Source organism: Glycine soja, chromosome 1, assembly GCF_004193775.1.
Source record: "Glycine soja cultivar W05 chromosome 1, ASM419377v2, whole genome shotgun sequence".
Lineage (NCBI taxonomy): Eukaryota > Viridiplantae > Streptophyta > Magnoliopsida > Fabales > Fabaceae > Glycine > Glycine soja.
In genome coordinates, this window is record NC_041002.1 from 44,409,906 (window position 1) to 44,481,994 (window position 72,089).

General features: G+C 32.9%; 2 protein-coding genes and 1 pseudogene across 2 annotated transcripts; 1 reads left to right on the forward strand and 2 right to left on the reverse strand.

Moving 5' to 3' along the window:
* Positions 1–11,965: 11,965 nt before the first annotated feature.
* LOC114416609 (patellin-6-like) lies at positions 11,966–14,970 on the forward strand. Its single transcript, XM_028381542.1, has 4 exons — positions 11,966–13,124; positions 13,293–13,417; positions 13,734–13,875; positions 14,297–14,970. Exons 1-4 carry the CDS (start codon positions 12,387–12,389, stop codon positions 14,555–14,557), a joined length of 1,266 nt encoding a protein of 421 aa, XP_028237343.1. The 5' UTR covers positions 11,966–12,386; the 3' UTR covers positions 14,558–14,970.
* A 3,637-nt stretch (positions 14,971–18,607) lies between these two features.
* On the reverse strand, positions 18,608–21,321 carry LOC114416615 (probable protein phosphatase 2C 74). The gene is made up of 4 exons (XM_028381555.1): positions 20,801–21,321; positions 20,553–20,670; positions 19,815–20,038; positions 18,608–19,261 (listed from the first exon to the last, which is right to left on the reverse strand). Exons 1-4 carry the CDS (start codon positions 21,161–21,163, stop codon positions 19,094–19,096), a joined length of 873 nt encoding a protein of 290 aa, XP_028237356.1. The 5' UTR covers positions 21,164–21,321; the 3' UTR covers positions 18,608–19,093.
* A 6,933-nt stretch (positions 21,322–28,254) lies between these two features.
* LOC114416624 lies at positions 28,255–36,662 on the reverse strand (annotated as a pseudogene).
* Between the last annotated feature and the right edge of the window lie 35,427 nt (positions 36,663–72,089).

Here is a 72,089-nt window from a genome sequence, read left to right on the forward strand (position 1 = left end):
AAATGTAGAAAAATATAAAAAAAATTATAATTATTGAAATGACATTTTACTAATTTGATACTTGTGTCATTTGATCATGTCTGATAATAATATATTAACTTTCGTATCTTATTACATCATTTAATTTCAATTATGTATGTAGTATAACGTAAAATATTCTTAAATAACATAAAAATAATAAACCCGCTTATGAAAAGTAAACACATGAATGACATGATATTTATTTAGTAAAGTATTTATTTAAAAAACATTGAATTACATTATCAACATTTTACTTAAAAAAGAAGAATTATTAGCATTTTTAAATACAAAATCTCACAAAAAGAATTTACATTTTTTTGGTGAAAAAAATATAACAACAACCAGAAAAACTTCCGTACTATAATGCTGGAAAAAGAAAATAACCAATCATTGATCATGATACAGCAATTTGCTGCTACATTTGTACTCACATATTAAACATGCTCAAGGCTTCTTTTTATTATTTTTAAATTCATCCTTTTTTGTTTTTGCTTTTATGTCATTGGTCTTTTAACATTATCCTTTGGAATAGTTGTGTTCCAAGACGAATCGTGACCTCCAGTAATTCAAAATAAATTACAAAATTTGTTTTGGTCTTGTAAATATAAATTGAAAATTATCTTATTCTTTAAAATTGATTTTTAACTGTCAGCATGGGACTCAATTTAACTAATTTTTTTTTAAAATAAAAGACTTAGTTTCAAACTTATTTCTTTTAATTTTTATAGTTAATGAGTAAATTTTTTATTTCACGACGTTTCCATTTAGTTCTCAAAAGGGCACTATTCTTAAAAAAATTTACCTAACAGAGTTAAAAAAATTTAACGAACGAAAACTTTCTAAAAATTAAAATGTAAATTTTAAGAGTTAAAAAAATTCACTCATTAAACTTCAAGACTAAAAAATCTACATGAATTATAAGGAATAAATTTAAAAAATAAATAGGTAATTAAACCAAAATAAAATCTTGACTTAAAACTAGTAAAATAATTCACTGCCTTCCTCGTTCGATACGAACACTTCTCTTTACGAGTGCAAGTGATCGGATTTCTTTCAACACACATGTCACACATACTTAAAATGTAATTTTATAAAAAAATATTAATCAAAATTATAAAATATATACATCAATATACAATAATAGTTTTCATATTTTAAATATATATCATTATACCTCTAGATATCAAATTATGTTAAATAACATATAATTTAACTATGCTCAATATTGAAATTTATGTAATTTTAGTAAATGTAAGATTGGCTTGGTTTTAATTAATATGGATGCTAGTTTAACACTTTACCTTGATTTCAAACTAGGCTAAACTCATCCTATATGTCCCGTGAATACTCTTGGGTTTGGACATTAATTATTCACTTTGTGGGCATAATTATTTATTCTTGCCATGTGTGCTGTAATCACTTAAGTAAGGCAAGTTCTTTCAAAAGTGAAGGTTTATTTAAAAACAACAAAAATATATTTTTCGTCTAAATATGAAAATATTTAAAAATTTTCTCGGTAAAATTTTAAGTATTTTTTTTCCTTCTCACAAAATTAAAATATATTATCTTTTAATCCTAACATAAATTTAGATAAATTTGAATATATGGAGATAATTTTTTACATTATTTATCCAATATAAATGTGATACTTTTATATCGGTTATACATATAATTAATATAAAATATGATATTTTTTGAATTAATTATGCATATAATTAATGTAAAAAAATTATCATATAGATTTGGATGTTGGAATATTCTCAGCCAAAAAATAAGATATTTTAATTTTATGAAAATAAAAAAAAATACTAAAAATCTTGCAAGGAGGGATTTGATATATTTTCATATTTATGAAGATTAAAAGTAAAAACTATACTTATAGATTAAAAATAACATTTAAAATTTAAATAATTATGAGTTTTATTACATAGTAAGGATTCAATCACGTGCACTTTCAATCATTGAACTTTTTTTTTATTAAAGTTATAATTTTTTACATTCTTTCTAAAATAAATTTTTTACTTTAGAAGATATAAATTTACAACAACAAAAGTAAAGACACAGTTAGAGAAAAAATATATATTTTTGGACAAGATTGATTTTTTCTTTTATCAAAACCACATATTTTCTAAAAAAAGTATTTGAGTTGAAAATATTATTAATATAAGACTAGTTAAGAGGGATTCTTTCCATACAGAAAAAAATAAGATTTTACGTAAAACAAATAGCTAGATATGTGTAACTTAATTAATCACTCGTTTACGATTAAAAACTACCCGATCCTGTGATTCAAATTCCTTAAAAATTTAATAAAGAAATGACACTCAAACATTAATGTTCATTGAATTTCTATTTGGGTGTACCAAATCTGAAGCCACAGGACCACACACCATGTTTCCAATTCCCCCGCAGGAAACTATTACAAATTCTATTGCTCTGCAGCAATTACTATTGCTTCTTCCTTTCAAGCGAAGTTCCTCAAAAGTCAAAGACTTTGGCCATCTCATTCCCATTTTCTCTGGAAAAAATATTCATATCTTTTAATTTTCTAAATAATTTAATTTAACTTAGTAGTATATTTTTAGCTAGTAGTGATACACTCAAAATAAAGAAAATAACTCGTAGGCTTTGTAGCTTCTTGGTTTAAACCCGTGGCCTAAGAACTTTTCGAAGGCCTAGCAGAATAGTCCATGAATGATTCAATAGTAATTGTTTGAAATGGTAAATAGTTTATTTTCTCCTTAGAAAGGATGGAGCATATTGTGTGGTGATGAGTGAGGGGAGTGTACCTCATATGTAAAAAAGATAACTTTTTTATTTTTTAGTATGGCATTTAAAAAAAAATTTATCAAATTTCTGTAACTGATCTTGAATTTAAGTTTTATAAATACAAACAATACATGTTTGAAAGAATTTTGTTTCCCTAAAGGCATAAATAAACTTTTTGTTTCAATTCAAATTAGTTATACGTTTTAAAAATTACTCAAATTTTAAAGGAAAATTAAAATATTAGACAAAAACACAGGTAGATTAGATAGATAAATAAATAATGTATTACATGAGGACTTTTCTAGAGAAAATGAGAATTATAAATGTATATATCATATTTAAATGGATGAATTAAAAGAAATATATATATATATATATATATATATATATATATATATATATATATATATATATATATATATATATATATATAAAAACTTCGTATCCCATGACATAACTTTACGACTGTACCAGGGCTCGTCCTCATATATATATATATATAACTTTTTAAGTGATAATGTGACTCCTAACTAATTTTTAATTTTGATCATTTATATATGATTGTACCACTTATATTTATAATTAAAAGAATTTTCATTTGTTAAAATACATCTATTTTTTTAAAAAAAAAAAGATATGTTATTAAAGCTTCGCCTTGGATGTTTCTTAAGATAATTTTTTTTATAATTTGCTAACCTACTTTAAAAAAAAGTAAGGATATATATATATATATATATATATATGCTTGAATGCTATAGGACCTGTATACTTTTTGATAGGGAAATTGACATTTGATAAACACAAATTACAAAGACACAGCATGGGAATTCACTCTGAATATGTATAGTGAAAGTGATATATCCTCCATCAACTAAATTAATTGACACATTCATATCATCCAAATTATGTGGACTGTGGGGCAAAATGTTCCGGCAAACACACGACAAATGCAGAGGTTCGTGGACAGGCACAGTCTGTAAAGCTAGCTTATAGCACGGTCATACGATTAATTTTAATTTCATATTAGATATTTTGCAAGTGATGCACATTAATAAAACTAATATTTTCTCCAACAAAGTATATATATATATATATATGCTGTCTAATATAATAAACGCCATACATGAATGGCCCGTTGAAATTCTTTCAAACTATGCTCATCAAAATACAATTTTGCCATTTATCTTGATTAAGCATTTATTCCTAGCTAAAATAAATTTATTTCGATTAGGTCATTCTTAAATTTATAACGACATGTCCTAAACGAATATGGCATCCTAACTTTTATTATCAGTCCAAGTACACGCTTGAGATTATTGATTACACATGTCTTGTATTTGTCAAACTGTAATCAGAGCAAGACCCTCCAATGACATTAATAGACTTTTGGTTCACTACTATATTTCAGGACCATTAAGCACGTGATTATACATTGTAGTATGATGCATTTGACCATCACTGATAGGCCCAAGATTGGTAATGCAGAAATCACTCAAGGCAGGCCTAAGAGAAGTATCATTGTGTCCAGTCACTTGAAGGATTATGTCTGAAGGGTGGCAAGTTTAGTAGTGGTAATTGTCAATGCTTGTTAACAACTTTTTGATAGGCAATAGTGCTTGTCGGGTGGTGCGTCTATGGTGTTAGTTATGCTGAGGTATATTAGGTTGTAGTGATTGTTAGCAGTCGTGTGAAAATAATATTCTAGAATACTCTGTAACAACCTATATAAACTACTCTATGGAATAAAAAAGGGCAAGTAGAATTTAGCTCTTTTCCTTCTCTGTCTTCTCTGGAGGCCACTTAGTCCTCAAATTCTAAGTCTATTTTCCCTCACCCATCAATATTTGGTGCTTTCATTGAGTATGGCAGACTCCACTCGTTCGAAGTCCAACCTGGATTGCTTGGAAGATGCCATAGCCAAACTCACAGCCTCTCAATTTAACCTGTCCATGAGATTGGACGATATATGCCAAAAGGTCGCGACTCTAGAAACTCGACCCCTGTCCCTTTCATCTTCATCCGCTAATCTTTCTACTGCCCCTTCATTTATCATTTCTGATCGCATGAAGCTCGAGGTACCGCGCATTGATGGTTCGAATCCTTTTTGGGTGGCTCTTCAAGATAACCCAATTTTTCGAGTATCATGAGACACTGGAGCCAGATTGCCTCACCATTGCTTATTTTTACATGGAAGGATTGGCATTAGCTTGGTTCCAATGGATGTCTAGGAATGGCCAGCTGGCGTCATGGCCCAGTACGACGACCCAATTGGAGCACTATTCAAACTCAATCAGCATGGGTTTGTTAATACTTACTTATCAGAGTTTAAGTTCCTCGCCAACAAAATTGTTGGTCTTCCAACACCATTTTTGCTCAGTTGTTTCATCTTGGGATTAAGTCCCGAGATTCGCCGCGAAATATAGGTAGCATAGCCCCTCACGCTGGTCCAAGCTGCAACACTTACTCACCTTCATGAGGAGAAACTAGAATATTCCCGTATATGTTTTCAACGTCATCCGGCCGCATCAGCGTTATCAGCCCCTCCTCCTTTGCGACCATTACTGCTAGTTCACACATTGGCGCTGCTACCTACTCCACAACCATCTCCTTCTATCCCTTTCAAGAAATTATCGTCGAAGGAACTTGCATTACACCGTGAAAAAAGTCTGTGCTTCAATTGCAATGAAAAGTTCAGTGGGGGTCATCGTTGTTCCTCCAAGATGTTTTTGTTCATCACGGATGAAGACGACAATCCTATAGATGAATTAATCCCTCCTGATGAACTTGGCGATACTGGGGAACCAGTTGGGCCATTGTCAGCCCAAATCAGTCTACATGCTATTGCGGGCCCTTCAATCCCTTGACTCAACTTCTGACTCAACCTCACCTTGTTTGGTCTTCAGTCGCCCAAACCGCTTTCCAACAACTCAAGGACGCCATCAGCTCTGCTCCGGCATTGCAATTACCAAATTTTGAAATTCCATTCACTGTAGAAACAGATGCGTCAGGAGTAGGTATAAGGGTTGTATTATCTTAGTCCAGACACCCCATCGCTTTTTTCAGCAAACAATTTTTCTTGAAACTCAGACATGCATCCACCTATGTTCGGGAGTTGGTCGCCCTCACGACCGCAGTTAAAAAATGGCATCAATATTTGTTAGGGCACCAATTCATCATATTGACTTACCATCGCAGCTTGAAAGGGATTATGGCTCAAGTCATTCAGACATCAGAACAACAATTTTATCTCTCTAGGCTTATGGGTTACGATTACACAATCAAGTATCGCACAGGTAAGACGAATACAATTGCAGATGCCTTATCTCGTGTTCCTGATGATTCGCAGAGTTCTCTCTTCATCGTGTCCGTTCCTCATTTCAATTTCTTAGAACAGTTCAAGACGGACTTGACCACTCACCCTGAGTTTGTGGCCCTTCGTTAGGAGATTTTGGCAAATCCGACAAAGAGACCCGAGTATACAATTTCCAATGATTTGATTCTGTTGAACAATCACATATGGTTACCTAAGGGAATCACTTTCATTCAAACATTACTTCAAGAATTCCACAGTACACCAACTGGAGGGCACATGGGAATCAAAAAGACTTTAGCACGCTTGGGGGAAATTTTCATCTGGTTTGACATGCGCACTGATGTTCGTCAATTTTTCTTAGCTTGCTTGGATTGTCAAGCTACTAAGTATGAAGCCAAGAAACCAGTTGGGCTCCTCTGTCCGTTACCTATTCCCTCACGACCATGGGAAGACCTTTCCCTGGATTTCATAGTGGGTCTTCCTTCGTATCACGGTTATACCACTATTTTGGTTGTTGTGGATAGGTTCTCTAAAGGAATTCATTTGGGCATGTTAGCGACAAATTACACAGCTTCCTCTATTGCTTTATTATTCATGGAGATCGTGCATAAACACCATGGAATGCCTAAGAGTCTTGTCTCTGATAAGGACCCTTTATTTGTTAGTAGATTCTAGCAGGAGTTGTTTCGCTTGAGTGGAACAAAGTTATGGATGAGTTCCGCTTATCATCCATAAATGAATGGTCAAACAGAGGTGTTAAATAGAGCCGTGGAACAGTACTTAAGAGCCTTTGTGCATAACAAGCCGAAATCTTGGGGGAAGTTGTTATTGTGGACAGAATGGTGTTACAACACCTCCATCCATTCGGCTATAGGCATCTCACCATTTGAAGTATCTTTTGGGCGTAAACCTCCAAGCATTCCCCAGTATTTGACGGGTGATTATCAAGTGATTACGGTAGACAACATCTTGAATGAAAGGGAAGCAGTATTCACAAAGTTGCATAAGAAACTCTCCAAAGCGCAGGAAAGAATGAAACTTACGGCAGACATGCATCGACGGGACGTCATGTTTGAACCTGGAGAATGGGTCATGGTCAAACTTTGACCAAAGTGTCAAACTTTTGCTACTGGAAAATCTCACTCAAAGTTGGCCAAACGTTTTTATGGGCCATTCCAAATCCTCTCACGCATTGGTAAAGTCGCTTACAAGTTGAAACTCCCTGAAGAATCACGAATCCATCTAGTGTTTCATTGCTCCAACCTTAAACTTTTTCATAACTCCACTACAGCAACTCCTCTAGCTCTACCTTCGCAGGACATTGACAACAACCCCGTTATCATACCTCTGGCTATTCTGGGAACGCATTGGGATTTAGTGCAGGACGAACCACGGTTGCAAGTGCTGGTGCAATGGCAAGTGTTGCATCCATATGACACAACTTGGGAAGATTGGGCCAATTTGAAGGAAGCTCACCACCTTGAGGACAAGGTGTTGCCCGATGGGGTGGAAAATGGTAGGCCCAAGATTGGTAATGCAAAAATCACTCAAGGCAGGCCCAAGAGAAGAATCATTGTGCCCAGTCACTTGAAGGATTATGTTTGAAGGGTGGCAAGTTTAGTAGTGGTAATTGTCAATGCTTGTTAACAACTTTTTGTTAGGCAATAGTGCTTGTCGGGTGGTGCGCGTATAGTGGTAGTTATGCTGAGGTGTATTAGGCTGTAGTGATTGTTAGCAGTCATGTGAAAACAATATTCTAGAATACTCTGTAACAACCTATATAAACTACTCTATGGAATAAAAAAGGGCAAGTAGAATTTAGCTCTTTTCCTTCTCTGTCTTCTCTGGAGGCCCTTTAGTCCTCTAAGTCTATTTCCCCTCACCCATCAATCACACTATAGGATATATACATAATGTTCTTTCATATGGTTTAATTTTTGAAGGTGGCTTTCAAACCAAGTTTAAATCGCTTTTTTTAAGTGCTTGTGCATTTTTGCATTTGGTATTTTTTTATACAGAAAATGCATTACGCCATTTCATTTATAACAAAAGAAAAGATACAAGTAGTTCTACATTCAAAAACATGATTGTGGGCATATGATCGTGATCTGGCAAGAACATGATTGATATGATTTATTTGTCTCTTTAAAAAACTCACCTCTAAATTGTTAAAATTTTGACAAAATTAGTCTACACACCTAGCATGGTTACATGAAAATAAGATAGACCAACAATCGTAACAACAATGACATCAACAATTGGTTTGCAATCCATCTCGAAAATTACTCCATGAAAGTTGACATCTTTCAGCCATGACACAACTTGAAAAAGGTCCTAAGCTTATGCTTCTATTGGTTTTGGACTACCAAATTGCCAAGTTGTTTTTGCATGAACAAAACAATCATATTCATCTCACAAAAAAAAATCGATTCCAAATCGATGTTGTTGGCTAAAGATAATGACATCTCTTAACTCCTTGGCAATTGTATCAATTCGTTCAAGTAATAGTTTAAACGATAAAATCGAGTGTGAGTCCACAAGAACTTTGACTGTACTCAGAGTTTATATATATCCAATTTTAAGTAATAAATTAATTGAATTGAATATTTGTTGAGTGATGACGCATAAATATAATTTTGATCTAAATTAAACTACAAAACAAAGCATGTGCAAGGGTGAGAAAACAAACACTCAAAACAGTGAAGTAACGATTGATGCAGAATTATGAACATGTTGGGGGCTCAGTCAGCCTACCAGAACTACTCTTGATGCAACATTAAGGATTTTTCTCTATTTAATGTTATTCCAATTATTACCTACATCCACTAACTTACTCTAACTATGATCCCTCATGTGAAAGAGCATAAATTACCTAATTTTGCTCTTAATCCCTTAAGAGATACATAAAATAATTTGTTTTAAGAATAAAGATGCATAAATAAGGCTAAATAATACCATTTTATCCCTAGACATGGATTACCTAGATGTTAATTTCAAGTTCTTAGGATATAAACATTTTCCAATGCATAAGCCCAATAATACTATATAAGCATGAGTGATCAAACCATAAACATGATAATAAACACAAAAAAGAGACAATAATATCAGAATAACATTAAATAGATAGTTAGAATCATTACATCAAGAGTGTTTGGTTGCTTAGCTCCCAAAAATGGATAGTTTAGCCTTTCATTATCATGAGAGGCTTACAAATACAAAACGGGGCTAGAGGAAATGGAAGTGGATAGAAGAAAAATGGAAGTGAGATGCTCCAAAATGAGTAGGTTCCTTTCCTTTTCGTGCCTTAGCTCTCACTCTTATATTCTTAATGAATCATCCCAATTTTCCTTTTCTTTTCTCTTTAAAACACAATACAATCATGTTTTTTCGATATTGACTGTATACTAAGCCATACGCATTGAGCACGCATGTCATGTCCAACTGGCTTAGGTAGTCACACACTAAGCCGTTGGATACATGCTTAGTACGTTTGCACATGACAGTTGACTTCCAAAGGGATTTCTTGTGCTATGCGGGGCTTCTTGGACTAAGCGGTCCTAATGCAGTGAGCGAGGTTGTCGCACTAAGTGCAATGCTCTAGTTCTTCAACTCTCTTCCATACTTCTTGTTGTATCTCTACAAAAAAAAAACAACAAAAAACACTATAAATTGACTAACTTTAATATCCACTGGATAAAACTTCAGAAGAAACTAAATTCCTAATGTTGTAACACAAAAGAAGCAATAAAAAAGAGGAAAATTAGATAGTTACTATGTGATTTAAATATACAAATTATGTATGCATAACAATTATCAACACCAATGTTGCATTTGATTTTCCTTGAAAGAGGCTTTTTCCATGGTGACAGGGGTATGCAATAATTTCCAGGCGTGTTAATGTTGGATACTTGTCAAACCTACTTTCATTTTGAAAGGAATTGAAGAGTTAACTCCATCTTCAAATGATCAACAGATAAAGAAAGAATATCATTTGGAGACAACAATTATTTCATTAACAAGCCTATGAATACTTAAAATTTTGAAATGTAAAAGTTACGATTTTTGAACGAACAACTTTCTTAAGCCTTCAAACTCTTGTATTAGTATTTTCTAAATTGTACAAAACTCTCAAAACACCATTTTGAGAGAAAATGTTACAATAGTCTAGTCTTTGTAAATAAGCTAATTTTTGTAAAGTCCGAAGTAATTTTATAGGAAACAATACTTAAGTTAAAATACTAGATAATCAATAAAATTTTAGCTTAAATATATTTTTGATATTTTAATATATTACTTTTATTTTTCTGAAAATGATTCTTATAAAATATTTTTTTTTTATTTCAGTCATTATTATTTTATTTGAGTCATTCCAATTTGTCTAATTTTTAGCCCCTATTATGTTTTGTTCGTTTTAAATTAGTTTTTTGAAAAAATATTTGATAGAAATAAAAAATAATATATCTATATATTACAAGGATAAAAATAAAAAAAATTATTGTTTCAAAATCATCTTTATGAAATTCATTTTTTATTTTATTTTTATTATTATTATTCTGTTTAGAGATTGATCGTTGTTATTCTATTCATTGAAAAATATAAATTTATAAGGAACAAAACTTAAAATAATACATCACACAACCAAATCAAATTTAAACATAAAATTTCAACATGAAAAATCGTTTATTTTTTGGTAAAATGAAAATAAAAACTCTCCTTTGTGTTTTTTTATAGGGAAAAAGGAGGAAACGGTGGTCCCTCAATGGAGCCAAAAAAACCCGTGTCGTGCAATCTCCCAAGCGGTGCGGTGTGGTGTGGGTTGCTACTGCCAAAGCTGAACCGTCTATTTATTTGCATCACACTCTTCTCTCTTCCCACTCTATCCTTTTCAGTTTTCACACTACTTCCTCACTCCCCCACATTTTCCGTACACATTCCCTTCCACACCACTTGCTCAACTCATTGCACATCATAAACATGCTTGAAACAATAACAATATTTAATTAGTTCAACGATGATCTTTTTTTTTAACTGCAGTTCAAGAATAATCTAAAGTATAAGAAAATGTATTTTTGAAAAAAAAAATTAACTACTAAGTTTTCAAGAATTGTACAGGTATTTAAATTTGAATAAAATTTACCAAAAACAAATTCAATAGAATAGTTAATGTTTTTTATAAATGAAAATTTTATTACTTTAAATGAAAATAAATAAAAAAATATAGAAATTTAAAATTGACAAAAAGCATAATTGTCTTTACTATAATCAAGACACTTTTCGTTATTTATATAACATATAAATATTTAAAATTCTGAAAATTAATTAAAGAAATTAAAAAATTATTGTAATTCTTTCCTTTATTAGCTTATTAAATTTAATTTTTTAAGCTAATAAGCGTTTATAAAACCTTAACTAAACAAATTCAGTAACTTAATTTTAACAAAATAAACTTGTTAAGTAACTTGTAAATCAAATAAACTAATTAAGTAACTTATAAGTACTCAAATTTATAATAGAAAATTAAATAATATTTTTTATTATATTAATTATAAATAAATTAAAAGGATAAAACTTAAAATTGAAAATAATAATTAAAATCAATACATTTCATCTTTATTTAAATATTATATTAAAAATTTAATTTATGCACCTTCTAACTTGTAAGTTATACTGCTTTCATTAACTTATCGTTCCCTTACTACACACATTTAATTATTTGTAATCTAAATTCAAAGTTACTAAGTAAGTATCTACTTTGCCTTACTAATCTTGCAAAAAATTAAAGCAAGATAATCTAAGAGTATAAATAAACTCCAAGATTTCTCTTTGTTTGGTCTCGTTTGAACTCTGCCTGTGCAGCAACACAGCTCAAGCAACCTCCACTCGCCACAAAAAAGCGCGTGCCCTCACTCTCTGCCATGACCTCTTGTCTCCATTCACTCCCTCATCACCACATTCAAATTCGTTTCTTCCTTAAACACCACTTTCATCTCCCTCATTCATTCAAACACAACACAACACAAAGTGTCACAAACACACACTCCAAAACTCAAATCTCGCCTCACCTCTCTTGTTCTCGTTCCCCCACCCCACTCCCTCATTTTCCTTCCTCTACCCCCATTTTTCTCTAACCACCCCTCACACACTTCACTTACACATAGAGAGAGAGAAAGTTCGGTGCTTTTGTATAGAATCATCACCCCATTACCCTGCATTCACCATTTCATGCATTGATTCTATCTGGGATCTCTCTCAAAAGAAAAAAAAGAAAAACCCCTCTTTGATAATGGACACCACTTCATCCCCTATGTCCCTCCAAACCCAAAAAACAAACTTTCAAGACCTTCCAGAAGCTTCCCCCAAGCCATACAAGAAGGGTATAGTGGCCACCCTAATGGGAGGAGCTGGTTCCTTCAAAGAAGACAACTATTTTGTGTCCCTTCTGAGATCCTCAGAGAAAAAGGCCCTTCAGGAGCTAAAAGAAAAGCTCAAGTCTTCATTTGAGGACTCTCCCTCTGATGCCTCCATGTGGGGCATTCCGCTCCTTGGAGGCGATGACAAAGCTGACGTCATCCTCCTCAAGTTCCTCAGAGCAAGGGACTTCAGGATTGGTGATGCACACCACATGCTCCTGAAGTGTTTATCTTGGAGGAAGGAGTTTGGTGCTGACACCATCTTGGAAGAGGATTTAGGGTTCAATAAGGAGCTTGAAGGGGTGGTGGCATACATGCAAGGGTATGACAAAGAAGGCCACCCTGTGTGCTACAATGCCTATGGGGTGTTCAAGGACAAGGAAATGTATGAAAGGGTCTTTGGTGATGAGGAGAAGCTGAAGAAGTTCCTAAGGTGGAGGGTTCAGGTTCTTGAGAGAGGCATCAAGGTGCTTCATTTCAAGCCTGGTGGGGTCAATTCCCTCATTCAGGTCACAGACCTCAAGGACATGCCAAAGAGAGAGCTTAGGGTGGCGTCCAACCAGATCCTCTCCTTGTTCCAAGACAACTACCCGGAAATGGTGGCTCGCAAGGTTTAATGTGGTTTTTGTTGTTTTCCTCAAATTAAGGAACTTGCTATCAATTCATTAATTAATGTCTCATGGCATTTATGTGACCGTGACACGAATTTTCACCTTTTTTTGTTGATATTTTTGTATTTTTTTACTCATTTGCTTGGTTTGGCTTTTGGGGTTCTTCAGATTTTCATCAACGTGCCATGGTACTTCAGCATGTTGTATTCAATGTTCAGCCCGTTTCTGACTCAGAGAACCAAGAGCAAGTTTGTGATCTCTAAGGAAGGAAATGCTGCTGAGACACTCTACAAGTGAGTCTATTGGTTCCATTTGCTTTTCTTTTCTTTTTATTAAATCTTTTGGATCCTTTATAATCTTCTGCAGTTCAAAAATCCATTATTTTAGAGCAATTTGGCTCCTCTCAATTTTTATCTATGTTCGGATTTTAAAAAAGGCTGAGATCTTGTCTGCTTTCTACTGTTCTCTGAGATTTTGTTCATTAAATATTATTATTACTTAAGTTGTCCTTGCTTGGCATTCATTTTGTGGTAACTAATATAGTTCCAAATTTCCTTCTTTTTCTATTTTGGGTTTGCATTCTGATTGGAGTTGTTTTCTTGTGTTCAGATTTATGAGACCTGAAGACATTCCTGTGCAGTATGGAGGACTGAATCGGCCCAGTGACTTGCAGAATGGTCCCCCAAAACCTGTATCTGAGTTCAGAATCAAAGGAGGGGAGAAAGTGAACATACAAATAGAAGGAATTGAGGTGATGATTCACCCCATTACTTGTGCATTTGTCCATCAACTTATTTTAAAGAAACAATTAATGACTTTTGCCTTTTTGAAAAATTATATATTTTTCTAATAGTTAGTAGAGCAAAAGATTTTTATATTGACATGTAATCATAAATTATCATTATCATAAATAACATCTTTAAAGTCATAAAATTACCAATTCTGATTTCTGATTGGTGTAAAATGGCATATAAATTAAACACAATAATGTATCCCAAAAATGCACTTGTTCTTCCCTATGCCGATTATGATTACTCTTTTTTTCATGCAAGTGGGTTCCTTTTCAGATATAGTTTCCATATGGATTTTCTATTTTAAATTTAATGCTTAATAATTTTGATACCAATTAATGCAAGATTAGTTGGTAATTTACTTCTTGTTGGGTGAATTAGGCTGGTGCAACTATCACATGGGACATTGTAGTGGGAGGCTGGGACTTGGAATACAGTGCTGAGTTTGTGCCAAATGCTGAGGGAAGCTACACCATAGCAGTGGAGAAGCCAAGGAAAATGGGGGCATCGGAGGAAGCAATCCACAACTCATTCACATCAAAAGAATCTGGCAAAATGGTGCTCTCAGTTGACAACACTGCCTCAAGGAGGAAAAAGGTTGCTGCTTATCGCTATGTTGTACGCAAAAGCAGCACCATTTGAGAATGGCCATTATTATCTAGGACCTTTTTATTAATATATATATATATATCTTGTTTGTGATTTCTACCTTTTTTTGGTTAAATTTTTAGAGGGTCTTATTTATGCTTCTGAACTAATTAAAAGCCTGTTTCACAGGTATTAACTAGTAATAGTGGTGGTACTAATGTGATGTAAAAAAAGAGAAAACTGGTGGTGGTATAGGCTTGGTATAGAAGGAAAGCAATTAAGTTTGCTTATATAGCATTACCAAATTACTATTTGTTGTCCCTCACGTTGTGGTGACTCTTGTTGCAAGTGTGTGTGTGACCATTGATTGTATTATTTTTGTCCTTTGTGACACGTGTTTATTGTGTATGTTGCAATCTAGAGGCATCATCACTTTGTGAAGGAGCAATCTATGGTTTATTTATTTATGATTTGAGTTTTCTGTTTTTGTGAGGGGTTTGATTGGTTGAAGGAAAGTACTTGAGATGTGTCCACGTAAAATGAAAGGGAAAATTCTGGGGGTGGATATTGACAGGACTGTGCATTGTAAGAGGTGGTTTGGTTACTTTGTGTAGAAATTATTGATTTTATTATAATCAAGTGTATGGACCAAGAAGGTGACGAGAGTTCAAAAAAAGAAGCAGGAATAGGTCACGGGCAGTGACTGATAACGTGTTCAGAGGGTTAAGATTAGGTAGTGGAGCCTCTTTTCTTGCTTTATAGTAGTAATGTATTTTCAAGAGTGATGTCAATTCTGGTTTGGTGAAACCATTTACCTTGGTTTTTAAAATTGTGATTCTCTTTCTACCCTTCTTTGCCTTTTAATGTTACCAATGTATTATTAAGAGTGTATTTGTAAACACATTCTTGGTAGTTGGTATTTGTCTTTTTGGGTGGCTAGGGTGGCCAGGAAGCAATTTACCTTTTTTTTGGGTGGTTATTTTAACTCAATTTATTTAACATGCGGGTTGAAATGGGTTTAATTTGGTATAGTTTAACTTTTAAATGAGTTTTTTTTAGAACTTGAAATGAGTTGAAATTGGGTTAACATGCCCCCTATTTTATTCTTTTTCATTTAATTCACAAATATTGGACTTGGACTTAGATTTAATTGCTTGTTTTAAATTTAGTCATCTGCCTTTTAATTTTTTTGTTGATCCATGTATCTGCCTTTTAATAGTTTAACTTAAACATTATTTTAAACATCTTATTTTCTTACTAATTTGGGTGCGTCAAGCTGTCTTTTATTATTATTATTATTTTTTTTTTTTAACCAAATTAAGCCAACTCGTCAAAATTTACTGTTTAGTGAGCATGTAGTGAACCAATTATTGTGTAACCATGCTGGTAGGTTCATTTTCACATCACTACCTAATGAAACTCTAATTTATATTTCTTACAATTTTTTTCTTTTCAATAATGTGTTTCAGTACTGATAGGATAGGCTTAAAGAGAAGAAATTAAACATCAAGATAAATAATGTCTCCAAATTGCATACTATATACACATTGGCATGGACTATTTGTTATTTTGCTATTGTAGTACACAATGTCCTCTCGTTAGAGGCCTGCATTGATTGCAGTAGTTTGCAGTGACAATTGTACACAACCACCTTTAATTCAAACTAGTATTGGAAGCATTAACATATGGGAAAGGAACTGAAAAATTGCTATTCATTGTATCTGCTAACAAGTACCGCAGAATTCTTCAGTAGCAATGAGAGGAGGTATCGCATATTTTCGCCAGAAAGGAAGACTTGATGCATTGTTCTGAACGATTTACCCCATGTGCTGTGCAGCTGCAGAATGCATAATGCTCTCAGTCTTTCAAGGGCCATTAACTTTATTTTTGGTTGAATTTTTCTCCTACCACTGAAAATTAAAATTTACTAGCTGCTGGGCTCTTACAATGGATCACGTACTGTGTTGCGCTGTTGTATATGGATTTGAATCCTTGACAAATTAAGTACATCTATTATATGTACATGTTTGATGAGTGTGATAAAAATTTATTTTGAACTAATGTGATTGTTTTTGTTGTCAAAATACATTTTTTGTCCTTTATGTTTTAGTTTTTGTTTAATTTGATCGTTTATGTTTTAGAAGTTTCATTTTAGTCTTTAATGTTTTCAAATAACTTCAAATTAGTCATGGTCATCAATGGTTAAACGTGACATAACATAATCAGATACACAAGCTTTTTATAAGAAGTTGACAGTTGATTATTGACAATTGTTTCCTGCACCTCCCAAAAACACCAAACGAATAACAATACCCCTCAACAGGCACCTTGCATCCTTGTCTCTCCCAAAAAATCCTAGTCGTCAAGTCACCATAACCATTGTGCACCAACACCATCGTGCCCTCACGAAGTTTATACCTAGCGGTGCTCCCAGGTTTGTACCTTGGATCTCAACACACAAAGGAATGAGGAGAAGGTGCTCCCAGGTTTGTACCTTGGATCTTAACACACAAAGGAATGAGGAGAAGGAGAAGGAGGTGTTGGTGGACATTGTGGGGGGAGGGGATGAAGGAATAAAGTAGAGCATATGTGAATGGGGTGTGGGGTGAAAAATAGAAATTTGGTCCTATACACTTTCAGAATACCTATTTCAGAATAAGATTTTTCATATTTTGGAATACTTTTTTGGATTACTGATTCCTGTTCTAGAAGGACTATTCTGGAATAAGATTTCATATTCCATAATAGGTATTGCAAAATAGGAAAAAGTAATCTGAAAATGTATTTCAAAATACCCATTTTGGAATATGAGAAATCTTATTCAGAAGTGTATAAAAATTAGTGTTGGTTGGTGGTGTTTGCGTGTTGGGTGGAAGTGGTGTTGGTGGTTGGTTGGAAGTAGTTTTGTCTGTTTGGATTTTTGGGAGGTGCAGGAAGCAAAAGAAGGTATGCTTGAAGTAATTCCCTTGATCAGTTGACCCATAAAAAGCCTAAGGCCCAATGTGACACCTAACCGAAAGATCCAGGAGCCACCGATCCATGCCTGACCCAAAAGGATTGCATTTCCTTACTGGGCCAATGGCCATGATGCTATTAGCATTGCCACACTGAGCATGATGCCATAATGGAATGTGATTAACTTAGACAGTTATAGCTGGAGAAGTTTTTTCAACAGAATCACATTTCAACCTCAGAATCTTATACAGTTTATCTGTTGCATCAGATGTTACTTTTAAATATCAGTCCAGACCGTGATTTAGGCTGAAACATAGATTTTTTTAACTGTAACCGAAACGCGACTACAATTGGGACAGTATCGGTCGCATTTGTCCGCGATTTGCCACGATATCAACAAACATTTGTCCGTGATTTGCCACGATAGCAACAAACATGACGAAACTGCAACGCGACCGCAACCGATATTTAAAACCTTGGTATCAAGAGTTTCATGAAGTCACACTCTGATTTTGAAGGTAAAATATAGAGTCTTGATAAAGCTGGGATCAGTGAAGATGGGTTTGGGTTCCTTCATCTTTTCTCGTGCTGGTTACTGGTGTATCATGGAGCTGCTGGAAATGCTTATATGAAGACTCAGCTGGTGAATTGTAGAAGCTCCACGTGCTGAGGCAAAAAAACATGTGGTGTCCCTCAAAGATGATCTTTTGATCATGGGTTAATTTGTTAGGAGGTTTGTGTTTATTTTTTCTATCTTTGGGGTTGCTGTTTATAATTCTGATGCATGCTTTTCGGCCAAATAGCATTTTTTGGTGTTGTAATCTTTTTCCAGTTCTGGGAGTTTTAATAAAATTTTATTTCCTTTGGCTTTTTTTTTTTTTTTTTAAAAAAAAAACTTGCGCTGTGTTGTTAAATTGATCAGTTTTTACTTTTGTAGATTCATTCTTAAGCTTCAATTATGCTCCACAATAATATAACCCCTCTGAATTATCAGCAAACTATTAACACTATATTCTTGGTATGTAGAATTCCAAAATCCTCTTGTTCTAGTGTCTAGTAATGCTTTATGCTGTATGTTAGAGGGAATGGGGAAGAGTCAACACAACACTGGGAAAGAATTGAAGATAAATAGAAAAGTAGGTGCTCCTCAGTTGCTCATTTAACTCTTTAGTACCCAAGCCAGAAAGAAAAAGACGAAGAAAGTTTTATGGTACCATAGAGCGCTAAAATTGATCAAAGTTTGTCTTAGGAAGATAGAAAAAAAGTCTTGCATGTAATCACACCAGAATTAGAAGGCTAAAATAATTGCCTTCTTTTGGGCTTGTGCCAAAAGCAAAATCTTCTGGCCATACAATTGCTAACTTGTTAGTAGCACTACTAGCCCTTGGATTTGTGGAGTTCTGGCTGAGTAGTGATCAGCTTCAACCCCCCTTAAAGGTACTGAGATGATTGCAATCTATGATTCAAAGTTGGCTCTGGAGAATCCTCCAAGAGTTCCCATTCCTTTTGATTCTACCATACTCTTGCCATATCTACAATTTCAGTATCTACAAGTCTAGATTATGAGAAATGCAGGTGCTTGAAGGGATGTCTATTGCTCCCGCTCACATTGGATCAGGATTGGGTTAAAACAGGCTAATCCTTCAGGAACAAGCATATGGCTGAACAATCATCAACCTTGAAACCATGCTTATATCTCCAAGCCCGAACAGCATGGTTTACTAACAATTTGGCTGCCATGGACCTTTTTGGTGCTGAAGCAACTATGTTTATTACTTCACTGTTTGATAGCATATCCCATATCTGTAAGAAAAAATAATTTAGACATTTTGGGTTGGGATAAATTTTGAGAAAGTAATTGGTTGTTGTTTATTGCTTAAAAGCTCTCTTACGAAATTGACAAAAATAAGCTATTATTTTTGCCAAATATGTTGGGACAAAACTTAGATACAGTTTCATAGGTGTTTTTAATATTGATCTTCAATCAAAATTAGAATTTCACCTATATGTTGAATTTTAATAGAAATCTTTATTACGCGAATTACTTGAGGTGAAACTCCAATTCTGATTGAAAGACAACAACAAAAGCACTTACAGAACTAACTACATCTAATTTTTCTCCAATATTAACTAAAAACGTATGTGTGGAAACTATTTGCTGTTAATTAATTCATTTAACCTTCTTGGTTATTTCTTTTTTTACACTATTTGACCAAATATTTGCAAACATATTTGGATTGAGAGGAATACAAGAATTGAGCATAGTTTAAACACTAACGATGATTATTCTGTAACTGATTATTCAAGAGTCAAGATCCAAAATTTAAAGTTGACATCCTGATATGAAAATACTTACCCCATCAGAAGCCAAAACCACAAACTCATCCTGCTTGGTAAGTTTTCTGTATGATACATCTGGGATCGAGGTGACACCATAGTCTTTTAAGCAAAAATTTCCAAAGGCTCTTGCCATAGCCAGTCCAGGGCAGTCCCCTTTAGGCATCCATACTCTGTTTACACTTGGATCTTCTTCTGTAGCAAAAATTCTACCTCCACAATTAATGATCCTCAAAGCTTCTCCTGAGAGACATTGAAGAAGAAAAGCTAGTTAGACATAGACCAAGGGACATTTGGAAGAGTTTCTTGAAAACTTATTTGCCTTAGAAATAGCTTATGACCAAGCAGTAAGCTATTTGTAGCTTATTTCAATTAAGTTTCACCAAGAAGCTTATCAAAATAAGTTTGGTTAGCTTGTTTTACTAACATTTGCAATCAAGCTTTTAGGGTTTGTTTGGATAAACTTATCTAAAAACACTTTTAGGAGAAAAAAAAGAAGAAAAATAAAATGAGTCTCCATAAGTTAAAATTAGCTATGTATAAGCTAATTTGTAAAAGCTCTCATATAGCTTCTCTAAAAGATGAGAGAGCTTCTACAAACTAGCCTGTGCATACAAGCTTCTAAATAAGCTTACCCAAATAAGTCCTTAAAAAAGCTCTCATTTGATAAGTTCTTAATGAATATGACCATTTAATCAAACACACTCAAGAGGGTTGTAAGATTTGGAAACTAAGAATAGTTAATACCAAAACCTACTTGGAATATCTGGAGTCAAGTCAACAGTAAGTTGAACAGGAATAAGACGATTGTCAGGTGCTCTTCTGCAAAGAACTGCACGAGAATCCCCCACATTGCCAATTATTAATTGGTCACCCTGAAATTTAAAGGGGGAAAAGGATGTGGGTATAACTTTGTTGCAAAAGTATTCTAAAAAAACACATTGTTGCGAAAGCAACATTGACATTTGACAAAAAGGTAATGCAACTATGAAGGTCTAATTATACCTGTTTGATTACAGTTACAGCAGTGCTACCGCCCCGAAATCCGTCAGTGTCTATGTTCTTAGCAAACTTTTCATCTATTTCACTGAAGCACCTCATAAAGGTTCCCTCCCATGAAGGAAAGGACATATTTTGGTTATCCTCAACATAGTCATCACTATGACTGCCACCATTTGTAGCATTAGCGTCATAGTGTTTCATGGCTTTTTCTTGTGACTGTTTGATTGATGCTGACAGTTTTGCGGGTAGATTGTCACGTATGCACTGTGATAACTTGTGTCCTAGAGGACCATGACCATCAAACACCCCACAAAAAATCATGTCCTTTTTTCCAGTGAAGTCCTGATAATGTATCATACTAAGCATTAATCCAAGCCTTCACTCTCTAAGAATCATTATGCTTTATTAAAAAAGCATTAGATAAAGTCATTGTTCAATCATAAAGTTAAATATGACTATCAATGCTAGCAACATAGAGATAGAGCTTTGCCATCTCAAGGCTCATGCTGTTACATCATATGACTATTGAAGAAGAATCCTAACTTATTAAATCATCTTATTATTTGGTTTAAAGAAAAAATATTTTTATTATGAAACCACAAATTATTGGACTAAGCTATGGCATAGAATATGCAGAAGCAAATAATTCAGTCTCTGCAGTGCACAGTCCAAGTTCACGCCTAGGAAATTAGGAATGAATCTTCATCCTCATACAAAAGTTCAATTAAAATAGAAAAAAAATGATACTAAATATAGGTAATCGAGTTAGATGACGAACCAAAGACAATAAATAGGAACGAAAAGTGGGAAACAACCAACTCATGTTTGCATAAATGAGCTGGTAATTAGTTAAAAATCATTATAAAGTAAACCAAAAAAATAAATAAAACCATTCTCATGAGAGCATTATCCATTTAGTTCAAAATGGTATTGCCATGTTAATAATTAAGAAATTGCAGCTCAACAGTTAAGGATTTTAAAAGTGGAAAGCTTTTATTAAAAACTCAAAAGATTTCTGTTCTTTAATTCTTTTAACCAAGAAAACATGACAGTGACATGATACGAAAGTAAGTTAAAAACGATTTTTTATTGAGAAGAGAAAACATGCATGCATGTCGAGAAGCACAATGATAGAAACCCATCAAAACTTAATCCTACATCTATAATTCACCTTCTATACTGTATTTTCTAACTTTAGGCCTAAATCCTAAAAGGAAACAAATCCAGCAAAATTAAAGGAAATGAAAATAAGAAAAAAAAATTAAACTAAATCTGCAAACAAATACATGAATAAAGAATTAATTTTACCTGCCAAACTGTTAATGCATCTTGATTAACTCCTTTTGAACCCTTTTGGCTGTACATTGACACAAACGTAGAGGATCCTTTTAACATGACCCTTGCCCCACCATGTTCACATGCACCATCATCATTATTATGGTTACATTCACATTCCACATCATGCACCTTGCCTACAAATGAAACATGACAACTGCAACACCCTCCCATATCTTAAATGCACAACAAAAATTTCAAAATATAAAGAGGGCCCCACAAATTTGCAGAGAAAACAAGGGAAGGAAAAATTGCATGCAAGGAAGAAGGTTGCGTTTTTGAGAAAAATTGGATGATTAAACCTTGAATTGGGATAAAAAAGATGTTGGGGTTTTGTCTTTTATGTATAGTAGTTCAGTTTGTTAATTTGTGTGCAGTTAATTTGGATTGTAAGTTGAGTATTTTAACTGGCTCAGTTCTAATTTAGATTAAAATATCGTTATCTAACTAATCCTGTTGTTACTAGGAAGTTAATATCGAATCGAAAAACTTACTTCGACAGCTATATCTTAGTTGTTTTGTGAGTAACGGATAAAGACATTAATTTCCTTCTTTTTATAGTAACTTTTATCCGAAATGAGTTTTCTTTTGTTTATTCTTAATTTTATAGATTCTCTATTTCACATTTCATCACAACACATTATTTAAAAAAAATAATGTTTATTGTTTAAAAATAATTGTATTCATAAACAAAGTTCATTATAATTAAAAGATAATGAAGTTTCTTAAACATGTTATTAAAACGTTAATTCTTGATCATTTTGTAAAAAAACGATTTACTTAGAATTTTTTTTTTCTAGAATGAGAGTGTTAATTTTCAGGAGTTATTTTTAAATGAGAATATTTTTAAGACTATTTTTCAACGAGAGCATTGTTTTAAGGAACTAGAATATTTTTTAGAGATTTATCTTAATATCTCATATCTTTTAAATCCACTTTACCTTTATTTTTAAAAATATCAATAGTTAAAAACAATATTTTAAAACAATATAAATTTTTTTTATCGCAAATCTAAAATGTAATTTATATGTTAGAGATATTTATTACAAGTTTTAATTATAATTATTTATATATTTAAAATATTAGCTATTTAAAATTCAAATTTATCTTGTGGACGGCACAAATTAAAATACTAATTAAATTTTGTAGGATTATATCTTCTGTGGATATAAATTGGAATTAGAATAACTATAATGAAAACATTTTTAAGAGTTATTCTTTAGCTATCTTATTTTTAGTTTGTTTTTTCAACGAGAGTTTTTCATTTTTTTAAAACCTTTTATCTCTTTTTAATTTATCATTTTCATATTTATTTTGAAATTAAATTTTAATTTTTTAAAAGAATATAAATAAATAAAATAATTTTGTATTACAATATAAATGGAAAATTATAGTTTCCTGTAGCACAATATTAGTAAAATAATATCAATAAAGTTTATTAACTTGTTAGTCTCATTTTTGTGACTGTTTTTAATTCTTGTCAATTTTTTATTGATCTTAGTCTCTAAAAAAAAAGTCATTCCATTTTAAGTTTTTAATTTTTTTTTGTCTATTTTTAGTCCCTAAAATTTTTTATATTCAGGACAAAAAAACAAAAATGATATTTTAGGGACTAAAAACAGACAAAAAATTATTACACAGAAGATGATGAAGGATAAAAAAGGTAAAACCCAACTCTGAATCAAATTTGTAGTAGCAGATAATTTATAAGAAGTAGTAATTAGAGGCATGGTGAAAATTTTCAATTATGTGTCAGCATACCTGCGTGACATGCCCAATAGAAGCAAACATTTCCATTTGAACAAAGCCACCCCTGGGTGAAAGCAAACATTTCATGCGTAGACATGAGCAACTTTAGAAAATATGATCAAAAGGAAAATAAGAAACAATGAACAAAGCTCTGAACCAAATTTAAAGGAAAATAAGAAACAAGAAGGAGAAAGAACAAAGACAATAGTTCATTGATATCTGTTTTAAATCATCCAAGTTTCATGTAGGTTACAAATTGATGTAAGGCGTGCGAGAAACAATAAAATGTAAGATTAAGAAGAAAACAATCTTTGACAATTTTGTAGATATTAGATAGGAACTGCTAAAGTTATAATTTGGCAATTTTCCTAGAAATTAGATAGGAACTGCATGTTAAAGTTTCATATTGTCTTATTTTTTCTATCTTTTTTTTTTATTCACGGTTAAAGTTATAATTTGGCAATTTTCCTAGATATTGATAGGAACTGTAATTTATTTTGTTATTTCAAATCATCCTATTGTTAAGTTGGTCCACGAATTTTTGGTATTACTAGGAAGATCTAAACCCTTATTAATTTTAGATGAACCCTCATAGAATGGTAAAATGAAGGGGGGGGAATTTTTATTTATTTTTAATTACCATATGATCGATTTTGAATTATTACTCAAAATAAATTAAGACGTAATAATTGTTACAATTTTTGAGTTAAAAATCGTAATTGATGTTACAATTTTTTTTTCTAATTGAAGTCATAAACTTTTTTTATGACTTTAGTTATTTTTTTTAATTTTATGACTTCTAAGTTGTAGAGTTTTTATTTTTTACGACTTTAAAGTTTCTTTTTTAATTCGTAAATTCATTTACAACTTTTATTATTTTTTTTTTATATTTTTTAAAAAAATTGTAAATAATTTTTTAATTTAATTATTTAATAAATAAATAATTTATTTACTTTTTTTAAGTTTTATTTAATATTTTGTATTTTTTTTATATGATTTTAATTAATATTTTATATATTTTTTGTATATTATTTTATTTAATATATTTTTTGTATTTTTTTTACTAATGTTAAATTTTTTTATTTGTTTTGTAAATTAAAAAAAAAATACAAACGACTTAAATTTAAAAAGACTTAAATTTGAATGATGATATGAGGGCATGATAAATTTTAATACCATTTAATATTTGATGCTCACTATATGAAAAATTGGATAACATTATGTGTTATACAAAATTACTTTTTATTTATGTAATTATTATTTTTTAAAGGCTTAAATATGTTTTAGGTCTCATGATAAATGATTGATTTTTGCTTTAGGTCCTTAATAAATTTTTTCAATGCATCAAATCCCTCATATATCAAAATTATTATTGAGTTTGTATCGTTAATTAAGGAGTGACGTGACACCATCTGAATAGCTATCTATATTGGAAAGATTTATTCACAAGGTATCGCGCCATTACTTTATTGGCGACAAAGATTCAAAACAAAAAGTTTTAATATATTATGACTCTAGTGTAATAAAAAAATTATTAGGAACCTAAAAGAAAAAATTCATTGGGAACCTAAAATACATTTTAACCTTTTTTAAATTATAAAAAATATAAGGTTTTTAAAATTATGTAGAATCTTTAAAGTTATAATTATATTTCAATATTTTTCCATAAAACATTTGAATAATAATTATTTAATTTTCAATATTTCAATTAATAATATGGATAAATTAATATTTAAGTATTTATTTTATTTTAATATGTAATTTAAAAATTAAATATTTTTTCATCTTTGTAAATATCTCATTTATTTTTATTTTTATCAGTATATGAATTATATTTATTTTGATTTTGTCATGGTAAATTAATGATGATGTGACATCTCATATTGATGTCACATGATGATGTCATTGTAATGCCATCAAGTGGCAAGTGATATGATAACATGACATGACATTGTTAGTATGTCACATATATATTATTTTTATAGCGGAGACTAATGACATTGATTAAAAACAAAACAAACATAATTTGGAAAGATCAAAATAAAAAAAAATTACAAAGATGTAAAGCATAAAACATTAAATAGCAAGGATGAAAAATATATTTTAAGTCTATAAAATATTAATCTCTCAAAATTTACCCTACAATTCCCGAGTTTACATTCTAGTAAAATATATATTGAACTTAAGTCTCATTAGAAGTTGGTTTCTTCAACCCACCAAGAAACTCATAGGCGCAAGGGAGCTATGTTATTCTACTCCTAATCTGCCTACCTTTAACAAAGCTAAAGAGAAGATAAAAGATAACATTGATATTTTTCATTCACAATAATTTAGAAGGATTTGAATCCTGCTCTCTCATATTTGTATCTTGCACCCTCCATTATTAATTGAAATTACTACACTACCCTCAATGAGATAACATCTCCTTCCTCAGCCCTTAACACCTCCCTTCTTCAGAAACCATTCTACCCTAACATTGAACTCCACGAGAGTCCCACAACCACATGCATTCAACTCCACGAGCTTCCTCTCCATCTCTCTACTGTACGTAGTGATTCTCTTCCATGAGGGAGGCAGCAAAAGCCTCAATATTCGTGCCATTTTTATAGACGTCGCAACTACACAACTCTCGTGAGTCCACGTGCAAATACATTTTCTCCCCTTCTTTTGAAGTTTTTTTTTTTTTTTTTTTTTTATGAACCACCCATTTTGGAAGAGAAATAATAGGAAGTAAATATGGAACAAGTATTTCATAAGTCATTTTTTCTCATGGAATAGCCATTCCGAAACATAAATTGTCTTCCAGAATAGGTGTTTCGAAGAACATAAAATATGCTTTTGGAATGGATGTTCTGAAAACATGTTTATTAACTCCGGATCATGTAATCTGGAATGTTCATAATGTTTAACGAAATACCTATTCCAGAGGCATATTTTATATACTTTGGAATGCCTATTCCATAAGACAATTTATGTTCCCGAATGGCTATTCCGTAAGCAAAAAATGTCTTCTAGAATAGGCATTTTGGAGTACTAAAAATATTCTTCCAAAAACATTTATATTACTCCGGAGCACATAATCCGAAATATTAATAGTGTTTATGGAAGACTTGTTTCGAAAGCATATTTTATGAACTCCAAAACGCTCTTTGCAAAACCCATTTTGTGTTTCGAAATGGCCATTTTGTAAGCTTAATTTGTGCTTTCAGAGTGTCTTTTCCGAAATGATGGTTGAACATGTTTTCAAAAGCAAATGGAGTTTGGATAATTATAACTTTAATTATTTTTGTCTCTTTACAATTTTAGTTTGTATGGAGGATGATTAGTTTAGCTAGATGTCTGATGAAGTTGACATGAATATGAATAAGAATGTGGATGATACAGTTAAAAACGAAGATTGTAGCAAATTTTGTACAACAACGAAGGAAATTTTATTGTGTTATTATTATGTAATTGTTGATGCATTTAATGCTTGAAAGGTGAACTTTGACTAAAATATGTTGTATGTTGTTTATGTAGGTTTTTTATACTCAAGATGAGTTATTGAAATGGGTTGTGGCAGTTGTATTTGAGTTGGATTTTATTATTGTCATTTTGAGGTCAAACACTACAAATGGAAAATCTGAAAGGAAGACTTTTGTTGTCTTGGGGTGTGAGAGGGGTATCAAATATAGAAAATACAAAAAGATACAAAGACGACCATAGAAACAAGTATTCCAAAACAATTATTTTGGAATAGTTGTTCCAGAATAATTGTTTTGGAACTCAAAATAATCCCTACCAGAACCCAGCCCACACCAACCCGCCACTAGAACCCAAAAGAGACGGAAGGAACTCACCTTGAATGACGACACATAAAGGAAAGAGAGCGTACAAAGAGTCGTGACAAGGAGAGTGTAGGGGGAACGAGGTGGCATGGGTGAAGGAGGAGAGTTGTTGCGAGAAGAAAAACAACCATCACGGGAGGGAGAGGAACCGTCGTGGGTGGGAGGTGTGTCTTGGGGAAGGGGGTGTTAGGGTAAAATGGTTTTTGAAGGAGAGAGTTGTTAGGATTGGGAAAGGAGGTGTTATCTCATCAAAGTTACTTTAATAATTTCAATGATTGTCCGGGGGTGCAGGATTCAAATCCCTAATTCAGTGCAACAATAGCCCTTTTAAATACAAACTAAGACCTAGCATAAAGTGAACTACAGAGGAATGTCCAATATTATGGGGTTATTTTAGGAAAAATAACAACTAAGGTCAAAATTCAGTGCACGGGTCAGCCTCCTATCAGAAACCCTAATGTGAACATATATATTTTGTCATTTTACTAATATTTCCCATCAGGCCATCACCTTATGGTATTTTCAGAATTCCACCCATGGCTAACAACCAATGAACTTTGAATAGTTTTACTAGATACAGATCTCAAAACTTTACACCAAAAGGTATTTTTTTTACCTTAAGTAACCTCCCAAAATCTTCCTAATCAATGAAATTAGTACACTTAAATGGATATTACAAGTTGGCTTGACAATGACCAACAAATATCAAATTGATCTTCCTTGTAAACTTTTGAAAGACGTGACAAAATTGAAGTGAATGATACCTTACTCCACACTATTAAGAGATAAGGGTAATGGAGAAAATTTGGATACTTGATCCCTAACTATATGCGTGAAGTTAAACAGAAAATTAAACCATAAAAACATCAACTCTTCTTTGTTTTGACATTCCTGACCACAACAAAACCAAAAAAGAAAGACACCACGTAAATCTTTCGCATAAGATACTTAATACTTCAGTGTCTTCACCAGAAGATTCAGTTGAACTAAAAGCAGAGGAAAATGTCACATATGTCATGGAGTTTCACCCCAAGAATGTACTTGTCTTCCGCTGATATTTCATAGAGAAAACCCTTCAAACCTTTCTGGCTCTTTTTTCTAGATCCAAAATGATTTGTCAGAACCACAAAGGTGCTCAAGCTTCTCTTGTAGAAGTTTGATGATTGTTTCTGTGCAAACTTGAAACTCTATTAAAACCACCACCTCCGCTCTGATCTCAAGCATCAAAAGCTTTGTGAATTGGTGATCCCCTTTCTTCCAGTTCATTCTTGTTTTGAACACCAGTATCAAGACTCGATCAAACTGTAATGGAATTTGCTTCCTATACTCACCAGGGATGTCCACAGCACAGTAAGTCTATATTTGGCAAAAAAGTAAAACTTCAAATGTGTAGTAGCAGGGAATTCATAACAAGCAGTAGTTAGAGGCATGGCAACATTTTTCAATTATGTGTTAGCATACCAATTTGAACAAAGCGCTGGGTGAAAGCAAACATTGCATGCATCGAAATGAGCAACCTATGAAAATATGATAAAAACACAAATCAGAATGAAAATAAGAAACGATGAGCAAGAACAAAGCTCTGAGCCTCTAATCTAAAGGAAATTAAGAAACAACAATGAGTAAGAACAAAGACAATCGTCCAAACCGGCATAGAAAATGATAAGCTTGATGCATTATATTTTATAGATGATGACTGAAATCAGGACTTGCCTTCTCAGACAAACCAAAATCTCCTACCTGTGACCCTCTATTTTCTATTGTTGTTATTGTGTTTTAAGAAATAAGAGAAATAATAAAATATAAGATTAAGAAGAAAACAACAGTCTTATTTTCTTTTTTCTTATTCCCTGTTAAAGTTACATTCTGGCAATTTTCCCAGAGATACTAGACAGCATCTGTAATTTATTTTTTGTTATTTCAAATCATCTATGCTGTGCTAAGGTGTGATGGTTCACGAATCTTTGGTATTAGTAGGAAGACCTAAACCCTTATCAATTTTTTATGAACCCTTCTCATAGAATGAGAAGCTTTAATGTGTTGGTGAATTTATTACCTATTCCAACCAGTCAAGTCATGGCTTAAGGCCTGTACACTCAGGGAGTTGCCGGTGCTATGCTGCAGACAGTGCCAAGGATCAATCTGATTCTCTTCGCTTATCGAAAGCACTCTGCTGTCTTCAGAACTTGCCTCAACTTCCACCTCCTTTAGCCCTGGAAGATCAGCTTTATTCAAAAGCTCATGTTATGAAGCCTCTCTAGCATGTGATTGAAACACTGAACTACATTTTGGTGACGCAAATGATCCAACCCAGAAAAAGAAATGGAAGAGGGGTTTTTGACAATTTTTTTGTGAAAAAGGCAGAATATGCAGAGATGTCTGCAGCAATCTGATTGTATTTAACTATACAAAAAAAATTACTGTGTTAAAGCATCAGTACATTATTGTATTTCTCAATCGAAGCAACGTACAAGATTCAGTCTGCCTCCTGCAAACAAACAAAATATATAGTTATTTTTTAACTGTTTTAAGAAAAAGTGGTAAGTTATGGATGTTTGACAAATCATAAATCAGAAACATTTCTTAATGCTTACTCTTTTGCTACCATAAAATTGTACAATGTTGGAATGCCCAGCTGGTTAGAAATTGTGCATTCAGACAAGCCACAAAAAAAATTAAAATAAGAAGATTAATGCATTTGATTAGTATATATATAAAAAAAAATTCATGGTCATGAATAAAGTAAACTTGGGCTATTGTAGTTTAGTGTCACCTCTGGAATTTATTTGACTTCCATAAATATCTTTGATTTTATAGGTCCATTAAAATGCTAAAGTTCATAAACCTTACCCATCATCAGCCCTCATTCATCCTTTAAACTTCACATGTTCTTGTTTGGAATCAAAACGGCTTGTCATACTCACTCCATAAAACGAAGCCTGTACAACAAAGGTGCGCTCAAGCTTTTCTTATGGAAGTTTGATATTTGTATTCAAGATTATGGAACCCTTCCACGCATATGAAACTCTCACCTCCACTCTGATCTTTTGCATCAAAAGCTTTGAATGTATGATTCCCTTTCTTCCAGTCCTATTCCATTCAGAGCACTGGTGTCAGGTGCATATAAGTAATGTATAGGCAACTTTGGGCATTTCAAATACTGACCAAACAAGAAAAAACTTCAGGGATTCAAGCAGTATTGGAAATCCAACCTCCACATATATCAATCCTTGCATCAAGTGATAACCTGCCTAGAGAGCAGTATATTACAAATTCCTACAACACAATAATAATGGAAAAAGCAAAACCTCAGATACGTTCTAGCAAAGAATGTGAAATGGCTAGCAGTTAAAGGATATGCAGCATTTTCAATTATCTGCCAGTATATACCTGTGAAGCATGCCTTACTGAAAGATCTGAGATTGTCCTATGTTGTTGGCCTGGTACCCAATGAAAAGCTTTCCAATTTAAAATTCAGCTGTTGAGAAAGAATCACTGTCACGTCAATTAAATCAAAAGTTCTATTTAGAGCTTGTTCAAAGTTGAATTCATGTCCATTGACAGGTGCAGTTTCTATGAGCCAATCTACCATCTCTGAAAATAAAGTACACCCAATTACACTTTGAACACTGACTGACAACGTAACAAGAAGAAACAGCTTCCAGTGAGTGCTGATATATTGAGGAAGTTAAAATACAACGGCATTGATGAGTAACATTTTTTCTGGGGAATCGTTATATTGAAATATTTATCGATGTTGCATGCTTAATACCTGTATTGTTATTTCTTCTTTGAAGCTAGAGGATCATAATAAACATTCTTAGCTCAATTTGATTTAGCTGATCCCTCATCCGATATGTTGCCTTTGATAATGTGTTTTTTCTCTGTAGATTCAGTAACATATATGCTACATCAATTTCCATTTCAGACTCAATTGGATTCAGTAAATCATACACAAGAAATATCAGCATAATGTGAGTAATAAGTTTCCGTATCTCAACTGCTAATGTAATCAGGCAATAATTTCGTAGTTATTTTCAGTTTTAGTTCTTTTAGAAATAAAAAATCAAAAGAAACTTCATGTGCTATATTATGAAAATTATATTATTAATAAACTGTAGAGTAAAATGTTTTTTTGTTTTTATCTCTTATTGGTTTACAACTGCATACAAGAAAGTATATAAAACACAGATTCACACAACTAACATGTTAGTAGTTATGACTTTCCTTACGTACTTTAGGCTAAGACTGACTAAAAAGCTTTCTTAATGTATTTTCAATATACTAATCAGGTACTGCTGATTATAATAGACGGATTTCTTGTTTAAGTAGTTTAACCCCATGCTGGTTGATAAACTAGTCTGTTGTCAGAATGGGGAGAGAGCAAAGTTCACACTCAATGCATTTTGTGATTTGTATAGGTTGTTATGATTGAAATTACAGTCTGGATTTTCAGCCGAATAAAATAACAATTATTGGACACTTGAATTCACACCCAATCACCAGAAAAAATCACTCTTCTCAACCACGAACAGTGTTATATTGTTTGTAGCAACAAGGACTGTTTTTTCTTTAAATGTTAGTCCGCTAATAAATTATAGCTAGAAAGCAAAGGAAATTATTTGTGATTGGAATAGATACTATATTCAAAGATAGAAAGTAAATAATCCCCATGCACATTTTCCAAAATAGAAATCATAATTTTATTAAGATTACTTCCTCATCATATTTATATATATAAGAAATTAATTTATATTCTGCAAAAGATGTATCCTAGGATCGATAATATTTACCTCATATTCACCACAATACTTAGGGAAATCTTGGTCGAATCTTCTGACTACTCAGAGAAACTGTAAAGAATAAGAAAAAAGACCACAAGTCATTTCTGCCGTATGTTTCAATTAAAAAGACATGAATGCTCACAGTAAAGAAAGTATATACAAAAGAATTATCTTTCGTTTACACTTTCAATTCCAATCAAGTATCAAACTGAACAACTAATATAAGACTGTTGAATGCAATAACAAAGTTAAATGAGAAAGAATAAAGACTTATAATGAAACATATCCTTGACCGAAATAGTTTTCCTTGGTTAGACTAAGATGACGATGAAGTAGGTAAAGGAAGGAGAATTACCTGGTGATCATCCTTGGTCACTAAATCCACATACCATCAACCTCAATGCCACGTATATGGGAAATTTTGGGCCAAATTTGGTGGTGCTTCAAGCATAACAGTTTTTGCAGCAAAGGGCATGTATATATGCTTAATTTTAATATAGAGACAGGCAGCCTTTCTCCCTCCATATTCTCCAGCTTTTGACACTGAATTATTGCTAAATTTTGCAGGGATGTGAGATGGTGAAGCCCCTGGCAGTCCAAGGTCTCCAGACTTGAAAAGCCAGATAGAAGCAGAGATGTAAGGGAGCGAGGCAGCAAACCCTCCTTAGGAAAGGACTTGATGCCATCACATGGACCGTGGACATCGAGAGACGTTAGCATGGCCATGGATGGCCATGCTAGGCCGCTCAGTAGTTTCTCACAATTGCCTATCCTAACTGATCTCAAGTTTGGTGGCATACCCCCTCCGGGAAACGACTCAATTTCGGGGCAGTTGGATATGTCAAGAGCTTCTAACTTTGGGAGAAGACTACTCATCTGATCAGGCAAAGACTTCAACTTCTCACCCTTGAAACGGATCAAATTGGGTGCAGGCAATCCTTCTCTCGGGAATGATGCAAAGCTGGGGCATCTGATAATCTGAAAAGAACTCAGACTTTTAATAGACTCTGATCCTGAAACCAAAAGAGATTCCATATTTTCACAGTTTTTGATCCGGAGACTTTTGAGATTTGGAAAGGTAACCAGTGGAAGAGACATGAGCGAATCACAACTATTGTATATTGACAGTGATTCCAATGACTCGTGTTTGTGTCGTGTCTGGAATTCCAGATTTTTAAGACTGAGAATAGTCAGAGTCCTCAGCGATGCAGGTAGATGACCAACAGGGAGAGACATGGCTGATGAACAATGCTTCAATGTTAAGGATTGGAGGCAACTTGGTTGTATGTTAGTGATGGCCTCGACCATGGACTCCACCGTTGGACTTCCTTCTACTTCTATAGATTCCACTGAAAGAGGAAACACATGCAGCGGTACTTCGTTGCTTGTAGCTATCTGTAATCTTCGAAGGGTGGGAGCATTTGGGAGAGAGGAGACAAGAAGCTCACATTTTTCAATCGTGAGTGTTTCCAGAGCTGGAAGGTGATGCAGTAAATCTCCCTTTAGTTTTGGGCAGTCGTGGATTTTAAGATCCTTGAGTACAGAAAAAGCTCTTGAATCAAAGGAACTCCACTCCTCCCAACAAGGCATGTTACAAATGGTTAGAGATTCAAGGGAGGGAAAGGGTGTCACAGAAGGACAATCCTCTTTCTTGTAAAAACCTGCATCAACAGTTGTCCAAGTGAAGGAAGCATACAACAGTTCTCACAATTATCTAAGCTTAGACATGTCATCTTGTAATAGGAAAAATTTCCCACCCAATCGGGAAATCTCATTCCCTTGTAACCACTTATTGACAGCGATTCCAGGTCTTGGTGAGGTTGTAACTTGCACAGTACATCTAATTCAATTTGGAAGTCAATCCCATTGTTGTTACACTTGGACTTACACCGCGTAGACCATTCCAAGGATAAACTATTAATGTGCTTCTTATCCATTATCCTGGCCTCCGATGCTTCTTTGCTTTTGGTGACATTCTCCAAACTCCTAATAGAAAGAGAACCGTGCAGATTTGAAAGTCCTCCCAATTCTTTGATGTTGTTATCTTTATGGTTGCCCACAATAAAGAAATTCAAATGCTGCAAATGGTGTAATTTTCCTATTCCTCGAGGCATCTATTCTATATAAGTAGGATTGATATCAAGATGACGCAGGTTTACAAGATTTTGTATGCCAACAGGCAACTTAGTAAGCAGAATGCAATTATTCAACTTCAAAGTTTGTAGATTGTACAAATTACACACTGACTCCGGCAGTGTTCCTATGCTTGTACCAGAGAGATTTAAATAGCGCAAATGAATCAAGTCACCAATCGAATCAGGCAAAGCATCAAGTCCTTTGAAGTCACAAAATGATAAAACTCTCAAGTACGTGAGCTTCGAAATTATGGTAGATCCAGCCTTTTCATTGTTAAACGGACACAGTTCAAAATTGATTGGCAAGAAAGTTCTCACAAATTTTCCTTTACGAAAAACTTCAAACTTGTCTGAGACTGGATCACTGAATTTGGAAAATGACAAATGACGGGTCTTGACATCAATCTTGGTTTCTAAACCAACTTCTTTTGACACCGAATAGAATTTTCCACCAAGGGATGTTGCTAAATCATGCATGAGGTCATGCATCACAAAATCATTGCCCCATGTCCCACTACCTGAATGTTGAAAAAATGATGTTGAAACTAAATAATCAAAATACTCGAAACCAACTTCTTCTAATGTCTTTCCTATTCTTGGTTGTTTCAAAAGATCTTCAGCCATCCACAACAAGATTAAATCAATTTTCTTAAACTCATAATTCTTGGGATACAATGAACAATAAACAAAGCACCGTTTTAAATGTGGAGGAAGATAGTAATAACTGATTCTCAAAGCTGGAATAATTTTACATTGATTTTCTGGAAGTTCCCAAATGTCACTTTCAAGTATATTATTCCAGTCCCTAATAGCATGCTTTCTTCTCAACATACCTCCAAGTGATTGTGCAGCTAAAGGCAATCCGTTACACTTTTTAACGATCTCCCTTCCAATTTTTTCTAGAGTTATTCTATTCTCACCAGATTTCAAGTGAGGAAATGAATGGTTCGCAAACACAAGCCAACAGTCTTCATGTGACAATTTTCCTAGAGAATGAACTTTAACAGTGTGGAAAGGGACTACATCCGCAACATTCCTATTGCGGGATGTGACAAGAATTTTGCTTCCTGTGATCCCACTTAAAAATGGTTTTGTAAGACTACACCAATTATCATAATCATTAATCCATACATCATCCAAGACAAAAAAGAATTTTTTATCTTTCAACTTGTCCATCAAGTCAAGTTGGAGTGCATTTAGATCATCCAATTCACAAGACTTTTTGGTAACTTGCTCTATCATAGTTTTGGTGACTTTCTTAATATCAAAATTTTCAGAAAGATAAAACCATGCTTTTAAATCAAATGTATGCCTCAAATCGCTATCGTTGTACACAGATCGGGCTAGGGTGGTTTTTCCAACCCCACCCATGCCTACAATAGCTACCACAGATACTTTGTCATGGCTATTACAGTGTTCACCAACACTTGTATACTCTAACAACAGTTCACCACTATCCTCTAACAACAACTTGATTATGGCTTCCTTGTCTTTATCCCTACCATGTATAGGAAATCCATCTTCCAGAGATGTTGGCTGAGCCTTGCAGGGCTCCTCCTTCTCCTCTTGAATTTGTTTCAAATTAAGATTCTTTGTTTGTTCTAAAATATCATCTAATCTATCAACTATGTCTTTCAACTTATTAACATTAACCATCTTCTTCAAGTTGAAAAGACGAGGAAAGGACTTGCTTACCTCCTTCTGAGTTGCAGCATTAGTAGAAACTTCATCCAGCAAGTCGTCAACCTCGTAGACGACATCTTTGAGAATATCGAGCCACTCTTTGACATTGGAGTCTGTGATTTGTCTCTTCTCAGCATCATCAAGCACAGCTCTAACCACGATCAGCTTGTTCTTCACCTTTTGAAACAACTTGTCAACCTTTTTTCCACGGAGCAAGTTGACAATGTGAGGGGAAGCCAGCTTGTGAAAAACAACATCAAGGAAAGCAGTGAGGAGAGCGCCACCAACCACAGCTAATGCCAGGATTCAAGAACAGTGATGATCAGAGTAGAAACACAAAGGAAAGGAATTGGTTGCAATTGCAATAAACTGGTGTGATGAATTTGTTCGTGGTGCTCCTTTAAATACAAGGTTCTTGGTTGCAAGCTTTTTCAACGTGGAATTAATCTAGAATCTAGGGGGAAGTACCTAACATCAAAATTCACCATTAGATATATTAATATTGAAAATTTGATGGTTGAGATTGAAGACCAGTTAAATGAATATTGTATTACATCAGCTTTGCATGTTATAGAAGTTATTTTACTCCACAAAAGGTCATGTTCTTTTTCCAGCGCAGCCGCTATCATACAAGTTAAAGTATTAATCCAAGGCATGAATTTCGTTCACTAAGAATCCTTATGCATTAATAAAATCCATAAGATAAAGTCACTGTTCAACGATAAAGTTAAAGATGACTATCAATTCTAGAAGCATAGAACCTTGCTATCTCTATTCTCTATGTCCATGCTGATAGACGGCTATTGAAGAGGAATCCAAGTAGCAATTTGTGAGAACCGAGTTTAGAATAATACAATCCCAACTATATAAATTATCTTGATATTTGGTTTAAGGAAAAAATATTTTGATTATTAGTGACAAATCATAGGACAAAGCTATGATAGACTAGAAAGAAGTGTATAGTTTATAGTCCCTACAGTCAACAGTCTAACGTGAAGGAAAAAAAATATATGCCCAACAATTTTCAAAATATAAATTGAGCCCCACAAATTTGCAGAGAAAACAAAGTAAAGGAAAATGAGACCTTCTGAATACAAAAAAAAAAAAAAAATCAGTAACGGTGTTTATGATCTGTTCATCTCACTAACTCGATCTAGTTTGAAAATATATATTTTTACAGGTTCGTGATTATAAAATTAAATTCAATGCATTTTAAAAAAAAAAGTAATAATATAGGTTGTTCTAACTTGGTTCAATAATTTTTTTTTTGTTTCTTATTGGTATTTTTCTTAGAATGTGATCATGATTAAATATTAAATATGAATATCTCTTCCAATAACAACATAAATTGTATTTAACATATTGGGAGAACTAGCTATAGACTCATCCGCTGCAATTAATCCCTGTCAACGGGTTCAACATTATATGTTATCTTAGAAACTAGAACGTGTCATTTTTTTAATAACCATGTATTAAAAACACAACTATTTAAGTTACTGTGTAATATTTTGTCTAGGATGATGTTATATTTATAAAACATTTATTAATTATATTGTAGTTGATATATTTTTTAATTCTAAAAATTAATTTTACATAATATAAATATAAATATATTGTGCCAACAGTTGGGTTGACCCAGCCTTGTCTTATATATTCTCAAATCTTAATCAGCTTGAATTGGATATAAAAAAAAACACTACACATTTTAGAGGGTAAGAACACATATAAACCCTTTCAACTCATCCCATGAACACTAAAGATTAGCAAAGGCAGTGGAAGGAATCGAAAAATGGCAAAAAAACATGCCAGGAAAATATTGGGTTTTTGAGAAAAAGGTGTAATCAAATCTTGTATTGGGATAAAATACTTTTGTTGGTGTTCTCTCTTCTATCTATAGTACTTGAGTTGAGTTTGTTCTTGTGCAGCTGTCATCGGGATTTGGATTCAATGACTGTATAGGGAAAGCCAACCATGACAAATAGGAAAGATAAAAATATAAAATTTAGTCTCTAAAAATATAAAAAATATGACAAATATATCTGACTGTTAATTCCATCCGTCACTATTAATAAAATAACCTACGTGACACAGAGGGACAAATTTATCATATAATAAAATACTAGAATATGTGAAACATATGATACTTAGAGATAAATTTATATAAACAACATCATTTCACAAAATTACACACATTATTCACACTTATTCAAGTTCGCACACTCTAGAAAATAACACCAGAACCTCAATCGGTAACTCAATGAACATCAAACACAGGTGTTATGTAACAGATATACTAGATTCAAGCCTACATGCAATGTGGTATCATTTTTAGTGAAAAACCTTATCAGGCGCCAAAGAGTACATGACAAGACATGCCTCATGGTGGGTAAGTCAGGTCACTCTCACTAAGTGAAAAAATAGGGACACAAGTCAGGGTCACTCTGTTTTGTGAGAATGCTCCAATCAAGTGGGATTGACATAGGCTTAAAGGAGCACTCAAACCGAGTGTATTTACCCTCAAGGCCTATACTACGAGAAGTCCATCAGGGTCTCTCCCTCTTGATTCAGGTCTAACCTAGAAAATGTTTTAACACATAGACTCTAGCTATAAATTATGCAATACACATAACTACTCAAATGTTTTCAAAATCTCAATTATTTTCAAAAACTATTTTAACTCGTCGCGCCTTAAGTGATTAAACTCATCGTGTCTCCACGGTGGAACCCATCACAACTCGTCGCGCATTAACTTGTTGTCCTTAAAGGGTCTTGTGATTGTACAATTCATAGCTCACAACTTATTACATACAACATATCAATTTGTCACTTAATCAACCCCATGTTCATTTATACATCTTCATAACATTTACAACAATGTTCATAGGACACAACATACACATACACATATATCACGATCAACCGTGCGCACGCACACACGCATGCACACGTGCACACACACACACACACACACACACACACGCACGCACGCATGCACACACACACACACACGTGGACCCAGCCTTGAAACATTAATTTATACTATAAGACTTGAAACAACTGTAAAAATAATTTATAATATTAATTTAGGATCGAGCCTTGAAACATATTAATTTATACTATAAAACTTGAAACAACAGTAAAAATAATTTATAATATTAATTTAGGATCGAGCCTTGAAACATATTAATTAATACTATAAAACTTGAAACAATTGTAAAAATAATTTATAATATTAGACATATCAATTTACACAAAAAAAAAAAGAAATCAGATTGCTTACATATGTATGTGATCATTACAATATAATATTAATTTATACTATAAAACTTGAAACAACTGCAAAAAAAATAAATTCACGTGATGAGATTATATACGTACTAAGAGCTGGAGCTACTCCTTCTTCCCGCATCAAAAGACCGAGCCTAAATAAAAGGTTTATAAAGTCTGCTCAAAAGTATAATAAACTGAAATCGCATATACCTACAAGGAACCTTAAGTGTGTATTGGAATTTAATGAATATATGCATACTAGATGAATAGTTATGGGCAATCAGGCACCCATCAAATCCATTTGGCTATTTGAAAAAGGATTTTAACTGAATATGCATAATCAAAACTATTTGACCCAACTTTAGGCAAAATCGCAAGGACGCATATTTCTTTCTTGCAACTTCGTCAATATCTACATAGTTTTGTTCTACTATTGTGTGATCAAATTTGCATGAGTGAAAATCAATCACAATAAAAAACAAAAAAACAATATTTAGGAAAAATAGAAATGAATATCAAGAAAAGAAAAAAAAGCCCAAAATAATTCAAAATTGATCCTTTAGGGATCTCTACACATGTTCATTTTAATCCCCAAGCATGAGTAACTCGTTCCTTACCTCCATGTAGTTGCTCAAGCGTTCTTCGTTAGCAATGTTGGCATTTTTGGTGCTTTCTAGAGCTCCTCCTCCAGTTTCTCTATTAGGGTTCTTGAGCGTTAGAGAAAAATGAACAAAAAGTGTTTTGTAAAATGACTATGGGGGTTAAAAGTTCCTTTATATAGTGAGAAAACTCATGACCTAATTCTTAATCTTATTTATTTATTTATTTTTATTTAAAAGAAATACCAAAAGGCATGGCTATTACAATTCCACCCCCCCCCCCCTTAAAAGAAGTTTCGCCCCCCGAAACTTACTGGTATCGAACAAGGTAGGATATGCGTCACAAAGCAGAGTGACCCTCCCAAGACTTTATGAAGACTCTCCCAAAATCTAGAGGTAAACCTGGGATCTCTATCGAAGATTATGCTAGAAGGTACACCGTGTAGTCTAACTATCTCACTAACGTAGAAGCTAGTCAACCTCTCCAAGGAATATCTTATGTTAATTGGGATGAAGTGAGCAGATTTCATCAACCTGTCCATGATAACCCAAATGGAATCTAAACCTTCGGGGGTCTTAGGTAACCCCACAATGAAATCCATAGAGATGCTATCCCACTTTCACTCAGGTATCTCTAAAGGTTGCAACTTCCCTGAAGGGTTCTGGTGTTCTATCTTAGCCTTTTGACACACTAGGCACGCAAGGAAAAACTCATTAACCTCTCTCTTCATACCCGGCCACCAAAACATCTGCCTAAGGTCCTGGTACATCTTAGTCGCTCTCGGGTGGATACTCAGACTACTTTTATGGCCCTCCTTCAAGATCTCTCTCCTAAGCTCGGGTACACCAGGAACACACACCCTATCCTGGAATCTCAAGACTCCATCAAGCTCTACTCTAAAACTACTCTTTCTCCTTGCAGCTATGGACTCTAACTAGGCTGACAAGAATGGGTTAGACTTCTGACCCTCACGAATCTCACTCAAGAGCTCACTAGTGACTCTCAACATACCCAACTTAATGCTACCAAAGGTGATGACAAATGCTAAACTCATGTCTCTAAACTGCTCTAGGAGGTCTAACTTTCTAACCATCAAAGCATACATCTGAAGGGATTTCCTACTCAAGGCATCAACTACTACATTGGCTTTACCTGGGTGATAGCTAAGCTCAAAATCGTAATCCGTAAGGAACTCTAACCATCTCCTCTGCCTTATGTTAAGCTCTCTCTAATTAAACAAATATCTAAGGCTCTTATGGTCACCAAACACCTCAAACTTAGATCCATAAAGATAATGCCTCCAAAGCTTAAAAGCAAACACTACGCCTGCAAACTCGAGATCGTGCATGGGATAATTCGTTTCATGAATCTTGAGCTATCGAGAAGCATAGGCCACTACCTAGCCCCACTGCATAAGCACTCCACCCAAACCCATCTTGGATGCATCACAGTACACCACAAAGGGTTCACTTGGGTCGGGTAACACTAAAACTGGTGCAGTGGTAAACCTTTCCTTAAGGGTATGAAAACTACTCTCACACAAAAGCTTGACCCTTACGAGTAAACTTGGTCAAAGGTAAGGCTAGCTTAGAAAAACCCTTTATGAACCTATGGTAGTAACCTGATAAACCAAGGAAACTACTAATCTTAGACACTGACTTAGGACTTTCCCAACTCATCACCGCCTCTACCTTGGAAGGATCTACTGCTATCCCTCCCCTGGATATAACGTGCCCTAGAAAGCTCACCTTCTCTAGCCAAAAATCACACTTGGACAACTTAGCATACATTTTGTTGTCCTTGAGGGTTTGCAACACAACCCTTAGATGCTCCTCATGTTCCTCCCTAGTCTTGGAATACACCAAGATATCCTCTATGAAGACCACTACAAAACTACCTAGGTAGGGATGAAAGGTCTTATTCATGTAGTCCATGAACACACTATGGGCATTGGTCACACCAAAAGGCATAACCAAGTACTCATAATGGTCGTAACAAGTCCTAAAGGTAGTCTTTGGAATATCCTCTGACTTTACTTTAATCTGGTGGTAACTTGACCTGAGATCTATCTAATTGAACACACAATCCCCACTAATTGGTCCATCAGGTCATCTATCCTAGGCAAAGGGTACCTATTCTTAATTGTCACCTTGTTCAAGTGACGATAGTCTACACATAGCCTTATGATCCCATCCTTCTTCTTAACTAACAACACCGGTGCTCCTTAGGGTGACACACTAGGCCTCACAAACTATTTCTCTAAGAGCTCCTCTAACTATTTCTTAAGCTCGCTCAACTCTACAGGGGACATCCTATATGGTGTTATGGATATAGGTCCAGTACCGGGCACTAGGTCTATAGAGAACTCAACCTCTCTCTCAGGTGGTAATCCAAACACCTCCGGAAAACTCCCTCACCAAGGGTATATCACTCACAGGGGTTTTGGTCTCAACACTCATACTATCTAAGATCATGTATACTTGTGCATCCCCCCTCAAAGATGCCTTAACTTGGTTAGTAGACAAAAACATATCACCTTCACTCACACCAGACTCAGGAAAGACAACAAATTTCTCAAAATAGTTTAATAAGACGTGGTTGGAAGATAACCAATCCATACCAAGAATAACATCGATCTAACTCAAATGTAAAACAACCAAATCAATCAAAAACTATCTATCAGAAATTAAGACGGGACATTGTAAGCACACATCAGAAGTTAAAATAGACCCACTAGCAGGTGTATCCACAATTAAGTCAAATTTCAAAGAAGACACAGGCAAAACAAGCTTTTCAACACAAACATGAGAAATAAACAAATGCATCACACCTAAATCATACAATATAACCAAGGGAATTGGACTTATGAAACACATACCTCGGATAAGATCATCATGCTCCCCTGTTTTAGCTCGAGGAACTCCATCTCCTTCATGTTCTTTACATCTTCTGGAAAATACTTCTGTAGAAAAGTCTGTCTAAAAGTCCCCCATGGGACAGTAGCACCACCTACTCCCTCTTGACGTGGGCGAGTGTTCTCCCACCAGTACTTCACCTCATCTGCCGGCATATGAGTAGCAAATAACACACCTTTTGTTGGTCTTGACACTCCGTCACCCGGAAGATCTTCTCAATCTCCCTCAACCAAGCCTCAACACCCTTAGGATCATAAACCCCCTTGAAGGACGGTGGGTCATTCCTCTAAAGCGGTCCAAACCTTGGTAAGTAGCTACTGCTCTAACGCCTCCCTGATTGGCCATGACTTGCGCCAAGTTGTTCAGGGCCTCGGTAAGAAGTCGCTCCTGCTAATTTCTTGCAACCATTACTTTCTGTGTCGGGCAAGAAGCAAAAAGTTTGAGGAATATACCAACACAATAGAGTAAACCTTTGACCATAACAAAACAAAGCACAACAATACATCATTGTACACAGGGAAACATAGAAAGCTCATAACACACATGGCCAAAAGGTTCGACCTACTCCGATACCACTAATGTGACACCCTCTGCCCCCATACATATATGTATTAATAATAAACAAAATAGGAATGCGGAATTAATTAAAAAATTTAAAACACATTTAAATAAAAACATTTGAAAAGGGTAAAAGGTTCACATTCACTTTTCTAACATCATAATACAAAACATAAAACAACTATACTATTCATGAAATTGTAACATATGAAATAAAACCCCATGTCTTGATGTCACATTTATCAGAGCATTTTCCCTGGCAAAGGCTAAGCCTCTCCATCTCCAGCATGGAACTCATCATATGTTGGCTCACCTGAAACAAAATGGCATTCAGTCCAAACACAAACACACACTGGAATGAGTTATCACATTTGTATATAATAAAATACTAGAGCATGTGAAACATATAATACTTAGAGCAAAATTTACATAAACAACATCATTTCACAAAATCACACACATTATTCACACTTATTCAAGTTCGCACACTCCAGAAAGTAACACCACGACCTCAATCGTTAACTCAATGAACGTCAAACACAAGCATTATGCAACAGATACACTAGACTTAAGCCTACATGCAATGTGGTACCATTTTCAGTGAAAATCTCGTCGGGCGCCTAAAAGTACATGACAAGACATGTCTCACAGAGGGTAAGTTAGGTCACTCTCACTAAATGAAATCATAGTGAGACCAGTCAAGGTCACTTTGTTTTGCGAGAATGCTCCAATCATGTGGAATTGACATATGCTTAAAGGAGCACTCAAACCGAGTGTATTTACCCCCAAGGCCTATACTCTGAGAAGTTCGTCAAGGTGTCTCTCTCCTGATTCAGGTCCAACCCATAAAATATTTTAATATACAAACTCAACCTATAAACTATGCAATACACACAACTACTTAATTGTTTTCAAAATCTCAATTATTTTAAAAAATTGCTTTAACTCGTTGTGCCTTAAGTGATTAAACTCGTCGGGTCCCTACAGTGGAACCCATCACAAATCGCCGCACATTAACTCGTCGCCCTTAAAGGATCTTACAGTTATGTGATTGCACAGTTCATAGCTCACAACTTATTACATACAACATCTCAATCACTTAATCCACCCCATTTTCATTTATACATCTTCATAACATTTATAACAATGTTCATAGACACAACATACACATACACATATATCACGATCAACCATAATGTTTCCAATTCCATGAAACCAAGTATTTTCAAAATCATGTTATAATAACACTATGATGTCCTAAATATCAATTTATAATATAAATAATGTATTATACACGTGTGATAAAAAAACATATATATATATATATATATATATATATATATATATATAATAAGAATAATAACTAAACATATAATAAATGTTATGATAACTATCACGTTAATATTCAAGAATATTAATTTAATACTCAGCCTTGAAACGTATTAATTTATATTATAAGACTTGAAATAGCTGTAAAAATAATTTATAATATTAATTAAGACCGATCCTGGAAACATATTAATTTATACTATAAAACTTGAAACAATTGTAAAAAAAATTTATAATATTAATTTAGGATCAAGCCTTAAAACATATTAATTTATACTATAAAACTTGAAACAACTGTAAAAATAATTTATATCAATTTACACACAAAAAGATCAAATTGCTTACATATGTATATGTATGTGATCATTACAATATAATGTTAATTTATACTATAAAACTTGAAACAACTGTAAAAAAAATATATATATATATATTCACGTGATGAGATTATATACGCACTAAGAGTTGCAGCTACTCCTTCTTCCCACATCAAAAGAAGATTGAGCCTCAATAAAAGGTTTTTAAAGTCTGCTTAGAAGTATAATAAACTGAAATCACATATAGCTGCAGGGAACCTTAAGCGCGTATTGAAATTTAATGAATATATGTATATTAGATGAAATAGTTACGGGCAATCAAGCACCCATCAAATCCATTTGGCTATTTGAAAAAGGATTTAACTAAATATACATAATTAAAACTATTTGATCCAATTTTAGGCAAAACTGCAAGGACACATATTTCTTTCATACAACTCTGTCAATATCTACATAGTTCTGTTCCACTCTTGTGTAATCAAATTTGCATGAGTGAAAATCAAACACAATAACAAATAAAAAAATAATATTTAGAAAAACAAAAATGAATTTTAAGAAAAAGAAACAACTCAAAATAACCCAAAATTGATCCTCTGGAGATCTTTACACATGCTCATTTTAATCCCTAAGTGTGAGTAACTCATCCCTTACCTTCATGTAGTCGCTCAAGCGTTCTCCATTAGCAATGGTGGTGTTTCTGGTGCTCTCTAAAGCTCCTCCTTCGGTTGTTCTGTTAGGGCTCTTGAGCATAAGAGAAAAAGGAACAAAAAGTGTTTTGTAAGACAACTTTGAGTTAAAAGTTCCTTTATATAGTGAGAAAACTCATGACCTAATTCTTATTCTTATTTAAAAGAAAAACCAAAAAGGCACGACTGTTACAGTTAGATTCAAAATTTCGTTTCATTTTAGAGTAAAATATAATTTTATGATAAAGTTTTGCCATTTTTAATCATTACAAGCATAATATTACAATAATCACTTAAAAAATATATTAGCAAACATAATTTAAAACAAAAATAATAATAACGATAATATTGATTATCAATTATAATTTGTTTATCACAATAGAAATTATTCAAAATAAACATTGTATTAGTTTACCAAAATAAAACATTGTAACAGTGTATCAATCCTTACAAATTTTTCCAAATTATCCTAAAAGATAAATATATCTCATATTTCACTTCTTTGAATCTTGGTTATTTTATTAATGGTGACGAATGAAAATTAACGACTGGATATATTTGTTGTACTTTTTACACTTTTGGGGACTAAATTTTGTATTTGTCATCTTTCAGGAACATATTTGTCAGCAAATTACACATTCAGGAACAAAAGTGGCTATCTACCCATTCATATTCCCAGAGAGTGGGAAGACGAAAAGTCAAAAAAATATTATATGACAAATATATCCCTATGTTGACAATTAGAGATGATCACATTGATAATTATTTTAGTGACAAATTTGTCCATTTGTATCACGTAGACTATTTTATTAACGGTGACAGACAAAAGTTAATGACCGGATATATTTATTACACTTTTACACTTTCGGGATTAAATTTTGTATTTTCATCTTTCATTGTAGCAATACTCTTGGACCCTTTTTTCTGATTTTAATTAAATCCTTAATGTTTTCAATCAATTAAATCTCTCTTTTATTCTTTATTGTTAATTTGGAATTGATGACTCTCAATCTTATTCTTTTGCATGACAATGACCATCTATGTGTAATTGATTGATATAAGAAGAGATTGTTTTTATGTAACTTGGATGATCAAACTAATTATGAGAGTATTGATTGGGGAAAGGAACGTTTTAAACCATGACCAAATGTTAATAATTGAACTTGGAAAAATCAAAATTGACGATATTTGGGGTTTTGTTAGAATTAGAATTGGGAGAACTTGAGGTAAGTGTGAATTCACAATCCTAGTCTATTTATTATAATTGTTTTTACATCAACTCTTCTATCTTTAGTTCTTATTTACTAAATTGAGCAATTGATCATAATTATCTTTCATTTAATTTAACATTGCTTAGTATTACAAAATTAATTGTTTGGGGACATAAATGATTCTTTGGGTTCGATATTCAAACTTTTAGTCCATTGTTATTATTATATAGGATATATTTATCTTAGTGCGAACATATTTTTCGGCATCAACTAGTTAATCTACATTAGTAGTAATTTTTATGTTTTAAAGTGTAAAAAAATATAAAACTAAATTAATAGTCAAATTAAATATATATTTTAAAACAAATGGCAAAATATGAACCACCTAATTATCTAATGGTCTAAAATGAGAGAAAATCACCATGATTTTTCCTCTTCAAAGTCATTGAATCCAAATTTCTGTCACTTCAAGCTTAATTTTTTTATCCACAGGAATTATTAAAAACAAATATTAAAGAGTTTAGAATAACTCACACACTCTCCTCAATTAACTAAACTAGACTCTTTAATACTACAAGCTTATTTTGGAATAAATTGGGTACTTGACTTGTCTCAATTCTAATTTTGATTAGAGTAAATTACACAAATCTTTCATAATATTTTCTAAAATTACACAAACCTTTTCTATTTTTTTTAACATTTGCACTAACCTTTCTAGCTCAGGGGAGCCTTGAATCTGTTTATTCTTCAGAAGGGTTTTTTTAACTCCACAAAACTATGATATAGAATAGAAAGAAGAGTATAGTTTATAGACTCTACAGTCCACAGTCTAACCTTCAATTGAAAATGAAAAGATATAGAATATGGGTATAATCAAGTCATATGATGAGCCAAAGAGAATAAATAGGAAGGGACAGGTGGAGAACAACCAACTCATTTGCATAAAAGAAAACAAATCCAGCAAAATTGATGGAAATGAAAGCAAATATGCAACCAGATGCATGAAGAATCTTATATACCTCGTTCACGCAAATGAGTTGGTTGTTCCCCACTCATGAAAATAGAAAATGATTACCCATATATATTCGGTATCTTTCTTTTCATTTTCAACTGAACGTTAGACTGTGGACTAGTCTATAAACTATCCGCTAGCTTTGTATTCTATATCATAGCTTTGTCCTATTATTTGTCATGCCATTACTAATAAAAATATTTTTTTTTCCTTACACCAAATATCGAGATAACTTATTTAGTTAGGATAATCTATCAGCATGAGCCTAGAGAAGTACTCTCATATCCTTAATCTACGCATGCACTTGCTTAACAATCTTCCTAAGAGCAGCGGCAATCTCAACTTTTCTTTATGCACAGAAATCTTCTATGTTACAATTCAAGTAATTAAAAGAATAAAACTAACTTAAATTATAGAAGAAAAGGATAAATTTAAGAGAGAAAAATTACAAAAGAATTAATTTAGAATATAAATAATTAGAATTAAAAAAAATTGATATAAAAAATTTAAAAGTAATTAGAGTTGATATTTTTAAATTTTTATTAAAAAGACTAATAATAATAATTGTCAACGTAAAAAGAAGTGAATATGTTCCCCCTGTGCATATGGAAGCCGTAGAACGTGGAGACTTTTCATGTGCTTCTTGTCAGGTGTTGTTTATCAGTTTAATCATTAATGGAATGATGAATTAACTAACTGACGCGTATTTTTTGTTCCAGTCAATCCTAGAATGCAGCATCGGTGTCAAGTGTTCGATAGCATATTCGTGCATGTTTAGTTTTTTTACGTAAAAAAAATACTTTTTAAGATAAAAATATTTTTTAAAAGATCGTAAAAACATTTATTTTTGTTTTTATTTTATTTTTATTCATTAGATTTGTATTAAAACACGCATAATAATTTTAACTTCGATCCAAATAAACACTAATCTTTCTTTGATCACGTCAAAATTAATTTGAACAATAGTTATTTTATATAATCTGTTTGATGAATTTCCTATTGCATTAGCAAATACTCACGTTGATTACTCATGTCAACATGGAAGCTAAATAGAACAACTTCTGATTTTTCGAGTTTTTGATCCACATCTTTGGGTATTGATGCAGATCATATCCAGATACATGCTTTGCATAGTAGTAGCTAGTATTTGTTGGCAAGAGAGATGAATTATATGGATACTCAAAAAGAATATAGAGTACTAATTATTTGCGTAATAAGTACGGCTACTATAGTATTTCAGATTAGCTCAACTCAATTCAGATGTCTTATTGCGTAGAGTACTTGGCGTTGAACTTGTCATTCAACAATTAACCTAACCCTAGGGCTTTGGCTATTTAAACCTCATTTCTAGAAGATTGGAGTGTTGTGCTGGAGCATACTTTGCGGGAGGCTAACTAATTGGAACAATGAGCGAATTTGATTTGATTAGATTATTTGGGACACCACCCACCAGCTTTATTTATTGTCCCTTTGGATTTTATTGCATTGTCTCTCTTAAACGTGCGTGCTGTTAAAGCTAGTTAATTAACTTCTGCCTCAAAAGTTACAATTATTGAGGCATATCTATAAACTTTGTCTTTTCAAACACGCATTTAGCTCATAGGATGGGAATTGTGTAACTAAGCCTATGTGTGGAACAAAACATGATGAAAAGAGATCAAATAAAGTTGAAAAAAAATATTATTTTCCTCTCTAATTGAAAGAATCTTTTAACTAATTTCTGTTCTTTAAGAAAAATAATAAATTATATTAATTATATTAAATCTGTTAATTAATTATATTATTATTTTAAAATTATTCTTTTTTTATCTTTATATCTACTTAATTGGTAAATCACATTTGAAGGTGGTATATGTGGCAAACGAGTTCGAACGGTCGTACAACATCAACGTCACACAGTGGCTGGAGAATTGGCGGCGACAATTTTAATATAAAGTTAACTAATTAACTAATTTATCACAAGGATTTTGTGAATTGTCATCTAGGTATCCTGAATCGGTTTTGATGTTAGAGGGTTTTTCTTGAGTGATTATCCAGATCTGGAATCTGAACAATGTTTCCAGATACAAACATTTCCAGATTTGGAATCAGAATAACTTGGGATCAAACATCATCGTTTCATCTACTATGTCCTTGTTAGTCACTCGGCAGCAACTTTCGTCGTTGGGATTCACTTTCTAACAGCGGTCAAGCCCGAGTCTATCACACATGACAAATCCCCGTCCTTTCTCTTCGACCTTCAAAACGAACACGAGAAAAAGAATGATAAAATCCATGAACCGAAATGTTGCTCTCACACGCATCAAATTTCGTTATTTTATCTTCAACGAGCCACAAACACCTTCTGCACCACAATTGCTGTTTATAATTTAGGGTTAAAATGGTAAAAAAAAATATTTTTAATGAAACAAATATTCTGTTAGTACCTTTCAATTTGTACCATCCAATTATTTTATTTTATATCTAATGGTAAAAAAAAGAAGAAAAAATTGACTCTTGACTAATAAAAGAAATAGTGGCTCACATGTAAACCATCAAGAATTGGTATTGTTTGAGATGAAATTGAGTGTAAAAAAGATAAAAGATTTGAATAAAATAATTTGATAGGTAAGAAAAGAAAAAAAATTAATATTAAATAACAACATAATATTATATTATAATTTTGTATTTATTATTATTGTTGTTAAGGGGGGAGGGGTCAGGAAAGAAAAGAGAGGTATATAAAAATAAAGGGGAGAAGAGAGAACACTACTAAAAAAGGTTTTTTACATCGATTTTGAAGATCTTTCTACATCGGTTATGACCCGTGATGGTAGTTGATGTCGTTGAAAACCCTAGGTAGGTCCTTCAACATCAGTTGAATGACCGTCTTTGAAGGGCACGGATACGAAGACAGGCATGGTGCCAGACCCATCTTAGAATGAGAATTGTTCTACATCAATTTTGAAGGGAGAACTGATATAGAATGTGAGTGTTATACATCAGTTGTGAAGGGAGAACCAATGTAGAATGTGGAGAGTTCTACATCGGTTATGAGGTGAAACCGATGTAGAATTGGGAGGGTTTCTACATCGATTATCAGTAAGTCAATGTAGAATGTGGAGTGTTTCTACATCGGTTATTATTCAACCGATGTAGAATGAGGCTTTTTTATATTTTTGTGAAATTTATAAATCCAAGTCAAATTTCAACTATTAAATTAGTTATTGAATAAGAACAAGAAGCTACGCTGCTTATATGTAATACAATACTATTAGAGATTTTTTTTATTATTTTCGCAAAATTTATGTATCATTACTCAAAAAAATATCATGAAATTGAATAACTACACACTATGATCTCATATGTGCCTGATAAAGGAGATTATTAAAAAAAAACAGAATAACCAAAAGGAGAATGAGAATATGATTTTCCAAAATCATATTAAAGGCTAATTAAGAGTTTCGGTATCCTTCAACACAACATCAAAATTATCAAAATCATATTGTAGTTGTGGCATCAACGGCATGCCAAGAAAACCAAATCATATTAAACACTTAACGCGATTAGGAAGGAAGCATGACGAGCACATAGAAAAATTATTAGAATCAGCAATAAAAGGCCACCTGTTTAGATGGATTGCAACTGCTAAATGATGGTAACAGGCCATGCTGGATGCTAATAAATAAATAACAAGGACAAGGAAACATAAACAAATGATGGTGACACGTTACTGCTTTTAGTAGTAATATATAGGTAATTAATTATAGGTATTAGTTATTTTTTTTTAAAAAAACCAATCAAATTAATGGTGACATGTTACTGCTTTTAGTAGTAATATAAATAAATTATTTTGTAATGAAATTAAAATTTGAAACTTACTTGAGCAGTATTATAAACAATATACTCATTGTACATGAGCTTTTAAAAAGAATAGTGGTACCTCTTAATTGGGTATAAAAAAATGCTTTGAAAGAACAAATCTTCACCTGCCAAGTTTCATGTGCCTGCGAGAGAACCTGAACATTTTCTTCTTCAAAGCTCAAAGCAGAGTTCCTACTATATGGAGAATCAACTGAACACTGAGTGAGCAACAAACACTAACACTCCACAAAGGGAGGCTACATTATGGTCAAAGTCAAAGACTTTCCTTCTAAAAATGTTATACTTTATAATATTTGGTTAAAATAATATCTAATTACAAATTTATATATATATATATATATATTCAAGAACCAAAAAGTAATTAACCCTAAAATAATTTACACCAACTACTAAAGCTTAAATACTAAAAAAATTCTAAACACACCAATGTTCACGTGTTACTTGCATTCTTATTTTTAAATTAGCTTTTGAAATTTACTCAGTGTGCAATCAGTGGTGGAAGCACTGTCTAGTGTTTTTAACTTGTTTCAAATCCTGCACGATAATTTAATAGACAATACTTTTGGATTACTAGATTTATATCAGTTGGTTTGTGTCTTGGTTAATCATTGAACATGTTGACTAAAATGGGGAAAAAAAGAAGAAGCTTTTATGATAATATATGAATATTAAACAGTACATTTACTGACAATATAAAAGAAAGCTTACTTAACTTTTTAATTTCTATAAAATAAACATGATTTGGTTTGGGTTTTTATTTTTTTTGTATTGTTACTTTTTTATAATGAGAAGCATCAATGGAATAGAGTTTAGAAAACCTCTAGAAAAGTACAAATTTCTACTATATAGCATGTATTTTGATAATGACTTTGTTGCTAAAGCTTTAAATTTCATTTTTGAGAACTATTTTCCTAATTTGAGAAATATCAATACCCCATATATCAAGAAATTGATATCATTATTTTCATTGAAACAACAATAATGAAGACAACAAGTAGTTGTAAAAGCAACCATGTAAATGAGAACCAAATATAATCCCCGGTGAGTGTGCCAGCAATTACCTTTAGATGTTGAAGAATCTTTGGAAACCACATCCAATTTAGTGCGGGTAATGCACAACCATCTTCTTTCTTATTCATCATTAAGTTCTGCATCAATTGGAATATATCAGTGGCCTTCCTCTGATTCCTGCTACCACAATTGCCATATTATATTTCTTTCTTTTCTTTACATCTTTATTTTTTCAACTTCGGATTTATAAACAAATATAATTTAATTTGTATTCATGCTCCACCATTTTTTAAACAAGGAGCTTACCTGAATAACAACCGAACAAGGAGGGGGCATGTGAAACACTGGACTACCAGTATCAGAGAAACTGAGGCGTACCTTAAATTTGGAAGACAGGGATTCCAATGTTAGGATAGCCTTAAATTGCAAATTATCAAAGAAAGGGAAACAAAGCCAAGCATATTACATGATTTAACCAAAGACTAAAGGTTTAACCTTATTTCATCAAAATGATCAAATATATAAAACCAGTATAAAAATAAGAACAGATCTGATAAAAAAATTTCTTTCCAGATGGCTATGCTCACCTGATGCCTTTCTTTCCACTTAGGGAAAAAGTCATTTACCAAAAGTTGAAATAGATGATCTCTCATCTCATCATTGGTAACAAGTAAGCATCTAAATTTTATAGCTGCATACAATCAATACCTAAAGCACAGGTTAGCAAATGAAGCATGATAGTGCATAAACAGTAGAAATAGATAACAAAAAGTTACCAACAATAATTTATCCCATTTTGTTCTTACCAATCATCATTTGATCCAGTAGGTGTTGCATAGAGTGCATTAGCATTATTCCACTTATCAATTAATGTTCTATTGATTGGTTCATCCATTTGGTCTCCCTTAATACGTTTATTATGCAAAATGATAAGTGGAAACTTCTTTGAAGGAAGCCTTTGGCGTATTTCATTGGCAACAACACTGATCTAAATTTTTCATCTCACGAGAAAATAATCAATAACTATAATAAGAACAACACGCAGGGCAAAAGAAAAAAGGACAAGGATCTTCCACATTCAGTAACTTGCCTTGTGTCAACAACTTCCATAATACCACTACATTTCTCAAAATCCTAATACATAACTATCAAGAGAGAGAAATTTGAAGAAAAAAATGAATTGACAAAGAAAATGTTCTTTAGCAGCAAAACCTTAGACAAACTATCTCATAAGCATCAAGAGGAACATCAATCAGTACATCCTATCAGCTAAGCCAAGACCCTCGGATATTTAAAGTTTTTTAAAATAGAAAAGAATGGAAGGAAGACAAAAGAAACATATTTGCAAATGATGTAAACTCAAGAAAGAGTCAGGGTACCATTTGATTGGATGATGAATCCACCATCAATGAGATTAGAGCATCTAAGCATGCACCTTGCTCAAGCACTCCACGAGTGGATAATATATTCATTAAAACTTGCAAAGGCGGCAACAATTTTTACATAAACAACTAAGTAGCTAACAGAGTGTTTTCACAGAAATGGAAAACACGAAAAGATGTAAACAAAAAAATGATGGACACCTGACTTGAATAGCGTTGTGTTGATGGGCGGGAGCAGTACTTTGAGGGTGAAGCAAACAACACCTTTCCAAGACTCTAAGAGCGAGCTCAACTTCAGCATCAGTGGATGGACTCGTCAACTTCATCGGTTCAACACCAAATAGTACATGACTCAAATCCCAACCGAACCTTACAAAGGCTCATCTAGATCTAGTCTGACCCGGTCACTGACCGAGTCAACTCGCCTGACTCACCTACCTGCACCGAGTCCCAATCACTCCTCTCCAAGGACCACATCATCGTCGCCATCTCCGATTTGCACACTCACAACGACAATCGGTTCAACTCGCTCTCGAAAAGCACACGTTTCACACAAGATTTCAAGGAGAATTGCGATTTTCTCTTCAGAACGAAATGCTTCATGCCGGTGCTGGTTGAAAGCTGCGAGAGAGGAATTCACATTCAACACAAGAGAGAGGACATTGGGTTTGGTTTCGGTGGTGGACGCGTCTTCTCAAGAGCCTAGGGAAGATGAAAGAGACAATGGAAAAAGGAAAGCGAGCGAGGCGAGGAGAGAGGAATTGAAGAGTCACACGTTTTTTTTAAAAAAAATTACACTGATTCAACTACAGTTTTTATGAGAAACCGTTTTTGAATGGTATTAAACAAAGGCGGTTTTCATAAAACCGCCTTTGTAACATTTATATCAAATGCGGTTAATGAAAACCGTCGTTAATGTTTTATAAAAGTTTGGTTTAATTTCAAAAATGCCACCAAAAGCTTTACTACATCGGTTTTTTCATAACCGACTTAGATTTAACGATGTTGAATCACACTTTTGTAGTAATGGGATAATTAATTGCATAATTGGTTATGCGTATGCTGAAAGTGTGAGACTTTCTTTTGTTATGCGCATTGTCATCCTTCTTTCTACTTTCACATATTTTCTACTAATTTTTCGATTAAAGTTGAACCAGGTGGATCCCACGTATTTTCAAACATTTTAGTTGCCTTTCACACACACCACTACTAGAAAATAAGGTTTTTACCTAAGTTATTTAAGACTTTCAACATTGGTTATTAACCGGTGTTGAAAGTACCGATGTGAAAAGTAGTATCGTTCACATCGGTTTTTTAAAATTGATGTTAACTAATAAATATAACATCGGTTATTTAAATAACCGATGTTATATGATAAGAATTATGAAGAAAAAAATTTATAAATCTACATATCAAAATTGGTTTTAAAAAAAATCGATGTTAAATGTCATTAACAACATCGGTTTTTAAAAAAATTAATGTTAAATATAACTTACAACATCGATTTTTTAAAAAATCGATGTTAAATGTCACTTACAACATCGGTTTTTTTACAGCCGATGTTAAATGTTACTTACAACATCAATTTATAAAAAAATCGATGTTATTTACAATATCGGTTTTTTTAAAAGCCGATGTTAAAAATTGTTGAGGTAATTGACATTTAACATCAGTTTTTAAAAAATCGATATTGTGACATTTAACATTGGTTTTTTAAAAAATTGATGTTGTTTTAGAACCTTTTTTTTAACATGTTGTCTGTTTTTTCAATAAACCCAAAATTAACCTTCAAATTTTAAAATCCAACCACACAACATATAATTTTCATTCTGTTTTGAAACAGTTTTTACCAGAAAATTTCATGAGAAACTTACTAATTATTATGAATTTAAAGCATATTTAATGTTGAGACATGAATTGTAAAAAATGTAAAGTAAGTAAATATAAACTACAATTACAAAATTGTCTAAACATCCTAAGTTTCATTTCTAACTTCAAATAGTACTTTGCCCACTGGATACGAAGCGCCTTCAATCTCTCTGGTTCCAATGGTTTAGGATCAATGAAATACTGCATGATATAATAAAACATAAGTTAATAATATATTAGTAATTATAACAGAATGAAATTTGGTGAGTTAAAAATTATCATTTCTCAATTATTCTGAAAATTTCCTAAGATTATAGTTGACATCTGGTGCATGACGTAATACCCAAACTCAGTGTTTCCTTTTTGTCTATTACACTAAATATATTATGAAATTTAGATATTCAACGTTGTGTACAAATTAGTCTACACAGTACTAAAATATAAGTAAAAACATATTGTTTAAATAACTTACTTTAACAACAATCCACCTAGCAGGAGGCTTGGATTTACTTTGTTGAGTATCGTCAAGTTCTTTCAAAGCACTGTTGAATATAAACATGAATGCTTATAGTACAATTAAAATTTTGATGTACCTGACTAATGCTAATGCAAATGTATTAAAAAACAACATTGACCTGTTAATTATGCCTTTGAGGTAGTTGTCTCGCTTATTATGCAAGGAACAAAACCAAATGACAACATTTTCCTTAGGCAAAATGACGATCATTTGCCAATGTGCACTGCAGTGGAGACCAATATAGGTTATTATACTATTATACATTATTTAAATTCATTTGTTGAGTTTAAGTTACCCATTCAGGTAGACTCCTAGGTACACATCCTGTTTTGAATTTTACATCCAGTTCTTAATGTAACTTTCTTATTCAAATTGTGATTGGTCAGATCTCTAGATAGACTGTGGCTCGAGAAATCCATACACATTGGTATTCCCCGCTCGCATACTTGTCTCAGTCATATGTCTATTGTTGCTAACTCAAAGTAAATTATGCATGAAGGTAAAACAATAAGTTAGGTAATTAACAATAATTTAAATTGACTTACAGAATCCACAACTGTATAACAGATATGTTGACACATTGACCACTGTGTGTTATTCAGACAGATCTTCATGCTTTATGTACAAGGGGAAGTCTTCATTAAACAGACTAAACAAGGTAACATCCCACATAACCTGCAATAGCTTCAGAAAAAGTTGTGGGATGGTCAATGTCATCAGATATAGAGGATCATCGATCTCATGATCCGGCCTATCTGCAGGTTTCATGGGTTCCACAGCTCTCTGTTTATCCAACATAGTTAATTGACATAAGTTAATCACAGTAAACATTTTAATGGAAAAAATAAGTAATTAATGACACTAAAATACTTGTTATGATAAACGCTTGACAAGATGTGTCGGCCAAGCAAGGAATGTGTTAAGAGCATGTCCCATGACCTTAACCTCCTCAACACCAACCTTGACTTGATCATGCAACAAAGGAATATTGTGAACGGTTGTGGATTCCTCATAAACTCTTCCTAGGGCAACCAGGTAAGGAGGATATTCTTAGATGTACAACCCACATTTGTTTGAGTCACCCGTGTCTGGATCGTTCCCTGAGTGATCAACACAACTCTCCTTTGTGTTGACATGAGCAGCTAATGGACCAACCTCAGGTTCAGGAGGCAGTGTGAGTCCTTGTGATTGCATCTGCGACTGAAACTGGGACTACATCTGGCTAAAGCATAACATTAGCTGTCGAGTAACTTTTTCTGTGAACGAATCCTCCAGTTGGGTGACAAAAGAACCCTGTGAGGCTTGCTCCTCAAATGCATCCTGTGAAGAACACATTTATTGGTTTACTCAATTACACAATAAACAAAAATAATTACAATTATGAATTGAAAGTGACTTACAATCTTGTCAGCAATTTCTTTTGCTGCCTCAGATGTCATGTGACCAGTTTTCTTAGTGCGGGCTAGCTTCCATTTCACGTGTTGTTTGATGGAAGATGGAGGATCAATGGCGGTGTCAATGCTTCTGGATTGAGCAGCTTCCTCCAGTTTTTTCTTTCTCTTTTCATCTATCAACTTCTTTTCTAAATATTCATAACCTCCACGAGACATCATGCGAGGGGCAGTGTCTGGTTTCTGGAAGATTTGTGCCTTTTTTCGCACACCCTGCAAAAATGCAACATTAATGAAACTTATGATTACAATATATTATAATAAGTGCATTTAAAGTTGAAAAAATGAAAATCACAAATTAGTTACCTCCTACATAGGGTCTCTACGGCTCTGACAAAATTGGGCCCATTTTTCCTTGCTAATGCCGTACATTTTGCGTACAGTGTCATTGACACTATCCTTTTCAACTGCAAGTGTCCATTTTGACGTCAAATCAAACTTAAACTGTCTCCACCCCTCCCTCACAGTGTGAAGTATTTTCTTTTTTGTCCTTATATCAGATGCTTCAGGGATATCAAATTAAACTTGACAAAGAGTAAATTAGGTTTTATTATTACTAAATTCAAATATTTGGCTAACAAACAATATGCAACATGAAATAATACATGATACCTGAATATCCTCTCATATCAAATTCTTCTGAGCAATAGGGACATGATTCCAATTGTCGTATGTAACATCCACCTTATCACGAGCGACGATCCCCAAAAAGCACAGCCGAGTTATGGCAAGCCTGACTTTGTTAGGCAAAATGGATCATGTGGCCACAAATAACAATTGTTGTATCAAGACGTGACAATCGTGAGACTTGAAGCCTACCAACTTAAGATCCTTCAAATGCACAAGGCTCTTAATATTTGAAGAGTATCCTTGTAGGACTTTGACCCGGCGTAGGCACTCACAAAAACTGATCTTCTCCTTTCTGGACAAAGTATGACAAGCTGGAGGCAAGTATATTTTTTTACCATCATACCTTGGATGTAACGACGCTCGTATACCCATCTCAGCTATATCTTGATAAGTATTCAAACCATCTTTCGTCTTGTCTTTAATGTTAAGGAGCGTCCCTAGTGACACTATCACATACATTTTTTTCCACATGCATAACATCAATGCAATGTCTAACATCTAGATCAGCCCAGTACGAAAGATCAAACAAAATCGACCTTTTGTTTCATATGCTAGTCTTACTTTTGTCATTCTTTTGGATCTTTCCAAATATTGTATTCAGGTGTTGAACCCATTGGAAGACCTGATCACCAGTCAATGGTACCGTTGCATTTTCATGCTCTTGATTTCCACTAAATGTTTTTTTCAATCATAGGTATGGGTGATGAGGTTTTAGAAAATGCCGATGCCTAGTGTACAATGTTTTTCTTCCATGTTTTAGTTGTATGTAGCTTGTGTCTTCTTCACAGATGGGGCATATACGATGACCCTTAACACTGTAACCACTCAAATTCCCATATGCTGGAAATTCATTAATGGTACAAAAAAGCATTGCACGCAAATTAAATGTCTCATTTCGAAACCCATCAAACACTAAAACCCTTTCGTCTCAGCACTTTGTCAGGTCATTAATCAAGGGATTGAGATAAACATCGATGTCATTTCCTGGCTGTCTTGGGCCCGTTGTCATCATAGACAACATCATGTATTTTCGTTTCATGCACAACCAAGGAGGCAAATTGTAAATCACTAGCAAAACTGGCAACGAATTGTGTTGCGTGCTTAAACTGCCATATAGATTTATTCCATCAGTGGCTAGTCCAAGCCTAAGATTTCTTACTTTTTTGTTGAAATCCGGATACAAACAATATATCTTCTTTCACTGCGAGGAATCAGCCGGATGACAAAGCATTCAATCGCAGTTTCTCCCATTTGCATGCCATGTAAGGTCTTTTGCGTCATCTCCATTAGCAAATAGACGCTTAAACTTTGGAATGATTGGAAGATACCACAACACCTTCACTGGAGGGCCCTTGTTTAAGTTTTCATCACTACTACACTCCTCATCATCCTTGAGTTTGTACCATGATACCCCACACCTAGGGCATTTTGACATTTCTTGAAATTGATGTCTATACAATATGCAGTCATTCGTGGAAGCAAGAATCTTCTGATACTCTATACCCATGGGACACAATATTTTCTTCGCTTGATATTAACTTTTAGGCAATGTGTTTTCCACTGGAAGCATGTCGTGCACTACTTGAAGCAATGAACTAAAGCTTTTGTCACTCCACCCATATCTGGCTTTGATATTAACCAGACTTAAAACCACCGACAACAGTGTCAACAAATTCTTGCACCCGAATACAAAGGTTTCTTTGAATCAGTTTGCAATGTATCATGCATAGGAGTGTGTGCTTGCTGAAAAGACTTTTGTCCAAGGTCACGAATCATATCCTCCAAGCGATCTCCCATTTCTACATCAAACGGTTCAGATTGGGACCCACTTTGCATGTCTATTAATTCACCATGTCATATCTATGTTGTATAATTTCTCTTAATTCCATCACACAACAGATGCTCTCATATGTCGTCGACTTTTTGTCGTCTCCCGTTCAAACAATTTATGCATGGACAAAAAAACTTCCCGTTTTCATCCGGTCAACTTCTTTCTAAACAAATTGTAAGAATTTTTTCACCCCTTCCTCATACGCAAGGTTCAAGCGACTTTCATTCATTCAACTTTGATCCATCTAAATAATAACTCCGCTATACTTCAAAACTCATTCAATGCATGAAATCTCACTTTTTCATTTAAGGTGTGGCCCTATTCCATTCAGGAAGACACTTTTTATGTTCTTGCGTCAAGGTTTATCATATTTTGTTAAATTTGATGAAATTTCGGCAGCATTTAGCATTGGTCTCCAAGTACACAACATGAAATCGGTGACATTAATTCCCCGATAATCAAGTATGCACTCAGAGAACAACTAGAAATGCATTGTACCAAAATTTCATCAAATTAAACAAAATAATGTTAACCTTAAAGCATGGATGTACCATAAAAATATAAGTCTCCCTAAACTGTCCAAAAGGAAAATTCAAGATTCAATACAATAATTAATGCAAACTGTCCGCAGGAATCATTTTATTCAATCTCAAATGGGAATCTAAGGTTCACTCTTTATGAACAAAACTTGTATCTAATTAAAGCAAAATACATTAATGCCATAAATCAACAGACAAAAATAATCGTAAAAAAATTAAGCATAAAAAATTTATGAAAAAGTTTGGTACCTATGGTGATGACCAAAATAGTGTACAGCAGCGAATGTCGTGATCACGATGCAAAAACCTAACTGCAAAATTGCTTAGAACTATGCATATATTTTATATTTAAGAAAAAATAAAATTACCCGAAAAACATTTGTATAATTTGGATATATCCTTGTCTATATAAGTTTATTTAGTGTTACTTAGATTGTATAATTTGGATTTATATGCAGCTAGGGAAAACATATATTAATCAAATCTCACAACTTGACCCACCTCCTTCATTTGTGCCATAGGTGGTGGTGAATAATCAACCTATTGGAAAAGTTAGTCCTTTCTCTTTTTTCTCATACTTTTCATTCACACACACTTCCACGTGTCATTAGTATGATTTTTAGATTATTGAGAATATACTCATCAAGAGTACTCTTTGTGTTAATTCAGGACTATGCAAATTTTGCACATTATGTTTGTGTTAATTCGTAAGCAGTATCACAGGGGAGAGTGCACAAACAGTTTGTGGAAAAGAAGAGAGAATGAGTGAAGTTGATAATGCACTTTGACATAATCCTGAAAAACTTACTGCATATTTTCACTTTCCTTTCACTCCTGGTAACTCATTCTACATTACCGCTCTTTAATAACATAGTGTTAATGACCTATTCAAATGCACTATTCGTTTTTATTTGCAGACATGCACCAATATAAAAAAAAAATCAAGCAAATAATTAACTTGCTCTGAATTTTTGGAAATACTATTTATAAAATTCAGAGCAAATAAATTCCTAATTAATATTTAAACTAGGTATAGTATGAATTTGTGGACACTATCATTCAAATTAAAAGTCCCTATCTGTCATACTCTTGAACATAACCTGCAAATAAATTCTAATATAATGTGAATGGAAATAGTACATAGATAACCATTGAAACCTTTTTTTTTTTGTCTATTTTTCTTGTCCTCTATCACCTCTTTGTTTTTCATTGTAACTTATGGGAGACCTTTGAACTAATTCATCATTCAACTAACCCATCTACTAACAAAATTTTACAATTCAATAATTAAAAATAGAGGGATGGAGAGGGGAGAATTAGAAACCCTAAACACAAACCACGGCCTCTGAGAGAAACAAACAGAAACCACTCTCACTCTCCCTCTCTAATGGAAAATTGCAAACAACAATCTTAATAATTAAAAAAAAAAATAGTGCAGCGAGTGAAGAACACTCACCTGATTTGAAGGAATCGATAGACAATGGAGCGAGTGAGCAGAGCAGTGCAGCATCACCTGATTTACATTTTTTTGGAAGAAGAAAATTAATATATAGCTTTGATGAGTGAGTAAGTAGAGGAGCGTCGATTTGGGTTTTCTTCAACGCATTTATTTATTTATATATTTTCTTGTCCACAACGAGAAAATAATATATAGCTTTTCAATACAATTAATAAGGTTTGAATTTTCTAACAGTAAAAAAGGATAATGATATCAAACATTTAATTAAAAATAAATTCTTTTTCAAATTTAATTATTTTAATTATTTATATAATAAAACTATTTTCTTTTATCCAGAAATTATTTGAATAAAATTTAAAATACAAAATTACTTTAGACTTTTTTATTTGAATTGAAACAAATTAAATATTAATAATTTTGACCTTTTCATGAATTGGTTGTACTTAAAAGAAATACTAACAAACTTACTAAAGGTATTAAAGTTAGAAGTATTAAACTATATTTTAAAATGATTTTTTAAATTATACATAATTTTAATATAATATTATTAATAATACTTGTTATTATTGTGATTGTCAAAATAAAATGTAGACAAAAAAATTTTTGGTACATAAAAGAGGCCATAAGCTCCTTACTATCGAAAAAACAAAAAGCTAAAATCCCAAACTAAAAAATAAACCGGGTGCATTCCAAAAATAATATATATATATATATATATATATATATCCTTTTACCCTATATAAAAATATCTACTCCGTTGGCGTTGGTATTGTGCTGCCGATGATGCTTTTCTCTACATTGAAAAATTTAACTAATTTTTAGTGAATTTTTTAAATAAAAGAGTTTAATTAATAAAAATTTATACGGTCAGTCAATGAAAAATTATTTCAATATGATCTTGTTAAAATATTTATACAATCTCAAATATTTTTAAATGTTTACCTTTTGAATTTGTTATTGTTTATTAATTATTATATTATTTTTAATTAAAATATAATTAATAACTCAATATATGATTTTTTTTAAAAATATATAAATAATTAAAAAAAAGAGTTTATATTAACATCGGTTATTTGAAAACTGATGTCGTTAAGCACTTATAACATCGGTTTTTAAATAACCAATGTTAAAACTAAATTCAGTGTTATTTTAACATCGGTTTTCAAATAATCGATGTTGTTAGGAAATTACAACATCCGTTTTCAAATAACCGATGTTGTTAAGCACTTACAACATCGGTTTTCAAGTAACCAATGTTAAAATTACACTGAATTTAGTTTTAACATCAGTTATTTGAAAACCAATGTTGTAAGTGCTTAACGACATCGATTTTCAAATAACCGATTTTAATAGAACGATGTTAAAACTCATTTTTTTAGTAGTGCACCAAACATTCTTACCCAACCAATTTCAGCTCTTTTCAACTTAAATCACTTTTGGCTATGTTTCATCCCTTTAAACCAAATACATTGTAAGTCTAAGGGTATGTTTGATAGAGAGGGGTGAAAATGAATGAAGATGTGAGGAATGAAAACAAATGAAAAGGGGTGAAAAAGAGTTGAAAGAAAGTGAAAGGTAAGGTTATTTGATTGAAAGGAAAAATATATAGTATAAAATAGCTGAAAGATTTGAATTAAAGTCGTTAGGTAATAATGAGAAGAAGAAAAAACTTAAAAGGGAGATTAAGCAAATGTCAATTTTATGGCAACAAAAAAGCACATTTATGCAACTATGTGAGATCATATTTTATTTTATTTTATTACAAATTAAAGACACATAATTGATTCTGCAATTTACATAACCAATTATATACCTTAACAAAGGCCACCAGAAAGCAATTTGATTGTAAACTGAGACATAAAGGACTATGGTATTTGTTTAACTCATTATATGTGACATGATACCCAAATTTGAAAGTTCCAGCAAGAGTTTCTGAGGGGCTTGAGGGATAATTTTGGCAACCAACAATTTTGTGTATTGTACTCCCTTTTTATTGTGTCTTTCACCCTCTTCTCTTTTTGAGATGAAAGTAAAAGAACGTGTACTACTAAAAAAATGGCTTTTTTACGTCGCACCTTTGACGACAATTGTGACAAAACCATCTTAGTAGGCTAGGCAGTGGCATTTTCATAAATATAGCGCTTCTCCAACAAAGACGATTTTAAAAACCCGTCTTCAAATGAACTCTACAACAATGGTTACTTATAAGACCATCTTAGTAGGCTAGGCTATGGCATTTTTAAAATTAGAAATCTCTCGCTCTTGCGTCCAGTGTGTGTTGTAACATTACCCACAAATTCATCACTCTCACACCACCCTGGTATCCCTCTCTGTCTATCCATCTCTAACAAGAACGACACATGCCATGACAGCGAGGACAATGTTGATGTCATCTCGTCAGAGCTCATGTTGGCCGTCAGCATCTCGTTGGAGCCCACCATACTATCGTCGACGTCAACCGCTCCTCGTGCACTCGCTAGCTCACTCTCCAATCAGATCCAGGTTCGATTTCACTCTCTCTCTCTTTGTTTCTCTCTCCAAATCTCGCACCTCACATCCATTGAATCTTCATCTCTCGTTTTCGCCAGCCATTGGATGTTTGCATAAAAGAAGAAATGTTGGAGACTTTGATTGTCATTGAGAGGAGGCCAAGAAATGGCGTGTTTCGATGCCCCCTTTGGGTTTGGTTATTGAACTCAGCGATCCTAACACAAACGAAGATGACGACCATGATTTGGACAGTGCAGTCGCCAACGCAGTGAACAGTGCTTCTTCTTCGATAGAGAGTTCATCCAAGAAGCGAAGGACGAGCGAGGCTAGAGTCGCCAACTAAATTTTGAATATATTTCTTTAATTATTATGACATTATTATGTACTACCTACTCTCTTATCAATCGTAATCGTGATATTGATAAGGAAGGCCTCACATGTTTTTTCCTTGTTATTGGAATAAAATTGTCCTATGTGATTACACTGATTTTGGTTTGTTTTGGAGTAGGTGTTTGGTCCTAACTCTTAACCGAAAGAACTGTATGATAAAGCAATGTCTCTAATTGTATATGAAAGGCTTGAGGGCTATAATTGCACTATTTTTGCATATGGACAGACCGGGACAGGGAAGACATACACAATGGAAGGAGTTGCAAGAAAGAAGGCTATTCATGTTACCTAACTGAAGTCTTCATGATATTTTCTCATTGCTTTGTATTGAAAATTTGAAATCTATTTCTTACTTTGCTACTTGATTCTGTAGAATGCCAAATTTTCAAGTAATGCTAGTGTCATCCCAAGAGCAGTGAAACAGATTTTTGATATATTGGAAGCTCAGAATGCTAACTATAACATGAAAGTAACATTTCTAGAGCTTTACGATGAGGAAATAACAAATCTTTTGGCCCCTGAGGAGACTTTGAAATTTAAAGTTGATACGTATAGGAAACCTATTGCTTTAATGGAGGATGAGAAGGGGGTGTTTTTGCCAGGGGCTTGGAAGAAGAGATTGTTTGCACTGCAAATGAAATTTACAAGATATTAGAAAAAAGGTTCTGCAAAGAGGCGTACAACTAAGACTCTTCTTAACAAACAAAGCAACCATTCTCACTCCATATTTTCTATCACAATTCATATTAAGGAATTCACACCAGAGGGTGAGGAAATGATTAAATATAGGAAGCTAAATCTTGTGGACCTCACAAGGTCTAAGAATATTTCACGTTCTGGTGCGAGGTACAAATCATTAGATTTAAGTTGGCACATGCATTTAAATGGTAAAATTTGGAATAATGTGAAAACCTACTTATTATGGCAATACTTCAATCATGGCCAATAAGTTATTGTGGTCGGGCTGTAAGAATATTGATAATGTCATAAATTTGTGTTAATCCCTTCACATTTCACTGCTGGCATTATCTCTGCCTAGTTCTATGGCATTTGTTTGGAAAAAAAATCATAGCTTTATAGCTTCACTAAGAAGAAGAAAATACTTGCATGGTAGAGCACGAGAGGCTGGGGAGATAAATAAAAGCTTGCTTACACTTGGACGTGTGATTAATGTGCTAGTTGAGCACTCTGGTCATGTTCCATATAGGTATGAGTAACTGCAACATTTCTATTCAATTCTCAATTTCATTTTTCTTAATTATTTTCCGGAGTGATTTTATTATTAAGATATATCTTATTATTATATCAGGGATAGCAAATTAACCAAATTGTTGAGATTATGTGAGCTATCCTAGTTTTAAATTCATTAGTATATATTTGGTGAAACTGTTGTTTTAGTTATTTGGAGTATAATCATACCCCTTAAGCATGAGGTCTACTTGTGTATAGAAGAAAATTTATTGAAAAAAATCAATTCCTTAAAAAGATTTTAATATTTTAAGAGATTAATCTATCGCTTTAATCGTGGATAGTCTGAGTTCACAAAAAATATTTAGTTGTTAATTAGAACAGTAAAAAAAATGTAGCTTATGTTAAAAAGATATATAATGTTAAGATTAATGGATATCAAACTTATCATTTTCAATCCCGATTCGCATAAATTGTGAGGTGTGAGATTAGAGTTTGTTGATTTAGTCGCATGTGAGGTTTTGGAGAATTACAGCAAGTAGTCTTGTGATATTTGCAGTTTGACTCTTTGGTCTCAAATCTCAATGTTATTTATGTGTTGCATCTATGTGAAGCTATGTATTTTTAAAGTTGAATGCTGCATGGATGGTGGGAAGCTTGGGTATACATGTGGTTATACTAGTAGCAAGTATGTGTAACCATGACAACAAATGTACAACAAGTATGTGTAAGCATGACAACAAATTGGAATGCAGACATGTTGTTGTATACTTGACTTGGTGGTATAGGTATTAATTAAAATTAAACAAAACTAGATGAAGCTTTACTTGAAGTTGGTGGTAGAGGTTTAATTTGGCCAAATTAGCTACTACTGGTAACGGGGATATGAATGTAAACAAATTATACTTTAATGCAATGAGGGCACATATCGCTTTTAATTTAGGCCTTATAATCTAATAATATTTATTTTTCCTTTAAAAAAAACTTATCATTCTCAATCAACATGTTTCAGATAATTCCATGTATATAAATGCACACTTTGAATTAATCAAATTCAACTCATTTTAAATCTCTTTATGATATAAAGTCAATTCAACTTCCATACTCCACACACACACACAAGACTAGCTATTTGTATATCTTTTTTACAAAAAATAGCATGCAATTCAATTTTTGGACAAATGAAGTTTGCTTACACTTGGAAGAGTGATTAATGTGCTAGTTGAGCACTCAAGTCATGTTCCATATAGGTATGAGTGCAACTTTTCTACTCAATTCTCAGTTTCATTTTTCTTAATTATTTTTCAGGGTAATTTTATTATTAAGATATATCTTATTATTATATCAGGGATAGCAAACATCACAAAGGAAGTAAGTGCATACCTGGGAGTGTGCTTGATGGCTGGTTAGCTGGCTTAATTAAAAAAAGTAAGGTTAAAATTGTGTTGAAAGCCTTTCTGACAATAAACTTGAATTGAAAATAAATATAGATAATATATATATATATATATATATATATATATATATATATATATATTTATAATTTCAAGTTGAAGGCTAACCATCAGACAAAAAATATGCTAGAGTTTCATGCTTGTCTTAAATTATGTAGAAATGGTTAATTTCAATAATATAAGTATAACCCTGCTCATTCTGGATTGTCTAGAAAACATCATTGCAGTTCCTTCATACAATTTTGCGTCATATATTTTGATGTTATTTGCTATACAAAGATGCCTCTTAAGCTTAATGGAAAATTTAATTGTGCAATCATATTATCAATGTTGCTTTAATTATGGTGCTGAATGTTGGGCAATAAAGGGCTAACAAGAGCATAAGATGTGTTGCATAGATGAAATGTTGCATTGGATGAGTGAGTGGTCACACTAGAAAAGATAAGAATCAAAACCCCATGACTTAAAAATTACGTTAATGAGTAGGTTAAGATAAACTTATAAGATTATTATATCTTGTTGGCCCAATAAATTTATCTTGGTGAGTTATTCTATACTATACTTGTTGGAATTTTCTATTCCGATAATTAATGTGGGCTAATATTATAAGACAATTGTATTAGCTATTTATCATTAGTGGGTTTTATTTTAAGTTATCAAATTAAGTGAGTCCGTTAGACAACTAAATCAGATGATATGGACTTAAATGAACAGATGTCAGTGTTAGCCCATTAGGGAATAATGAAAATCCTATTAGGTTAACACACCATAAGAAGACTATGGTCCCCAATATACCGAGTCATCACATATAATTTTTCTTCTCCCCATTTGAAGAGTTACTAAGGTCCTATAATAAAGAGGTTCCGGTTGAGGAAGAACCATGAAGTCACTGGTTACGCTGTTAGTCAGTTATTCGTTCCGTAACAGATTCTAAGAAGAGCACATTGATCATAAATCACATAAGAATTCAGATTTTGTTGCGTTTGTTTGATCAATCATTATGGGTTCAGGTAGTTCTAAAACTCTTCCTAATAATCTAACATAATGTGTTCCTGGTGGTTATATTGGTACTTTATAAGGATCTCCTAAAATTCCAACAAGTGGTATTAGAGCTACCATTACTGTTAGATTATAGAGATTTAAAGTTATTTGATTCTAATTATACCTGGATTGCTTTGGTTATATGAACCCAATTTTTTTTTAACAATACTTTGCCAAAAATGAGAAGTGGAGGCGAGTAACCTTTTGGCTAAACTCATTCCTATGAAGTATAAGAGCAAAAGTTTGGGAGTACATGATGAACGCACTTAAGCTCGAGCTTGGTGAAGACCTGCTTGTGCATTTAGTTTTGATCTCACTTCCTGCACACTTTGAGTAATTCAAAGTGAGCTATAACACTCAAAAGGACAAATGGTCCGTTAATAAGCTTATATCTCATTGTGTGCAAGAGGAAGAGAGGCTACAGAAAGACAGATCTGACTCATTTAAGCTCGACCTCTCATAATAAATAAATAAAAAGGAAAACTAAGGATGCTCTCAGCAAAAGAAACAAAAGAAAGATGCAATATTTACTTGGGGTATTTTAAGTGTAAATCAACAATAGCATTAAATATAATTTAAGGATATGATATTTACTTGCCGTAATTAATGTTTTATATTTTTTTGTTATCATGATTGAAGTTAATTTAGCAGTAACAAATTCTTCCCATTTATTTTCATATCTAGTGATTTTTTTAATTAAATTGATTGACACGATATATTGCAAAAGTAATCGCATTGTGAAAATTGATTTAATTAAAATTACATAGATTTTGTATGAAATTATTTATGTGAATTGTGTTCGGTCCAAAGGAAGACGAAATTTGGCCAAATAATATTTTGTACCTGTGATTATAAATGTGTGACAATTATAAAGGTATTTTCATGTGAGTAATAGTCAGTCCAAAGAAAGGCTATTATTTGAAAAAAAAATTATCGTTAATATTTGATCATTGTGTTGAGAGTACCAATTACAAATTAATTTCTCTAGGAATTAATGTTGTGATAGGTATCTTGTGATGAGTCTGTTCTGCAAAATATTTGCATGTTCAGTTATATATATTTTTATATAACTAAATTATATGTTAAGGTTGTGTAATTTTAAGACGTCTCATTTATTATATTAAATTGTCTTGTATTTTTTGGTTAAGTTGATTGAAACAACATGTTGTCAAAGTAACATTTGTTGCGTAAGTTGATTTTTGATTGAATTTACATGGATGTTGTATGGAATTATTCGTGCGAATTGTGTTCAGCTCAAAGGAAGAAAAAATTTGGCAAAATATTTACATGTTTGCAATGGTAAACATGTGGTGATTATAAATAGTGTGATTTTCCATGTGAATAATGAAATGTTCAAAGACAATCATTATTTGATCGGAGTAATCATCATATAAGTTTTTCATGTGAGCAACGGAGTGTCCAAAGACAACCTTTGTTTGACAGGACTTATCACCAATGTTTGATCAATGAGTTAAGAGTATCACTTGTAGTTAACCTTTTTCAATCCAAAGATTGAGGATTAAGGGTGTGTTAGGTATCTTGTTTGGGTCTTGAAATTTACCATAAAGATTATTTTTGCATTGTATGTTTATTTTCTCTTCTTTAATTGTTGTTGTTGGTACTACTATGGTTTAAATTACTCACATTATTTAAATCCCAAATATGCATGTATAAAATAATCTTTTGTGAGAGTCCTAAGGTGATATATGAGTAATCTTGGTATGCAACACTAAAAAGTAGTAAAGTGCATTATGCGCTAATTAAAAGAGAACAATAAATTACATGTTTTCATATCGAAAGTCTAGAAGTTTAGAGATCATTGGGTATCCTGACTTTGAATTTTTTGAAATGTCTTAATAGCAATCACTCCACATAAGGATCTACATTTAACCTTGTTGGTAGAGTTAATATTTTGCTATAAGATATCATACTAGAATTTATGATTGCTAGATTATTGTAACTGGCTTGCTTATTATCGTCAACATTAAGTAGTCATTGGGTGTTTATTGGAATAATATATTAGCGGTCTTATTAAGGATTCGATCAAGTAAAAGTTTGTTGACATAAAGTATATGGTTGTTAAATAAAGAATTTATAAAATATAGATTTGTATAGAACATTAAGTAGTCATTAAGTGTTTATTGGAACAATATAGCGGTCTTATTAAGGATTCAATCAATTTGTTGACATATATATTGGTTGTTAAATAAATAATTCAAAAAATACATATTTGTATAGAACATATAGGGACTCATTCCATGTTAGTTGATCCACTTACTTAAGGTATGACACTTAAAGTTTTTCAAACTTAAGTTTAATTTGTTACTTCAATTTCCATTTACAATTGAAAGAAATACATTCAAATTTTTATAAAGTACATGATAATGTAAACGGCCTTTCAAAAAAATAATGATAATGTAAACAAGTTAAACAATGATATATTTTGGTAATAAAAAAAACTTAAATATGTCTTTATTTCTAATAAATATTTAAATTTTATATTTATTTTTTAATAAATTTTTGTTTTGTATCGAGTTTCTAATAAAATAATTTTTTTTATTTTTTATCCTTGATATTTTATTTTAGTCTCTAGTAAATTATCAAATTTTATAATTGTTCCCAGATAAAACATAATTTACTAATTTATTATGGATTAAAAAAAGTATCAATAACCAAAAATAAAATTATTGTTTTATTAAGAATTATACGCAAAATAAAATTTTATTAAAGAATAAATACAAAAATTAAATATTTATTAAACATCA

Excerpts from the sequence above, each read along its gene's own strand:
- LOC114416609 (XM_028381542.1), top strand. The coding sequence starts at position 12,387 with ATGGACACCACTTCATCCCCTATGTCCCTCCAAACCCAAAAAACAAAC. Across the intron at positions 13,125-13,292 it reads CGGAAATGGTGGCTCGCAAG|ATTTTCATCAACGTGCCATG; the intron begins GTTTAATGTGGT and ends GGGGTTCTTCAG. Across the intron at positions 13,876-14,296 it reads TACAAATAGAAGGAATTGAG|GCTGGTGCAACTATCACATG; the intron begins GTGATGATTCAC and ends TGGGTGAATTAG.
- LOC114416615 (XM_028381555.1), bottom strand. The coding sequence starts at position 21,163 with ATGCTTAGTATGATACATTATCAGGACTTCACTGGAAAAAAGGACATG. Across the intron at positions 20,671-20,800 it reads CTGTAACTGTAATCAAACAG|GGTGACCAATTAATAATTGG; the intron begins GTATAATTAGAC and ends TTTAAATTTCAG. Across the intron at positions 20,039-20,552 it reads CTTGACTCCAGATATTCCAA|GAGAAGCTTTGAGGATCATT; the intron begins GTAGGTTTTGGT and ends AATGTCTCTCAG.